The 72,089-nt window shown below is 37.5% G+C and overlaps 4 protein-coding genes and 1 non-coding gene across 5 annotated transcripts; 2 read left to right on the forward strand and 3 right to left on the reverse strand.

Annotated features, from left to right (window-relative positions):
- The first annotated feature begins 13,230 nt into the window (after positions 1-13,230).
- LOC141616084 (small nucleolar RNA R71) lies at positions 13,231-13,337 on the forward strand. Its single transcript, XR_012530459.1, has one exon. It is a non-coding gene; the product is annotated as a small nucleolar RNA R71 (small nucleolar RNA).
- Positions 13,338-16,527: 3,190 nt separating this feature from the next.
- Positions 16,528-16,976, forward strand: LOC141614970 (enolase-like). The gene is made up of 2 exons (XM_074433608.1): positions 16,528-16,624; positions 16,722-16,976. Exons 1-2 carry the CDS (start codon positions 16,559-16,561, stop codon positions 16,926-16,928), a joined length of 273 nt encoding a protein of 90 aa, XP_074289709.1. The 5' UTR covers positions 16,528-16,558; the 3' UTR covers positions 16,929-16,976.
- A 4,997-nt stretch (positions 16,977-21,973) lies between these two features.
- LOC141613640 (uncharacterized) lies at positions 21,974-22,783 on the reverse strand. Its single transcript, XM_074432383.1, has 2 exons — positions 22,583-22,783; positions 21,974-22,519 (listed from the first exon to the last, which is right to left on the reverse strand). The coding sequence occupies exons 1-2, from the start codon at positions 22,781-22,783 to the stop codon at positions 21,974-21,976; spliced, it is 747 nt and encodes a 248-aa protein (XP_074288484.1).
- Positions 22,784-23,117: 334 nt separating this feature from the next.
- On the reverse strand, positions 23,118-25,627 carry LOC141613642 (uncharacterized). Its single transcript, XM_074432385.1, has 5 exons — positions 25,006-25,627; positions 24,781-24,918; positions 24,398-24,683; positions 23,466-24,064; positions 23,118-23,329 (listed from the first exon to the last, which is right to left on the reverse strand). Exons 1-5 carry the CDS (start codon positions 25,625-25,627, stop codon positions 23,118-23,120), a joined length of 1,857 nt encoding a protein of 618 aa, XP_074288486.1.
- Positions 25,628-33,098: 7,471 nt separating this feature from the next.
- LOC141613643 (uncharacterized) lies at positions 33,099-36,331 on the reverse strand. The gene is made up of 10 exons (XM_074432386.1): positions 36,167-36,331; positions 35,815-36,081; positions 35,647-35,699; positions 35,421-35,551; positions 35,243-35,327; positions 34,305-34,422; positions 34,026-34,201; positions 33,870-33,951; positions 33,568-33,750; positions 33,099-33,281 (listed from the first exon to the last, which is right to left on the reverse strand). Exons 1-10 carry the CDS (start codon positions 36,329-36,331, stop codon positions 33,099-33,101), a joined length of 1,443 nt encoding a protein of 480 aa, XP_074288487.1.
- Between the last annotated feature and the right edge of the window lie 35,758 nt (positions 36,332-72,089).

The following is a 72,089-nucleotide window of genomic DNA, read 5'->3' on the forward strand; positions in this document are numbered from 1 at the left end:
GATAAGGGCATCATCCTTTAGGTGTGACCTTAAGGGATCAACTGACCACCACCATCCCACGACAGTAACGTCAAACTCTAGCAAGTCAATCGTTACCGATTAATGTTGATCAGTTGACTATATAAATGAGTCATCCCTTACGTATTCTTATTATGAGATTTAATTATGATATTAAATCATGTGATCGCACTATTGTTGAGGACACATTTTCCAACAGTTCAACCATATCTGGTACCATCTGTGGACCTAAAACCACTGCTTCACCGCTATCATCCCATCAAATCGGACTCCTGCATCTCCTCCTATACAAAGCCTCAAACGGAGCCATCCCAATACAAGTATGGTAGCTGTTGTTGTAAGAAAACTCTATCAGATCCAACTTATCTTCCCAGCTACCACGAAACTCCATCACACAAGCCCTCAACATGTCTTCCAAGGATTTGATTGTTCTCTCTATCTGTCCATCTGTTGCAAGATGAAATGCAGTACTTATCTTCAAGATAGTCCCCATCAATTCTTGCAACTTTTGCCAAATCGGAGAAATGAACCTCGCATCTCGATCTGACACAATGTCCTTTGGTACTCCATGTAACCACACTGCATTCTTCCTGTAGCTATTTGCCAACTGTGCCTTACTCCACGTATCTTTCATTGGAATAGAATGAGCTGACTTGGTCAAACGATCAACGATCACCCATATCATGTTATTACCTTGTTGGCTCCTCGGTAAACCCACGATGAAATCCATGAAGATAGATTCCCATTTCCACTCAGGTACCTAAAGAGACTGAATCTTACCTTGTAGTGTTCTATGTTCCCCATTGACTCTCTCGCAAGTCAAGCATCTAGCCACAAACTCAGCTATCTCCCTCATCATCCCATGCCACCAAAACGTGTTCTTAAGATCTCTATAAAGCTTGACTCCACCTGGATGTACTGAATACGGTGCACAATGCACTGTGTCATGATTATCTTTTTCAACTACTCATCCTTAGGTACACACCATATCCCATCAAAGCAAAAACTCCCCTCAGAATGAATAGAGAATCGAGACACTGTCCCTTTCTCTACTCCAAATCTCCACTCCTGAATCACGGAATCAAAAGCCTGATTCCTGTGAATATCATCATAAAGATCCGGCTGAACTGTCAAATCACCTCTAGTTAGCATCCCCTTTATGGATCACATGTATCCCCATCTTGATCACTTCATCTTTTAGCCTCATTAGTGACATAGTTGTGCATAGAGAATGCACACTCTTACTGCTCAATGCATCGACCACCACATTACCCTTCCCTTCATGGTATATGATATCCATGCCATAGTCTCCTATGAGCTCCATCCACCTTCTCTGTCTCATGTTCAACTCCTTTTGAGTAAAGATATAAGTTAGACTCTTGTGATAAGAAAACACCTTAAAAGTAGCCTCATATAGATAGTGTCTCCAAATCGTGAGAGCAAACACAACTACACCCAACTCTAGATCATGCGTCGGTTAGTTCTCCTCATAAGATTTCAATTGCCTAGAAGCATAGGCAATGACCTTCCCGTTCTGCATCAACACACAACCCAACCCGTTTTTCGAAGAATCTGTATACACCTCGAAGTTCTCACTCCCTTCAGGTAAAGCTAAGACTCGAGCTGTGATCGAACGCTCCTTTAATGTTTGGAACGCCGTCTCACAACTTTCTTCTAAATTAAACTTGTTCTCTTTCCTCATCAACGCTTTCATAGGCCTGGCAATCTTGGAAAAGTCTTTCACTAACTGTCGTTAGTACCCTGCCAAACCCAGGAAACTACAGATATCGGCCACATTCTTTGGTGCCTCCAAGTTAGACACCGTCTCAATCTGGCAAGGATCCACAACTGCACCATTCGTAGAGATCACATGGCCTAGAGAAGCCACTTTCTTTAACCAGAACTCACACTTAGACAACTTAGCATACAATTAGTTATCACGTAGAGTTTGCAACATCACTCGTAAATGCTCCATATGCTCCTCGTTAGTCTTGGAATAGACTAAGATGTCATCTATAAACATCACCACAAAACCCGGTTCATTAGATCTATATACACTGCTGGCGCATTAGTCAACCCGAACGGCATCACCACATAGTCATAGTGACCATACCTCGATCGAAAAGTTGTCTTTACTATGTTTTCATCCCAAATCCTCACCTAATGGTACCCCGGCCTTAGATAATTCTTTGAAAAGAAACCAACTCCACTCAACCGGTAAAAAAGATCATCTATCCTTGGCAAAGGATAGCTGTTCTTCATTGTGACATGGTTCAGCTCCCTGTAGTCTACACATAACCTCAAGCTCCCATCTCTCTTCTTCAAAAACAAAAATAGTGCACCCCAAGGCGATACACATGGTCTAATGTACCCCTTGTCCACCAAATCATTCAACTGTTTCTTTAGCTCCGTTAATTCCTTAGGACCCATACGGTATAAGGCCTTAGAGATCGGTCCCACCCCTGGTTTCAACTCCACATTGAAATCTCTCTCTCTCTCTCTCTCTCTCTCTCTCTCTCTCTCTCTCTCTCTCTCTCTCTCTCTCTCTCTCTCTTCAGTGGTAAACCTGGTATCTCCTCTGGAAAAATATCTGGAAACTCCCCCACCACTGGTATCTCATCTATTGTAGGCTCTACCACGCGAGTATCCTTCACATGACATAGGATCAAATGACTCCCCTTCCTCACGTAAGACTTTAATGTCTGCGCTGCAATCACTTTGACTTTAGGTTTGATCACAAACCCACGATAAGACACACTAGCCACCTTAGGACGTCTCAAAGAAACATTCTTTTAGTGACAGTCAATTCTAGCCTTATACTTACCCAACCAGTCCATCCCGAGTATCATCTCAAAACCATCCATAGGAAACTCCAACAAGTCAACTGGGAGATCAACTTGCCCAATAACCATGGCCCTTTATCCATCTCCTTGAACTGTACTGGCAGATGTTGAAGGCTTGGCAGCTTATCCCTGATTGTTGTGAGCGACCGGTCTTTGATAAGAATTACCTCCATTGTGGTTGAACCCACCGTTGTTGTTACTCTACCCTCCTTGCAGTTCAATGACCCAACTGGTCAGTTGCTAGCATAGCTCTGCGTCGGTCCCTGTGAAAAGCTACCCTATGATGGTCTCTGAAAAACTCTCGCTACTGCACTAGTACACTCATGCCTCTTGTGACCCATACCGCCACAGTTGAAACATGTCATACCCCAGCTGCTGCTACTACCACGACCACGCCCATATGAAAAACCTCCACTAAAACCCGACCCATAAGAATAGGCACTTTCCTGATTGTTGTTGTTACCTCTCTTGTAACTAGATTGTACACCGCCGTCACTCTCAGCCTTTCTCTTCTCAACGCCCCTCTCTTTGTTTTCCTTGGCCATCTCGACCAACCTCTCAGCTCGTCCAACCCTCTCATAAGCCTCTTTCACATCGATAAGAGTCTCCACTGATAGCTTCTCCATAATCTGATAAGTCAACCCCTGATGTGACTCTTAATTGCGCACATTCAGTCCCCTAATTGAGCCTATTTTGCATACTAATATAGCATTCCATAGCCATTTTATCCGTCAAATGCTTTCTATTTTGCTTTCCTAGTGCATTTCGTATGTTTTGTAAGAAGGAAGTCAATTAGGCGGAAATTCCCGTCTCCCGTGCATATTTGGAAGCTTATTGATGATAATGGGTGAACTAGTGTGAAAGAGGAGGCAAGAACAAAGACCGACAACATAAGAATAAGGAGCATGCAAAAGGAAGAAAAGCAAGGGCCATTCTGAGGAACAATCCGAGCGTCCCGAGCAGACGACGCTCGTCTCCCCCTCTCTTGATCCGAGCGTCCCAAGCAAGAGACGCTCGTTGCCTCACCTCATAATCCTAGCGTCTCCCTCCTTGGTCCGAGCGGATAGTGACTCTAGCGCGATATGCTCATCTCCTTGAAAGACTTGCATTTCTCCACTTTAGAACTTAGCATTGTTATTTACTAATTTATCCTTACTTAACCTAGTAATGCACTACTATATATACTCCATTTGTAATAATCAAAGAACTAAGTTTCCTTAGATTAGATAAAATCCTTCCTTAGATTAGATTAAGATTTCATTAGGAGTAGATTAGAATAGATTACTCTTTAATCTTTCCACAAATCACACAGTAATCTTTCCTTAATTATTGTTCAAGTTTATTATTGGGTAATTCAAGTTTATTATTGGGTAATTGAAGATTATTGGGTTATTATTGGAGAATTGACAACTCTTCATCAATCAATCAAGTTCTCTTCTTTTATTCTTTGCTTTATTATTTGGATCATTCTTAAGTTGGTACAATTCCTTTACTCTTTACTCTTTATTGTTTATTTCCACATTCTCTTATCATGTTTATACTTGTTGTAATGATTGACACCATTGATGACATGTTTTCCATGATAATGAGTTAGTAGTTCTTTAGCTAGGGTTATTGGAAAATTAGGGGAAACCAACATGGGGAATGATTCATGCTTAATCTAATATGTTTTCATAATAAATTTGCTTGCTTGTTGTGATTTAAACTTATGCACATGTTATGTTTAATGAAATTCTAAGCCTATGAATCCTTGCATTTCTTACCCATCACTTATCTTTTCAATGAGACTTGTAAGACATAAACCAACTCGAGTCTCATTAGACCATATAATCGATTCGGCTCCGGGACCCAAACCTTCTTAGGGATTTTAAGATATACACTAACTTGATCCCATCACAACAATAAGTGCTTGCTTATAATTGAGAACATGTTTGTATGATTTACTCCCATGAATCCCCTTTGAACCCATGATATCCTAGCACTCTTAGTCATTTGTTTACATCTTCATTTTGTCTTATTGCTTGTTTTTACTTTATTGCTTGCATTAGTTTAGACTCACCAACTATAAACCCAAATCAATTGTGACACTAGCATAAATTTAGATAGATAGACTTTGAACCTAAAGCACGCCGTCCCATAGATGGACCTCGACTTAACCACTAACTAGTTGTTTGATGAGAATATAAATGTGTTTGATTGGGAGACCCAACGACAATCTCACCCCATCAACCCCTTCTCAAAACAAAGTGCTAAATGGCCTTTTCATGAACTTATGGTAGTATTCATTCACCATCATATCACCGGTCATCTTGAAGGAATCAAGCTCATCACGGAGTTTGCTGCGAAGATGCTCCAGAATGAACTTCATCCTCATAGGCCTCGTGAACTCAAACCACAGGATTACAGTCTTACCCTGCCTCCTATAGATGTCTAAAGCACTTTCCTTGACCTTGTCCCACCATTCCCCAGCTGAATCTCTGAGGTAGAACCCAGCTTGTTCCATCTTAAACTCGTATGGACAGTGTACCACTCCCAAGATGTTCTCCATCTCCCGGTGCTAGTTGTGAAGCAAAATCAACGCACCCGTACCCACATAGGTAGTGAGCACTACTACAAAAACAATAATAAGTAACACATAATAGAGAACGGTTAAGTTGAATAACTGTTCTCTAGCAGTAAGGAGAACGGTTTTATGAGGTAAGCGTTATGTAAAAAAAGAATAGAGAACGCTACCTATATTCACAGTTATCTGAACTTATCATTAAAATATTAAAATAATAAAGTTAAAAAAAGAAAAAGTAAAACCCAGTAATTTTGTGTCCCCAACCGCCCTTTTAACCCAGTATAAGTTAACACAAAGCAAAATATTAAACCTAAGTCGTAAACTTCATTTTTTTCCACTGAACAATCTTCCTATCCTTACTCTCATCTCTGATCTCCCACAAACCGATCTGCCATTCATTAAGAATAGCCACCGCCAACTGCCTAACTAACGTCGTCGGCCGCATGCCCCACATCACCACCTTCGACATTCTTATCAGGTTCGAAATTTATTCTAGGGTTTGCACACCTTACTCGAAAATTATTAGATTTATTATGTTCGGATTCGAATTGCGATTATAAATCGAAAAACTTACATGTTTCTTTGAAAATTTCAGGTTGGTTTCCTATTTGAGGTTTTACTTCAATAAACCCTAGAAATTTTGGGATTTTACAATGAACAAAGAACGTCGATGAAAATGGATTGAATGGGGGATTTTCTTGTTGTTTCGCACCTCTTGCATCCATTCTACTGGTATTTCATTTACTCTTTTGAGTATTCCGTATATATGATGAACATTATTGTTTTTATTTTTTATTTTTTTTGTAATTTTGAGTATTCTTCTGATTGGATAGTATACCCATAAGATGTGTCTCATTTGATTTTATTAGATATTACCTCAATATGACTGTAATGGTTTATTCTTCGATCCTCTATATACGTTTTCTAATGCCTTTTGCTTTCCTCCTGAATGTGTGACTTTCTATAATTTCAAAGAATCAAAGATGTTAACTCAAGATTATATAATCTGCTATGCGCGGCTGTGTTGTGACCAAAATGGATTGAACTGAGGTGTTTTTCTTGTTTCACATCTCTTGTATTCAATATAATCGTATTCCATTTACTCTTCTCAGTACTCCGTATATATGATGCAATTATTGGGCTTTAGGAAACAAGAATCAGCGATTGGTTAAGGAAGCTTAGTGCTGATGGCAAATATGGACAAGGTAGGCTATTTTGTATGATATCATTAGTTAATGTTGCTTTGTTGTATTACTCTTGTTCGAAATATGTCAACTTTTTTTTTGATTTTGTTGTACTGTTGTCGATTGCTTTTAACATGTTGAGATGTAAACCCGTAATAAGTATGTTGTGACTGTTGCATTCTGTGACAGGGTTGCCCAAGCGCTATATCTCCAACTATAATCTGATCTATGCTTTAGTCGTGTGAGTAACCTAGTTAGTAAATTATATATGGTGTGTGTAGTGTTTGTTGAAAATCAAATGCTTGGTTAAAATTATGATTTGGAACTCTAGGGGCTAATGGAGGTTGGTCTCAATACTATCTGTTGGTAACATTATTGTAACACAAAGGACTTAATTACCATGGGCGCATAAACTCGAGTAGCTTATTGCTTATTAGTGAGGCTGTTTTATGTAGTTTAATTTATGTTTTATTGTTGAGCATAGAACTAGACTTGGTCTATTAGTAGATTAGTACCTGATACCCGTCGTTGTGAGTACCAAAAATAAATTTATAATTCCTATTAAAACTAACCTAGGCTAGTGGTAACAGGGTCGAACCACAAGGAGGCGAATGTAATCAATAGTTGTCTAATTCAGTCTAAGGTAACGAATGTGGGGGTTGATTTGATTCGATCTATAGCTAAGGCAGTAAAAGACAATAAACTAAATGAACGGAATAAACAGATAATAAAAGAGGGTGCAAGGATGATCGGTTCACTATAGTTCCGGCGGCAGCAAACTAAGTCGGTCTAAATCTAACACATGAGGCGGGAAAACAAGAGGTCCTCTCGGTCCACTCTCAACAGATAGCATCTTTCGATCTTGCTATAAGTCCCTAATATCACTAATACTGACTCTCGTCCTGAAAAGTGACTAACAACCTAAACTTTACCTATCTTTCGATCTCAGCATAGTTTAGTCATTTTAATTGGTGGTCAATCAACTGTCCCTATCTCTCGATCTAATGGGTCAGTCACATCCTAAACATTCAACTAGTCGTGTGCACTCGATTCGTCGAATAAAGAATTAAAACAATTAAAACGAAGGTAAAACCTTACGTGGCCAGTCGATCGACCATCTATGGCAGTCGATCGACTGACACGCGATTTCAGTCCAAATTAATTCTACTCCGCCTACACTATAATTCCCCTACATCCTAGCACGAATAATTTAGCTACTCATACTAAGAATGATAACAACAATAAGATTGATGAAATAAACAGAAGAATTCATGATTAAAGCAACGGAACAAAAGGCTAGCATAAAACGATAATTATGGTTTTGGGAACTAACTAACAATTCTATATCTATGAATGCAAATAAAGTAATAAACTGGAATAAGAAGAATACCAAAATCGCAGAAGAATTGTAACGGAATGATTGAAAGCAAGAACGAAAATCCAATGCGAAATAATATCCCGAACCCTAATTATTTGATAAACTAAAACTGAATGTAAAACTTAGATAAAAGCTAGATCCCCAAAAACTGGATGTTCTAGGTTACGTTATATAGAAAATATGCGTAACACTTATTATCAAAACCTAAACACAATGGGCTTGCTTTTCCTCGATCTTTTAATTCTCGTCTGAAGTAGCGGCTTGGTCGATCGACTGAGGTGACCGGTCGATCGACTGAGCTGCAGTATACAGTAGCTTCTGGAACCCGTGGGTTGGTCGATCGACTAAGGGGGCCAATCGATCGACTGCTTTAGCTGGTACTTGACTTCTATAGTCTCGTAGATTTGTCTTTTGGGCCTTGAAATGCGCACCAAGCTCGTTCCTTAAGTGAATACTTCACGTCAAATGCAATGCAGGATACTCGGGGACGGATCTAGCTCAATTTCCGTTGAATTCTTCACATTTCTGCAATAATGTACAAAAACACGAAAGTAGACGGAAATAGGGGAAATGGTAGCTTAAACTACACAAATGAGCTCTGAAATGCGTGTAAAATGAGGTATAAAACATCATATAAATGACACGCATCAAACTTCCCCAAACCAAACCCTTGCTTGTCCCCAAGCAAGAACTAGACTCGATCTAATGACCTAATGGAATGAGTTCAATCTCAGAGCGAATTGCCACATGTAAAGCCTAAACCTTTTTAATGCAATAACTAACAATCAATTAGTAATGCGAATCATGCAACCGAGTTATGAAGTCGTTAAAAACCGCTGAACCGTCAACTATAGAGACTTATCAAATTGGACTCTCATGGGTCGCTCATATCACACATAAGCACAGGTGAATATATAAGAGGATTGAAATAATTCATTTTGTAAAGACTCTCACCTAACTACGACCTATAAGAACATGCCTGCAATATAATATGAAAGAAATCTCTATGACCGTACATATGCATTCCAACCAACAAAAGACCATGACACACGCCGAGGTATATATGGATATGTGAGGTATGGGTAAGAAGAGGCAAAACATTTATGGAAAAGTGGAGGTACAGGTGATCAAGCTAGTACCAAAACGGAACCATATGATAACATCCTTCTTCTTGCTCAAAATTCAATCGAAACGGTGCTATAGCAAGCACAAAACTCACAAACTCCAGGATAACAATAATCAACCAACTCCCCATAAGATACTAATGCAACATGGGAGCAAAAATCGCCATAAGATAAGGATTTTGAATTTATCCGAATTGATTTCTCTTCGGAACCCAGTCGATCGACCAGAAATGGCAGTCGATCGACTGCTTTGAACAGTACATAAATCTTTTTCCTTTTTCTTTCGAATCATTTTTTCTCTTTTTTTTTCTTTTCTTTCTTTCCTTCTTTCAATTTCCCAACATCATCTCAAAATGAGCATAACTACCAAAAACGAAGTAACAATCCCAGAACATAAACTACTAGCTTGACAAGGGCAGGCTAAATGTAGGATGTAGTAAACGGGACAAAAAGGCTATTTTTGGCAGTGTGGGGCTAATGGGTAAAACAATTAAAGGGAAACCTCTACCACATGTGTCAACAAACCACAAACCGAATGCATACAGGTATTAAGCAGATTAAGTTCATATTTATGCATATTTATGTAACATGTCTTATAAGGAGTACTACTCTCAATCCTAGATAAACTGGTCATAGATGTCACCAGTTATAGGCTCTAATAACTCAGAATATGATGTAGCTTGCCAAAATTCTAAGTCAAGTCTCAAGTCCAGCAAAAAATTAACGAAAACTCGTAGACTATGCATATACGATTCTACTAATAACATGTCAATTAGCAAGGCCTAGGCATATACAAGTGCAAATGCAATGTCATCATTGAAATACTACCGTTCCGACTCGACCTATATGCTAAAATAAACGTGCAAATTTTTTTTGAAATTTTCTGAAATTTTTTCAATTTTTTTGGAATTTTGTATATATAAGAGAAATGAAATAAACAATGCAAACTGAAATGTAAACGTGAATGCAAGCAAATGATATGCGACGCAAAACCCTTCCCCAAACCAAATCACACAATGTCCCCATTGTGCAAAATCATGTAATGAAATAAAAGGAAAACGGGAACTTGCGAGAAAATAAAGAAGTATGACATGAAGTAAAACTCGGGAACTCACAAGACTTTAAGCGCAGCAAAAGGAAACCTCCCCAAACCAGTGTGAGCTAGGAGGTTTCAGTAGCTAGCAGTGCTACCAATAAGTACCTGAAGGACAAACAAAACCACGCATAAAATCGAGAAGACAATTTTGAAGCGGTATTATGTGCACAATTGAGAAAATAGAAGAAATAGATAATATGACGGAAGATAAAGTGGAGTAGAAAACTCCCTCAATTCCTCAAATAGACCAAACACAGCAGGGGAGAGGTCGTGAACAAGTACAACAGTGCAGGGCGGTCAATCGACAACATCACTCAGTCGATCGACCAAGGTAAAAGGAACAGTAGCTCTTGGAAACTGCAGACCAGTCGATCGACTACACAGACCAGTCGATCGACTGGGAATACTGCTGTAACTTCTGATTTCTTCGTATTTGCTCAATTACTTGAGCTAATGAGGTTCAAAAACTTGCAAGTGCACAATAATACGCGCCCAAAAATTGCGCAAAACCCAAACCAAAGTCTAAAGTACTTAAAAATCCTAAGCAACAAAAATAAATGCGAAGTCTCGCGCACACAAAAGCAATAAAAAGAGTTTAAAAAGCAATAAAATGTTTGTAAGGCATGTGATCAACTAATAGTTGATCAAGAACGGCCTGATATAGCCCACTTTGGTCGGCACGGCTACATGAGGTAGCCTCAACGGTGCTCATCTTATCAGCTGCACCTTTCTTAGCTTCCGCGTCCGTAGGACTCAACGGGTCAATAGCTTCCATGTCTCCCCAGTCAATGATCTCCTCGAACTCGTCAGAACCCAAATCGGACTCTCTCACTTTGACCGGCTCGTCATCAACTTCCTCATCAGTGCCATAGATAAGGCAACCAAGACCGCCTCGTGAAATGATTGGCTCCTTCACAGCTGGAGCAACCCGCGGCTCTTCCTTCCCCAAACCAGCTCCTGCAATGTCTAAAACAACAGAATCTTCCTCCTTCTTGCTCCCAGTCTGGGGCGGAGGTGTTATAACAGGAATAGGAATAGAGACAGGCATATCAGGAAGCACAAAGTACGATTTCTTTTCAGAAACCGTATTACAGGTGACAGGCCACATGGGGTCTTTCTTCCTAGCTGTCTGGGCGAAGACAATAGAATGCTTCCCCACTTTGAAGGTCAGGGTCCCAGAACCAACATCAATGACTGCACCAGCAATGTATAGAAATGGCCTACCTAGAATGATAGGTATGTGGGCATCTTCACGCATATTTAGGACTACAAAGTCTACAGGAAAGAAAAACTTCCCTATTTGCACAAGGATGTCTTCTAGGACTCCTAAAGGCTGGACCGCAGATCGGTCAGCCATCTGAACGGTCATGTCGGTCACTGCAAACTTATTCAATTTTAACTTTCTAGCTAGACTCAAGGGCATGACGCTAATACTAGCTCATAGGTCACATAATGCCTTCTCAATTGAGAAGGTACCTATATTACAAGGAACGGAAAAGCTACCCGGGTCCTCTAGCTTGTGGGGTGCAGTGTGAGTTAGATAAGAACTTGACTCTTTAGTGAGTGCGACAGTATGCACTGTTTCAAGTGACCTCTTTTTAGACAGTAATTGATTCTTGAACTTCATGTAAGCGGGCACTTGATTCACTAATTCAAGGAAAGGTACTTGTACGTTAAGACTACGAACAACATTTTCAAATTTATTGAAAGATACTTGTTCCTTTGTCGGTACTAGTCTCTCTGGATAAGGGGCTGTAAGAAGTAACTTAGCCCTCTCCTCTAAGTCTCGCATGCCGGCATCCGTGGACTTAGGCTAGAAGTCCACTACATTCTCCTTATTGAAGCTTGACCCCTCTTCAGACCGTCTCAAATATGAACCATTGATCGATATTGGGTCGTACTTCGGAATCGGGACGGACCCATCAGCACTCGGGTCTTGCCCCAATACTTTCGGAGTTGTCGTACCCCGAAATAAGTGATCCCTCAAGTTGTCGGGCATTGGAGGACGAAAAGGCTCAATATCAGCAGCGGCCTCAGTCGATCGACCATCTTGCTCAGTCGATCTTGCTCAGTCGATCGACTGAGGCCTACAGTTCCAGAAGCTCCTGTAACCCGCACTTCAGTCGATCGACCGGGTATATCAGTCGATCGACTGATATACCTGGTAGACGCCTTTTTCTTGGTATTGTTCGTTACAGCTTTCTTTTGACTTGGTTCCGCCTCATTATTTTCAGCAGCGTCCTCGACCATAGCAGGCCCCTCCAGGGTGGACCCACTCCTCAAAGTAATGGCATTTAGGGTTTCTTTCTGGTCAGTTTGCGTCGGTAAGTGTCCCGGAGCTCGAGTCGTACTCTTGCTAGCCAACTGAGCGATTTGGCTCTCTTGCAGTTTCATCCCGGCCTCTCTAGCTTGGTACTCCTTTTGCAACATATTCTTCAATTCAGCAAACTCAGAATTTTGAGATTGTTGTTGCTGCAGCACATAGGGAGGTTTTTGAAACTGTTGTTGCTTATGAGGGGGCACATAAGTTTGCTGCTGCTGCTACTGTGGAGGTTGAGTCGGATTCAAGACATTCTGGCTACTCCACCTCAAGTTTGGGTGGACATTCGGCTCATAGTACGTGTTTGTCTGCCTGTAATGTTGAAAGGCAGCACAAGACTCAAAGGGACTAGGGCAGTTTTCTGAAACATGTCCCTCAGCTCCACACCTTCTGCAGACGAAAGGACCGTCTGACACAGCATTCACTTGTTAAATACCTTCTTTTGAAGCTCCTCCCAGTTCATACTTGTCAAATCTCGCAGTGAGAGCTTCTAGTGCGGCTACAGAAGAAGATTCAGCAGCTCTCCTCTGATTGCCTCTCGAATTCCCATATTCAGCTTTATGGGTGGCTAAGTCATCAATGATCTTTCACCCCTTAGTCTCTCCCATATTCTCAGCAAATCGGCCATTGGGCAAAGACATCCAAAATAGCCTTCGATCGTCATACTGACCCGTTATAGGCGATTGCAAAGACTCCATTTTTCGAACCCATGGTGCGGAATAGTTCGCACCAACTTCTTGAAACGGACCCATGCTTCATGAAAATTCTCATCCGGCCCTTGTTTAAAGCTCGTGATCTGAGCTCTAATGGCATTAGTCTTCGAGGCTGAGAAGTACTTTTTGTAGAATGCCAAGGTCAAAGAATTCCAATCGGTGATCCCATGAGCAGCTCGATCCAGATCTCTGTACCACTCCCTTGCAGCATCACGGAGTGAGAATGTAAACATAGTCTCTTTTATCTGGTCCCGGGTCACACCGGTCGGCGGGGGTATAGAGCAGCAATAATCGATAAATATCTCCATATGCTTGGCTGCATCTTCATTTGCAGCACCCCCGAACTGGTTTCTCTCAACCAAGTTGATGTAGGAAGGCTTTGGTTCGAATTTCCTATCAGCTCCAGGTAATTCGAACCCCTTGTAATGATTTTCAGCTGTCGGCTCAGAATGACTTGCTATAGTTGCTTCTTCAGCCATGACTGGAATTTCCGGAGATGTGACTGTCTCGGCTGAAGAGGTAGAAGCAGGAGATGTAGGTGGGTCTTCTTCGAACAGAGCGTTCTCGTAGTAACTTGACAGAGTACTCAGCTCTTCCTCTGTGGGTAATACCTTTGATGATCGTCTCAACTCACGCAAGGATTTCTCAATCTCAGGATTGAACGGTACTAGTTCACCACCCTGTGACCTGCGCATAAGAAGAAACTACAAAAAGAATATAAGAAAAGTTTAAGGAACGGATGTCCCTTAAACTAAGAAAGACTAAATAAAAACAACTAAAAATTATAACAATTGCCTGTCCGGCAACGGCGCCAAAATTTGATACCCGTCGTTGTGAGTACCAAAAATAAATTTATAATTACTATTAAAACTAACCTAGGCTAGTGGTAACAGGGTCGAACCACAAGGAGGCGAATGTAATCAATAGTTGTCTAATTAAGTCTAAGGTTGATTTAATTCGATCTATAGCTAAGGCAGTAAAAGACAATAAACTAAATGAACGGAATAAACAGATAATAAAAGAGGGTGCAAGGATGATCGGTTCACTATAGTTCCGGCGGCAGCAAACTAAGTGGGTCTAAATCTAACACATGGGGCGGGAAAACAAGAGGTCCTCTCGATCCACTCTCAAAAGATAGCATCTTTCGATCTCGCTATAAGTCCCTAATATCACTAATACTGACTCTCGTCCTGAAAAGTGACTAACAACCTAAACTTTACCTATCTTTCGATCTCAGCATAGTTTAGTCATTTTAATTGGTGGTCAATCAACTGTCCCTATCTCTCGATCTAATGGGTCAGTCACATCCTAAACATTCAACTAGTCGTGTGCACTCGATTCGTCGAATAAAGAATTAAAACAATTAAAACGGAGGTAAAACCTCACGTGGCCAGTCGATCGACCATCTATGGCAGTCGATCGACTGACACGCGATTTCAGTCCAAATTAATTCTACACCGCCTACACTATAATTCCCCTACATCCTAGCCCGAATAATTTAGCTACTCATACTAAGAATGATAACAACAATAAGATTGATGAAATAAACAGAAGAATTCATGATTAAAGCAACGGAACAAAAGGCTAGCATAAAACGATAATTATGGTATTGGGAACTAACTAACAATTCTATATCTATGAATGCAAATAAAGTAATAAACTGGAATAAGAAGAATACCAAAATCGCAGAAGAATTGTAACGGAATGATTGAAAGCAAGAACGAAAATCCAATGCGAAATAATATCCCGAACCCTAATTACTTGATAAACTAAAACTGAATGTAAAACTTAGATAAAAGTTAGATCCCCAAAAACTGGATGTTCTAGGTTACGTTATATAGAAAATATGCGTAACACTTATTATCAAAACCTAAACACAATGGGCCTGCTTTTCCTCGATCTTTTAATTCTCGTCTGAAGTAGCGACTTGGTCGATCGACTGAGGTGACCGGTCGATCGACTGAGGTGCAGTATACAGTAGCTTCTGGAACCCGTGGGTTGGTCGATCGACTAAGGGGGCCAGTCGATTGACTGCTTTAGCTGGTACTTGACTTATATAGTCTCGTGGATTTGTCTTTTGGGCCTTGAAATGCGCACCAAGCTCGTTCCTTAAGTGAATACTTCACGTCAAATGCAATGCAGGATACTCGGGGACGGATCTAGCTCAATTTCCGTTGAATTCTTCACATTTCTGCAATAATGTACAAAAACACGAAAGTAGACGGAAATAGGGGAAATGGTAGCTTAAACTACACAAATGAGCTCTGAAATGCGTGTAAAATGAGGTATAAAACATCATATAAATGACACGCATCAGTACCCATCGTAAAGTAATTTTCACAGTGGGTTATCCTAAAACTACTGGTGCTCTCAGTTTAAGGGTATGGTTTTATACGCCTGGCCCACTTATCGTTGTAATTTAGAGAAGATGTCTTTTAAATCGCTTTTTTTAGTTTGGGGATGGGCTGAATTCGCCCATTCTAGGCTCTATTGGGTTTGCCATAAGTAGCAAAACTGCCAAATATTTCAGGACAAGCAATTTACTACTGTTATATTTAATTTCAGCGAGATTATATGCTCTTTTTTGAGATCAACAGATTTAAGTGCTCTCAGTAGATTCCTTCTTTCTTTTGTGATTAGTTTGTAATTTATGTGTACTGTCTTGCATACTTTGTTAATCACTTAATCCTAATGTCGGTATTTTGTAATTGATTATATATCCCTTTTGTTACTTTCTGTAGGATCCAGCTCAGCAAACAGAAATTGACAGCTTCATGGTTCAACAACTCGATGGAACTGTGAATGAGTGAGGTTGGTGTAAGCAGAAGGTGAGTTATGGGCTCACAGACATTGTTTTTCAGTGTATTGATGCCTAATGTATGTGTTTTGATCAACCAGTATTGATTGCGCATGAACTTCATTTGACTACTATATTTGTCTTTGCTCGGTGTACTTATGGGTTCTTTGAATTGTAGTGCGAATTGCACAGTGTGATCAAGATGAAGTATGGCCAAGATGCAACCAATGTTGGTGATGAGGGTGGCTTTACTCCTAATATCCAGGTTTTGCCACTACAACTAGCTGCTTGTTCATTAATGTCTTTATTTGTGATCTGAGTTTTGAACACTGTATTCATATTCTGCTTTCGACCCATCGGGAGAACAAGGAAGGTCTTGAGTTGCTCAAGACAGCTATTGAGAAGGCTGGTAACATCGGCAAGGTAAATAACATCGTCAGTGGTAGTCTGTCAAATCTGATCATAGAAAATTTATTCACTGAGCTTATTTTTACATGTTCTCTATCGCAGGTGGTTATTGGGATGTATGTTGCTGCATCTGAGTTCTACAAGCAGGACAAGTCATATGACTTAAACTTCAAGGAAGAGGTATGCTTCAGTTGCCTTTCAACTTGGTTAAGATCGATTTTGTTTGATCGCGACAGAATGTTTACTGATTGGACTTCACCGATTGTGATGTTTGCAGAATAACGATGGGTCACAATGGATTTCTGGTGAGCCCCTCAAGGATCACTACAAGTCATTTGTGGCTGAGTACCCCATTGTGTCAATTGAAGATCCTTTTGACCAAGATGACTGGGAGCACTATGCGAAGATGACCGCAGAAATCGGAGACAAAGTACAAATTGTTGGAGATGATCTCTTGATGACGGTAGAAATCGGACTTAGTTAGTTTGCTCGTTATTTTGGCTCTGGTTGTGAAACAAGTGTATTGGTATTGGTATTTGATTTTAATGAGAATAAATCTATTAATTTTATCCAAATATCATCAATAATTTTTTTTAAAAAAAAGCCAAGAGGGATAAAGAACCGTTAGCTTACCCAACCGTTCTCTTTTACTAGGAAAAGAGAACGCTTATCAGGTGTTCTCTAAAGCTCATTTCAGCCGTTCTCTGTGATTATGAATACAAAACGCCTCTTCTAACAGTTCTATAAGCTTTAGAGAACACTGAGTTGGAGAACGCCTCTAAAGAGTTCTCTAATGTTAATTTCAACAGTTCTCTAAGCCTATTTCTGTAGTAGTGGAGGTTGAAGCGAGATATCGTAATGCTCATTTTGGCAAAGTTTAGCCCGACCACCTTAGCTTTCCCCATATTCTTTAGGGTTGCGGTAAGCGCATCCTGATGCTCAAGCATCTTGGCGATCTCCTCAACACTCATCTCCTGCGCCATAACGTACAAGGCTTATGTCTTTGGCGGCATATCTTTGAGCTATAAAAGGGAGACAAACGTAAGCACATAGCCTACGGCTCAAAGCTAATATGACCCGCACGAAACTTACTAGATCGAGTTACCACACGTACTCGATCGAGTAGGGGTCAATTGGTCGAGTAAGCCACCAACTCGATCGAGTAACCCAACTCCAAAACCTGCCCAGATCTGTCATAAAATGTACTCGATCGAGTCACATATGTACTGCTTATCGTATACATAAACCCGCTCGATCGAGTTTCCCTCCCACTCGATCGAGTCATGCTGACGTGACTACACTACCCGCATGTCTTTAACTTTATAACTTATCGTAAAACAAAAGCATACTTATACATTACAACTCCTATCCACATGTTACTAATATCACAACATTATAAATCTACTTTCGTCATATAGACATGCTTAAACCACAAATCATATCATTCATCTTTTCCACCACAACATCCATCTTACACTTCAACCAACATATGAATATGAACAATAGTAAACAATTAGCGATCCCATGACACCCCATAGTGAGCGGTTCAAAGTTCTAGGGCGAGTTTGTGACTTTAGTACGTCTTCCAAGTCTTTGCATTAACTCCTAACAACTCCTACCCGGGTTCATTTTAGTTTGACTCTCTAAGTTCATTAGGTTCATTAGTTACAGGTTCCAAAATCGTCGCTCTGATACCACATTGTAATACCCCCATACACCGAGGTGACTTTCCAAGACCACCTAGTGCATGTGACTACTACCATCTCGGTTACCCGACGCATACTAATCAAAAGTGACCATCAAGAAACGTACATTAAATAAATAATTTAAAGTGTTTACATCAAAACCAAACTGCAAAGTAGGATAAAACTATTCCAAATCAAAATCCAACTAAGTAAATAAAATGTCAAGACACAACAGCGAAAGACAACTATCAGACTTGTGGTGACTCCATCCCCAGCTAATCCCGCGCATATCCAATAGACACTTGCTAAACAACTGTTCACCATTCCCGAATGGATCACCACAGTTTTCACAACATTTAAACGGGGTCAGTTACTGCATAAAGAATACAAGATAAAATAACAGACAGTTACACAAACACAATCCTCCAACACCGTCACATCACCAATCATCTGACTACACACTAAAGTGTGTAGCCCTGCCAGAATATCCATCGTAACAGATATTCCATACCGCCAGTGTGGGACTGCAGCCGTTCCCATCTAAGCCCCGCTAATCTCCATCGAGCGAATAACCCATGTTTCTTAATGTGCACATCCCTCTTGTGACCTGAACCACAAGGGGCGAATCAAGGGCGTGAAGCCACTCCCGCAACGGACTCTACTCAGCCGAGGGCACACCTCGTGAACCACAGACAATCAACAACAACCAATTACAACATCAACATAAAATAATGCCAATACCAATTACGATATAGTCACATGCAAATTAAGCAACATCTATCAGATAATAATTTACACAATAAATGAGTAGGGAAACCCTATCTGGAATGAAATCACCAATCAACAAATTATAAGTAGCGGATCAAAAGCGTTGACCTCCAATAATCACATAATCATACAATTACAATATAGCATCAACAATACTCCCAATAATCCCCAATTCACCCAATTAGGGTTTAAACAAAAATGATGGATTGACATAAAAACGGTACAAGGACCTTACCGGCAATACGATGATCTCAACGATATAAAGAACTCCGAAATTCGATGACTCTAGCCCTTGTATTTATTAGAAATGCGATAATAGAATAGACGTTGTTAGGTTTCTTTCTAAAAAAGGATTAGGATTTAGGTAAAAAGTAGAAAAAAGTGGCAGAAATATTTTATATAACCTTTTCACGCGTTGCTATCAAACCCGGCCAAAACACGTATAACCCAACATACTCGATCGAGTAACTGTGGTACTTGATCGAGTATCCATCAGGCAGAACACGCTCCAAAACGCCAATCTAACTTACTCAACAGGGTAATCCCTACTCCATAGAGTACCCAACAGCTCATAAATCTGAGGTATTACAGGTTGTTGCTTATACTTCGCGACAATTGAGAGTTCATGAGGTTAACTACCCCACTAATGATCTTGAGATAGCCTCCATTGTTCATGCCTTAATGACGTGGAGACATTACCTCATTGGAGTTCGTTGCCGTATCTACACCGATCATAAGAGTTTGAGGTATATTTTCACCCAAAATGAGTTGAATATGAGGGAACGATGATGGTTGGCGTTGGTGAATGACTATGATGTTGAACTGTTATATTATGAAGGGAAGACAAATGTAGTTGCTGATGCCCTTAATAGAAAGTCAATTGATTCCTTGAGTTCTATCCGTGTGCTTCCCGATGACATTTTTACCGAGTTTCGTAAGTTAAGTTTGCAACTTGTGGATAGTGGTTTTGATTACCTCGGTGATATGGTTGCCGAACACGTTCTTCTTCGTGAGATTCATGATAACTCAGTGGATAATGTTACTTTCAAAAGATTTTAAGCCAAGCTTCTTTAAAGGAAAGCTAAAGATTATGGTATTGATGCCAGTGGATATCTTCGTTACCAAAGCCGCATTTATGTCCCCGATGCCATTGATTTGAAAAAGAGAGTTCTTGATGAAACTCATTTATCCCCTTATTCAATTCATCCCGGAGGAGACAAGATGTATAATGATTTGAAGCTTTAATTTTGGTGGCCTAACATGAAGAATGACATTGTGACTTATGTTGGAAAATGCCTCACTTGTCAACAAGTGAAGATTGAGCACAAGAAACCCGAAGGTTTTCTTTAACCGTTGGATGTGCCTTTATGGAAATGGAAATCCATCTCCATGGATTGTGTTATGGCTTTGCCTAAGACCGTTGGTGAAAAGGATGCCTTTTAGGTGATTGTGGATAGGTTGACCAAGTGTGCTAGGTTCATTCCTATCAAGGAGACTTGGACTTTAGATCGACTTGTTAGTGCCTATGTTGAGGAGATCGATCGTTACCATGATGTTCTTAAGGAGATCGTGTCGGATCGTGACCCAAGGTTTTGTTTGAGATTTTGGAAGGCCTTACAAGATGCTATGGGTAGTAAGTTGTTGATGAGAACCGCTTTTCATGCTGCTACCGATGGACAAACCGAAAGGACGATTGATGGAGCGGGTCGTTGTCCGCCATCAAACACATTTATACCCAACTACTAGTGTAGCAAGCAAGTCGGGGTCGATCCACGGGATGGGGGTATTCAAATTGTTCAATCTAATCATAGTTGTGCTAAGGGAGTGAGGAAATTGTTCAATCAACAACTAATCCTAGTTAAGTAACTAAATATTAGATCAATCCCCATGTTTGTTTCCCCTAATTCCCCACTAATCCTAGTTAAGTAACTACTCACTCATTATCATGGGAGACATGTTATCAATGGTGTCAATCAGCACAACAAGTATAAACATGATAAGAGAGTGAGGAAATAAACAATAAAGAGTAAAGAGTAAAGAGATTATACCAAACTTAAGATGAACAATTGAAAAGGAAAGAATAATAGAAGAAAACTTCATTGATTGATGACGAGTTGTCAATTCTCCAATAATAACCCAATAATCTTCAATTACCCAATAATAATAAAGCTTGAACAATAATTAAAGAAAGATTAATGTGGAATGTGTTGGAGTATGTGTCCTCGACAATAATGCGATCACATGTTTAAATCTCATATTAAGAATACATGAGGGAAAGTAATATTTTATTGTCAACTGATCCACATTAATCGGTAATGATTGGCTGACTAGAGTTTGACATTACTGTCATATGACGGTGGTGATCAGTTGATCCCTTAAGGTCATACCTCTAGGGTAACACTCTTAATTGATTAATTAATTAATTGTATGTTGATACAATTTAATTAATTCCTCAAATTGAACGGATGATTTTGTGAGTGAAAATACGTATCTTATTGTAATTCGATTAAATAAGATTCGTATTAAGTAATTAAATTGTTTTATTACTTAGATTTTATTATTGTTTATGAAACAATTAAAATATGAATGAATGTTTTATTATAAATACAAGTAGTTGTATTTTATAATTCCATGACCCATTTTAAGTACTTGTAATTGTGAATTACTAGTTAATTTTTGTATGTGATTTATTTTATTTATATAATGATTTTTAATAACTTAAAAATTAATTATTAAGTAACATGTCCAATATGTCACACTACACAAATTGACAATTGACAAAGTTAAAATGGAGGTCACCTATTATGAGGTAAAACCGAAATATAGGGTGTGAAGTGGGTGTTGATTTATCAATTACTAGTTTTATGCCCGTGCAAATTGCACGGGGTTGTCGTTTAGGGTTGAGAAGTAGGTTTGTTAATAGGAGATCCTCTTTCAAGGTAGTATTAATTTTGGAATTCTAGAATTACAGAAAAAAAAAATCTCAAAATTATAAGAGTTAACAAAAGTAGACAAATTGCAAAAAAATAACTACAACAAAAAACTGCTACGGGGGTACAATCAAAAGTTAATTGAACTATAGCTTCTCAAAAACTTCTTTATACACTACGTTGTTTGGTCTATTGGACACGCGTTTATCATTATCGCAAATCAGAACCTTCAATCCCTTTTTGCTTGTCACTCTTGAAATAGTGACATAGAGCTGACCGTGCGTAAACACCGACCTTGGAAGATAAAGCCCAACATGTGCTAGTGACTGTCCTTGGCTCTTATTTATCGTCATTGCAAAACACACCGCAACAGGGAATTGTGTTCTGTCAAACTGTACCGAAAACTTACTGGAATCAGATGGAGTAAGTGTAATACGGGCAATATGAACTTTATCGCCCTTATGACTACCCGATAAAACTGTTGCTCTAATCACACGTGATCCCAAATCTGTCACTATCAGTCGAGTGCCATTGCACAATCCGCGAGATTGGTCAATGTTTCGAAGAAGCATAACTATAGCACCAACCTTTAGCTTTAATTCGTGATTTGGAAGCCTCGAGCACTTAATAGAGTTAAGAAATTCTGTGGTGTACAAATCACGGAACCCAATATTACTCTCATCTTTACTAACCTAAATGCGAGTGAAGTAAATTTTCTCTGTTGCATCTATTCGAGATAATACGTAGTCATTAACCAAATCAACGATCTCATGTGTAGGTGCAAGGATGGCCCTCTCCTGAAGATACTCGGGATTCGATAGTTGATTCTCGAGGGATGGGTAAATGGCATCTACAATCGAAGCGATAGGATCTCCAGTGTTCTGAATCAAAATGTCATTCGGTAACTCTAATTCAACTTCCCCATCATTCAGATCTCCAGCATATCTGTGCGTCATTGGTGCTTCGTCCCCATATAATAAGCTTTGTCCTAATTAAGAGTTCTGCTAAATCACTTCCTGGTTTAATCCTTGAACACGTAGAATTTTCAACTACATTGAGTGGGATACTAACTCTCGAATGAGCAATTATTCCACCGGGAAGTAAGGTAGCTGCAATGCCGCTGGATGCTACGGGAAGCACAATTTGTCCTCTACTTCTCAATGCCGCACATAAGGTTCGCCAAATAAAAGTTTTACCCGTCCCTCCATATCCATATACAAAAAAAAACACCTCCGCGATTATTACGGACTGCGTCCATTATCTCATTGTAGACAGTCATTTGCTCGTTAGTCATGGAAATAAAAGGTGCACATGTTCTTCCCCTAAATAAACTCTGTCATAAGATAGCTCGTCGGATACTAACGTGTTCACGGGATGAGGTGTGGATGATTCGGGAAAAGGCATGTCTTCAAACCTACGTAAGCTACTGCCGTTGCGTTGAAGACATGCTTCAATATCTAGCAATGCATAATTCTTAAGTTCATCCTCCGTTAATCGCAACGCTGTGAATTTAATAGGCGCACACCATTTTAAAAGTATATTAAGCAATTATTACACGATAGTGCTTAAATAAAAGGGGAGTTAGTATAATATTATATGAATTTACAGTAATCACAAAATGCTCATTTAACAACTAACCTTGGTTTTGAAGCGCATTACGTTGTTTATATAGGATGTCATCTAAAAGATGCTTCCAAGTTTTCTCCCACACTTTACTTGGCATCGCTATAGTAGCAGACAACAATAAAGTGACAAAGAGGTTTCTTAAATAAGACCCGGAACCCCAACGGCTTGTTTCCTCTATAGCGTCAATGTACTCCTTATCATCTCCAAGCAGCCCACGCGCATAACATGCACCTCTGAATGTAGGATGCAAAACATCATCAAACCACCTTAAATCCTCATAAGATTTAGGACCCTTGACGAAATTTAATAGAGTTCTCATATAATATAGTTCACCACAATTAGGGGAAACATTATTCATTCTTCCAAGAGCAAAACCACTTTTTCTAGGATGCCAAGCACGTTCTTCTTGTTTCCACACGAATTTCGTCGGGAACTGGCTATATAATAGTTGTTGTGCCTCCTCGCTAGATTTATTACAATCCATCCAAGCCAAGAACTTTGTCATACCGATTGTGGGATTATCGATGACTGAATCAATAGGGTCTTCGTCATTAAAAACAACGCTTTGCTCATCAGGAAGGTGAAAGCGCAATCTTTCAACATGAGGAGTCCTATAATGGATTTCAAAGCCAAAGATTCTCCACACAGCTTCGCATGCTGAGATATAACGACAATCATGGAACCTCTGTATCTCATCTATGTGGTCGGGATTCTCCTCGTTTTGACGACGATAAGAAGATTACATTGTGGCTCGATTAGGTCCCTTATTTATGTACTTGAACAAATACTTGATTGATCGAGCTTGATTACACCATTCGACGTTTATGTGGGCACGATAATTTTACAATAATTGCGCATTTTATGGAACTACCCACTCATTGCCGAGTTTTCGTCCACTCTTCACCACGGTAAATCCCTTCTCCCTCCTCTTATATACAAGATACCCGTCGTCGTCAACCATTGTGCTTTCGATGCACCTCTTCGGAAAGTTTCTGGAGCACTTAGATGCAATCATACACGGGCAAGTAGGGAAGTCTTTGCCACATGGACCGTGTATCATATTCTCCTTCACAAGAGCATATAACAAAGGGTTTTCATCAGGATCGGGTATCTCGGCACTAATAATTTTATCTACATTTGCGGCCTCCAGGAATTTGTCATCACGTAGAAGAAATATTAGAATATGAGCATGTGGCAATCCACGTTTTTGAAATTCAATAGTGTACGTGCCTGAAATATTAGCCAAAACCATTTTATGTTTTTTATTCATACGACATTAGGAAGAAACATGAATGGTAGTGCTCGAAAGATTTATGTGTAACCTCACCTCCAATGACACGTCCGAATATGTGACAGTCTTTCAAGTCTTTCATTAATTCCGCCAGTTTCATCTTGAAAACACGACTAAGAATATCAGGTCGATCCTCCGGCCTCAAACCTCTTTTAGAGACAAATCTCATTATTTCTGGCCATTTTGGATTACATGTAAATGTAATGAACAAATCTGGATACCCATACCACTTGCAAGTGGTCATAGTATCTTGGAAATTACCTATAGTGTACCCATCTGATTGAAAAACCGATGAAGACATGAAAATACGGCTCCCGGCAGAGGATGGTTCGGTTTCTCCACGGTTGACCGCATTCGCAAGATTTTTATACGTTTCCACACGAAGCAACCCCTGATTATGACGAAGAAATGACAACCTCTGCGACTCAACCATCATATAACCATCGACAATAAATTGTTGAAGTAATTTAGAAGCTAACAAAAGAATAGGAGATTGAAGGAACGAAGATCTATCCTGGAGATGAAATGCAAGCCACTCTCTCATTGTTACTTTATTTCGTGGTTTTTTTTTCTTACTATTGTTGAGAGAAGCTTCGCTATGTAGGATGCCCGGCCTCCAACCGTCTTCGCCATGCGGAAAAAACATAGGATATTGGAGTGCTAAATATAAAGGGTGCAACTCGGATATACGCTGAAGTTCACCACTTTCCTTCTCAATAATAATATCCCTCTTTTCCACGGCGTTTCCAATGTCTCCTTCAATAAGAACGGCAACCTCAGAAGCTGTAGGACGGTTATATGTTCTACCATCATTTTCTCGTCTTGAAATAAGCCGAATAGAGACATCTCTTTCTATATCATCTGATAATCTATCTCTCGCCATTCTGAATCGCATAGCTAATATATTTTCCTCATCGATCATTCTTTGCAACAAACAAATTAGGTCATCATTAAACCGTTCCAGATTATTCGGGCTGCAAAATATAAAAGAATAATTACCCCGCAGGAAGGTTATCATGAGGTGCAGTCTATATTGTATGAAATTCGCAATAACATATAATTTGCAGTTATACCTATGAGCATTCTTACGGTTTTGATTCGGCGGTAACAAACTCCCGATGCGGTGAACGTTTTGGCCACCCATCCTATAAGTATATGGTCCTCAATCTTGATTTACAGAATTATCAATCTTTCCTCCCATTGACGTGAACGAAAACATTATATTGTTAGCCCGAATATTATCAATAAAGTTTTTGCTTAGAGTATGTCGCTGACTTAAAAGTTCCAACAACAATTTAGGTGGTTGTTTCAGAAGTGGAAGTGTAATTCTGCCATCAGAACAACACAATGAGAATGTAGGATGTAATGTATTCCTATCCTTACGTACTCATTCTAAGTACCACATCATTGCACCTCATTTGTTACATGAAACATCGGGGTCTCCAATATCCTTCAAGATCTACATCTAAAAATTAAATAATTAAAGAATTTTGAAAAAAAAGGGACGATATTTAAGATTTATAAACAATTAGCGTAACAGTAATAATAAAGAATATGTAATTTTAAAAATTTAAACCTTCTTCGTTAGCTCCCCTACTTGATGGATCGTCATATTCTTCGCTTAAATTTCTAACCAAATCACTGACCAATCTAGCCACAGGGTCGAGAGCGTGTTGAACTGAAGAGCTTGGTCGGGAACTAGTGCCTAAAAAATCAACTTAAACATTGACAAACACTTTGGCAACACCACATACCTATTGAAGAACTACAACATCCCTTCAATTAGATAACATAACATAAAATACGAAGTTAAACCTTCTTGTGAAAAAACACAACTCGATGAACCTCCATTGGTTGGACTTAAGTCGCTGATCAATTCATTGACTAATCTTGTTACGGGATCAGGTTCTTTTTGACTCGGACAACTTGGTCGAGAACTACTGGTACCTAAGAAAAATAACATCAACATTACTTTAATATAGACGTACAAAATACTTGAAGAACACCAGAAATCGTTAAAAATAACGTAACTAACCCGGGGTTGTACAACTTAACGGTGTAATCGAACTACCAGATGAACCATTCCTACTCTTCTTATTGACATGTAATTCTTTTCTATTAACTCTTGCCATCTTTGAAAGTAATGACGAAGGTAAGTTGTAATCATTTTCCGTAGATGGTGTTGGAGTTATAACTGGCCGAGTAGTCAGTGTAGTTCGATATGTCCTTTTGTTACCATGGTTTGAGTTGCTAGCTTCTCCTGTCACCCGGGTGGCTTAAAAGAAAACACATTATAGAATATGTGAATAAATGTAAATCCCATTAGGAATTAAAGACAGTTTTGACATTGTCAATGTTTGTACAATAATATTATCATATTAGTAAATAAAATCAAATTATCTCATATTGGCCGTGCAATTATACAAATATACACATGTAAATAAAATCATATTATCTCATATCGTGCCAGTAAATAAAAAAAGTAATATACGATTAAGGTAAATAAGAAAATTGTCATTGCTAATATCAGACAATGGAACACGATTACTGATGCGTGCCTTAAATATGATGTTTTACACCTTATTTTACACGCATTTCAGAGCTCAAATATGTAGTTTATGCTACTATTATCCCTATTTCCGTCTACTTTCGTGTTTTTGTATAAATTGCAGAAATGTGAAGAATCCAGCGGAAATTGAGCCGAATCCGTCCCTAAGTACTTAGCATTGCATTGAACATGGAGTGGATACTCGAGAGATAAACTTGGTGCGCATTTCAAGGCCTGAAAGATGTATTTGCGAGAGTTTTAAAAGCGGATTACCAGCTACATGGTTTATAGACTGTCAGAATGCTTCTCGACATTGCAGCCTTATTCAGATGGCTATATCTTGAGTTCTAAAACGGATAATCAAGTGATTCCAATTGAAGGTGAAAGCTTATCCTCTTAGCTTTCCAACGCCGTATAGAACGCCTGATTTGACCAAGTGATGAAGAAATGGCGGCTGTTTTAAGATCGGTGCGCGCTGCAAGAATTGTCAGAATGCATTACTGTACAGCGCCTGTGGTCGATCGACTAGTCCAAGTGGTCGATCGACCACCCCACGAGCTGATGCGCAAATTAAAAGACGAGGAAGCCCATTGTAATTAGGTTTAGGAATAAGGGTTTTACGTGACATTCCTATATAACGTAACCCTTTCCTATTCATTAAGGGGGATTCAGTAGCTTAGTTTAATTCAGTTCCCATCATACAATCGAGTATTCATTAGTTTAGATTAATTTTCCGTCAATAAAGTTTTCTTTTGCATTAGGGTTTGATCATTTCGCTGCAATTCCTCTTTACGGTATTCTTTGTTCTTCCGTTCAATTTCGTTGCTTTTATTTTTCCATAGTTACAATTGCTAGTTAGATCTCCCAAAGCCAATTTATCGTTTCATATTAGTTAATTATTTAGTTAATTCAATTATGAATTCGTTTGCTTTAGTTGTCAATTTTACTGTTATTATTATCGCTAATATGTCTAACTAAACACCCCTTGCTAAGATGTAGGGGATCTATGGCGTAGATGGCATTAGAATAGGTCACCGCATTAGGGCTTGGTCGGTCGACTGGCTTAACTAGTCGGTCGACTGAGCCGGTTAGTCGATCGACTGGGGTAGCTGGTCGATCGACTGACTTCGTGTCTGATTAGCACCGTATAATTCGTTAAGTGCAATATCTAACAATGAGACCGAGAGGAGACTTGTTAGATGCTTAGTTTTGACCAACCCGTAGACCGAGAGATAGGGAAGGGCAATAATTAACGAAGTAAGACGACTAAATTGCTGAGATCGAGAGATAATGTAATTTAGGCTTTAGGAATCACTAATCGGGGCGAGAGCTAGCATTAGTGAGACTTAGGGAATGGTAGCATAGGCCGAAAGGAGCTACTAGTTAACTTGGACCGAGAGGACTTGTTTTACCCTTCCTACACGACCGTATTTCGGACTTACCTAGGATTATGTGTCATCGCAGCTATAGTGAACCGACCATCTTAGCATTTGTTTTATCATTGTCTGCATCCTTTATTACTTTTATCTGCTTATTTAGTTTATGTCTGTAGACTTAGTTATAATTCATATCAAAACCCCCCTCACTGTTACAGTTAGACTAAAATAAGAAGCAACTATTATCTCCCTACCTCCCTGCGGATCGACCCTGTTACCACTAGCTTCTGTTAGTTTTAATAGGTTTTATAAATATTATTTTTGGTGCACACAACGACAGGCATCAATTACTATATCTCGAATCTTGCGTTGTTGAATTAGATACAGATTCGGACTGATTGTTATTAGCTACATGTTTGGACACAAATGAATTAGAAACACAACAGACCGAAATAAAAGACTTAATAAGAAGATAAGATGCGACCCAAACTAAAAGCAAACGGGTTAATCGATTACTAAAGTAATCGTGCACTTAGACGGCCCAAATGGATAATCCATTAAGTAATACATGACCATAAATAACCGTACGCTAAGACGGCCCAAATCAACTAAAATGACAAAATTTAAATGGCAAATGAAAGTCTGATATAGACCTAACATAACTGTCCACTAAGACGGCCCAACATTTAAATCAAGTAAAATAGCAAAATTTAAATGGCCCAAATCAACTACAATGACAAATGACAGTCCAATTAAACGGCCAAAAAACCCTAACTAAACCAAGGATATATATAGACCTTATCCTAAACCCTAATTGTATTACAACTCTTACCCACTCATCGCTCTCACTCTAGCACTCATCCACACCGCCGCTCTCCCAACTCTCTACCATCATACTCACCAATCTCCCTCACCCTCAACACTTCCGATCACCATTTTCATTCACTTAGTAGTTGTTCATCATCAAAGTTTTCATATTTTCGATCATAATCTGCGATTTTATCACTTTCTGGCCATCCTATAAATACACTAAGAAAGCCAAACCCTAAAATTATTACATACATCTCAGTCACTCACTCTCTCACTATAAGCCGTCACCTCCTCTCTCACTATAATCCTCTCAACTCTGTCCGTCCTCCTACACTCCTCTCTTATAAACAACTCTGTCTGTCCTCCTCTAACATTCCGATCATCATTTCCGTCGCCGGATCATTGTTATCACTCTCGCCGGATCATTTTTTACAGTTCTTATTATAACAATGTTTAATATAACAATCGCCGGATCTAAGGCGATATTTTTCAATTTTTACGTTTTTGGAGAAATACATATGTATTAATCTCTAAAAATGTGAGTTTCATTAAATTGTTCGGTATTTAATAAATTATCTAATATTTTTTTTAGATAGTAAATTTTTTATAGATTGTTCTTTTGGTTTTCATGTTCATTTGATCTTAAACCAATAGATCTAGTGAATATGAAATCGGAGGCGATTTTTTTCAATGTTGCGTTTTTAAGTGCTCCTTTTTTCTGATTTGTCAATAAGGCTGATAATCCATATTATTACATTGAGAAATTACTTCTTTTTGGAATATTGCATGTGTATTTCGCTCTAAACAAATAGGTTTCCTATTTTTTCCGGAATTTATTCAAGTGTATCCTTACTTTTTTGGGAAACAAATATTTTTATACATTGTCCGTTTGGTTTTTATTTTAATTTGATCATAACCTATTAGATCTAGTGAGTATTAAATCATAGGCTTCTTTTTTTTAAAAAAAATTTTTTGGGTTTATTAAGTTCCCAAATTTCCCGATTTGTTAATATGGGTGTTAATCCATTTGATTACATAGTAAAAGTACTCCTTTTTTTTGGAGGATTACATATGTATTCATCTATAGACAAATGGGTTTTCCTTATTTTTTCAGTGTGTATTCAATTCAATTGTTTCATTTTTTTTTGAGAAAGTAAAACATTTCTAGATTGATACTTGGGTGTTCATTTTCGTTTGATCTTATACTCCAAGATCTACTGAATATAAGGTGAATATACTATTAAGTTTTCTGATTAATTGTTTTACATTTTTCGTGTTTTATTTTTATGTTCATTTATTCAAGTACAAATGATAAATGATGAATTATATTTTGAACATGCAGAGCCGAATCCAAGTTATGGCCGTATGAGCCATGTCCGACGCTAACTTTGTCAGAATAGTTGAAACTGAAGTATTAAGTTACACAAAGATCTGCGATTTGCATGGAAGTAACACATGAATCCTAGGCAATTTTTTCAATATTTCGTTTTTAATTACTCAAATTTTCTGATTTGTCATAAGGGTGTCAATCCATTTGATTACATATAAAAGGTACTCCTTTTTTGGGGTTTTGCATGTGAATTCATTTATAAAGAAATGGGTTTCCCTAATTTATCGGAACTTATTCGAGTGTCATTTTTTTAGATTGTTACTTCGGTGTTAATTTTATTTGATCTAAACTCTTAGATCTAGTGAATATAAGGTAAATATATGATTAATTTTCCTAATTAATTGTTTTACATTTTTGGTTTATTTATTCGAGTATAAATGATAAATAATAATTTCAATAGGCAAAGACGAATGTATGTTATGGCCGACTTAGAACAACACGACAATGCAACAAATGATTAATAGATTGTTGTAAACAAAAAATGGTTGAAAATGTAGGTGAACAATTATCAGATGGGATCATATAATTGTATTTCGTTCTAAAATTGTACAAATTTTAAATTGTTTGTAAATTGCATAAAAATTTTAAATCGTTTGCAAATATTAAATGGTCATACAAACTTGTCGAAATCGTTTGGAAATTTAACGGGTAAATTTCCGTATTATTAACGATTTAAATCGTTTGCAAATATTAAATCGTTTTTTTAACATGGAGATTGTCGATATTAATAAATTGATTTATTTGTATAATACAAATCGTTTTTCCTTGTAAATAAATACTCTTCACTATAAATTGATCTCAATCGTTTTCAATTAATAAACCATTAATATTAAAATAGTTTGCATCTTTGTTTTCCTTAATTTATATGGACATTGTCGATGTTAGTACTAAACAATTTACATTTTGTATACTTTTTGCAGATTAATTTGTTTTCCTGAGGAATTGAAGGATTTTGTTTATATAATTCATGGTGAGCTGATCGATTATTCCCATCTCAATACAACCAATTACAGATAAGTACCGAAGTTACCTATACTTCTTCTCCTGTTTTTCCTTGTTTCTTTGTTTTCCATGATCTTCAACGTTATATTTTCTTCAATTTAGGATCATTCTAAATTCGGAAGCCAAAAGAAATTGGATTGAAATTTTTTAGGGGTTTATGTTTTCGTTTTATAATATCTGATATTTCTATTATGTTGTGCTGCATCTTTTTATATTATTGTTCTTAACTGCTGTCAGTTTTGGTAGTAGTGGTAGTAGTTGTCAGTTTTAATTGTATAAATCTAGTTTTGGTAGTACTGGTTGTAGTTGTCAGTTGTAATCGTATAAATCCTGGTAACTGCAATATTTTATTTATCAATGGAATTAGTAACTAAAATTGACGACTGGTAGCTTAGGACTCGTGGAAAGATATAAACTGCTTGTAATTCCGTTTTCTGTGCCATATGTGAACTGGTTTTTAAAGCTGGTGTTAACACCGTGCAACTCGTGCTAACCCAATTCATAAATCGATCCGTGATACTCATTGTTGTATGAATAACAACATATTTGTTTGAAATTTTGGGGAAAATTATAGGTGAATGGTGATATATTTTCGTAACATCTCAATATGATTAGTATTATTTTAGTAGTTGTCGGTTTTCATTTTAAAAATTTTGTTGGAACAGTTGCAGAAATACTTACTGCTATTAGTAGGTATAATTTGAAGTTATTTTTCGTGGTATTTTTGTTGGAACCGTGCAACTCGTCTAAACCAATTCATAAATCGACTGTCTGTGATATTTTTTGCTCATTTATGTCAGTTTTCCGTAGTAGGTATAATTTGAAGTTATTTTTCGTGGTATAATTTGATGGTTCTTATATTTATTTTGCAATTTTTTTTGTCATGTTTTCCTTCTTTAGCTTTTAATATTGTCTTATTTTAAAGCTAACAGTCCTTTGTTTTTATATTGTAGATTAATCGTAATTGTTAAATGACAGCAAGTGGAAATCTTTGGTTGAAGATTGTTAAGATAAGTTCCCTTCTTTATATTTTGTGAATTAACTGTTTAACAAACAATGTTCAACTAAAATACGAAAGCACCACTGTACTTATAAAAACAAACAAACTTCAAACGTCATACAAATTGTTCAAAACGTAAACAAATACGAAAAGTACTACAAAGTCTTCAAGCGTAAACTGAAAAGCATAATTCAAGATAAGGCTCTCGTAACAAAACAAAGAGCAAGACTACTTCTCGATTTTGATATTCTTGATTGGAATAGTTGCTTTGCTTGATGACCCTTGATCCGCTGACAATTCTCCTACTTCAGTTATTTCGAAGCCGTCATCTTCCAAGCATGCTCGCTTTTGAGGCAATTTGCTAATTGGTGTGTTTTCTATCTCCTCCTCGTCATAGGTCTTCACGTTTTCCTGGTAGTACAATAATAGTAACATCATTAAAATTGGTCTTTAAAATGGTCTAAGCATATATGTGTAATCCATATATGTGTTATCCAAAATATCAATGAATGAATTTACTTACTAATAGCATGAGTTATGTGTTGCTGATCTCACTTCCAGAGATTGTTATTGCTAAATTTTTTCCGCTGCTTTCCGTTGCCTTTATTTTCAGAATAGTAGGTGTTCGTCATAGTTGTTAGTCTTATGAATTGAATTTTGGAATAATTTTTCGTGTTGTAAGTGATAATAAAAGTACCTTTCCGCATTCTTCTAGTTCTTTCCATTTGGCTATCACATCCTTGTCGCCACACAATTGGGTTGTTTTGTAGCAAATTGATTTTTGACGTATATTGTACTCTTGGTCGACCATGATTTTGGCGATGAACTCACGATCCATAATCTCACGAAATTCAAGGGGCACCGCCTCTTTGTCTCCTTCCTGTTTTTTTGACATGAGTTAGTCAAGTTCCACATGCAATAAAAATGAAGACATATTTTAAATCAATGATATTGTACCCTTTCTTGTGCCTCTAGTATTGTTGATGCTTGTTTGCCTACAATTTTAGAGATTGGAGAGTCCCACAACATAAGTTGCGCCCTAACCTGATCCCCATCACTTGCCTCTACTTTTAGCTGGAACCTGTTTTTTAAATCGTTTAAAAATATTAGTAGTTGTTAGTTGTAGCTACATTTTCGTTTTAGATTTTAAATTACCTTGGGTATGCCTTGGGAACCCCAATATTTTCTACTTTACAACCGGGTTTTTTGCAATACCATAGTTGATCAGCTTCTTGAGTAACCTTTCCTAGGCATTTGCCGCATGAGTTAAAATACCAATGAACAGATAAGTTCATTTCTTCAATGTAGACTAATGTCACATAATATCCGGCCTATAATTAAAAAAGAAATTTGATTCATTTAAGTGTTATTAAATAAAAACATCGACTTATGAGTTTGTTTAAAAGTTCAGAATGTTGAGTAGCAAATCTTTACCTTATTTGTCCCTTTGATTGATGCTAATGATTTTATTTTTGAACCTGCGAGGATGTTACTTTCCTTGGATGCTTCCCCAATTGGACCAGAAATAGCATCATTTGATATGGCCTTGATCCTTCAAAGTCGCATTATAATGAAGTTGTCATCAAATTATAAAAGGTATGTTATTGATTTATGCTACTTAGAATATTATAATAATCTATTTGGTTAAATATCGAGTAAAACATACACCAACGACCGAGTTTCACAGATTTTTATAATCATAATATAAACGGCACTCTCCGGCCAGTCACCAGTGAAAGGGCTGTGTGATTTGTATTCGAGTTTGGGTCGTTTTGGAAGGTGCGAAAAAGGGTGTTCTTGTTGTAGTTGTAAATATAGTAGGGTTATTTTTATTGCATGTAACGAAGAAGAGTGTTTATCTGTTATAAAAAGGGAAAATATTGCAGGCAAGACAGTGCTTCTATAACACACAACGGAAAATTTCCTTCCTAGTGTAACAATAGTCTTAAATATAAACCATTCATTGGCTGTTTTTTGGTAGATTCAGATAAGTAGATAATCTAAACATGAAGTTCAGTGTTTTACTTTTATTATCATCATCAAACTATACACATTATATGTCATAAAAAAACAACGGATAATTTCCTTCCTAGTGTAACAATAGTTTTAAATATAAACCATTCATTGGCTTTTTTTGGCGGATTCAGATATTTAGATAATCTAAACATGAAGTTCAGTGTTTTATTTTGTTATCATCATCAAACTATACATATATTATGTCATAGTTATGTCAAAATGTGTAAGTTAAAAATTGTAGGGATTTAACATTGCATGGACATAACCGTTTTAAAGGTTTTGTAACGACTAACTATTATACACTAGGATAGAAGTGAAATTTAAAAGTAAAGCTTTTTGTAAACAGAATATGAAACCTGTTTTTGAACTCCTCTACTTGTGGAATATTTGGATTGAGTTCAAATTTTGTCGCCCCTCTTGTTGTTGAAAGCGACACGTTACCTGTTGTAAAAACAAAATTTATAAGGCGTAAGGAAATAAATTTAAATGTAAATATATTCTGATTGTTTGGAAATTGGGTGAATTGATACTTACCAAACCATTCTTTCCTTTGGACACATTTGAGGACCAAAATTGGTTTCTCATCCATGTACTTGCATTGGTCTTGTAGCTTCGCTATCTCGAGAAAGTAGCGTTCCCAAACCGTTAGCTTTATTCTCCTTTTCCTGTAAATGTTTGTAATTTAAATTTAAATAATGAGAAATGATTACATGATTAAGATTATAAGATTAAAAAAGGGATCTATGTTATTAAAGCTCACTGTTCGTCCATTAGGTCAATGCACAATTTCTTGTATCCCTTGATTTCTTCATACTCATGAAATTGAGTTAAAACACCGATAACATCTTGACATGAAAATAAACATTTGTTATTCTTGTTAGATTATTTTTTTGATTGCATAAATAAAAAAAGTAGTGAGTTTGTTCACCTTGTAGTATTCATTTTTGACATTCCCATGAATAATATCTTCGATGCTTACGAATGTGAAGGCTTGAGATGGTATTTCGTGCCCATCAACTTCTTTCACTCTTGTTGTAAATTGCATCACAATCCTACATTTGTGAAAAGTTGCTCTGTCCTTTCCAATATTTTTTTCCGTCAGAAACTTCGAAATAGTGTAAATTTTTCCTTCGTGCATCATTGGTTTGAAAATCCGCACAAGTGTGTTTGCTACAGTAACTTGAATAACCTCACCCTAAACGATATTAAATTTGTTAACTTTAAAGACGTAGTCATTATTTAGTGGAAACGAAAATATTGAAATCGTAAAAGAAATTTACCTCACTGTCGATACAAATGAACTCCATTCCGTACACTATTCTTTTCGTAACATCTTGTTCATCCGAATCCCGAATCCATTTTCCAAGAACCCGAATCTTGACTTCATATGTCTTTTTGTATGCTTCCATCGCTTTCACTCTCGTTGGTACCATAATTGTTGCCATAGTATTTTCCCTTTTTTTTTTTGACAAATTTCACGTTTTTGTTTTTTTGACAAATAACGTTTTTGTCTTTTTAGCAGATGAAATGAAGAAAGATATAATATCTATAATATATAAAATAATATGTGAAAGTTGGTTGAAAAGAAAGTGGTGAAGGGTTATGGAGGCAGTTTTAGGAGTTGTGGAATCATGTGTTCAACTACCTAAAAAACATGAGGGTTTATTAGGGTTCATTAATGGATCACTGATATTTTATGGGGATGGATCTGTTAGTCTGTTATCCATAGTGATTTGGGTCCATTGTGATTCTACATTGGACTTAAACAAATTTGCATATTCGGATTTGGGTTTAATTTTTTATATGATGATATTGGGCATTAAAGTTTTACTTGTAGTAGTAGAGAATACCGGGTAGCCTGTTATTGCTACAATTCGAAAGCGGGTTGTTGCTTGATAGCAGTTGCCGTATTTTTTGCTCCAAGTATTACCCCGATGATGATTGGCTCTCTATCCAGATCTGAGGGGCCCTTTATTTTATTATTATATTATATATATATATTATGTAATATTATATTATTATTAATAGTTATATTATATTGAATTGGAAATTAATGTAATATTATTTAGACTTATATTATATTGCTGCTGTAATTTATATTATGCTGCTCTAATTTTATATTATTTAAATTGAATACTGAAAATTTCTAAAAAAAAGTGATGTAATTTGTATTATAGAGTTTGTATTTGTATTTTTGTATTTAATAGAACATTGTACTTTAAAAAAAAGGTGATGTAATTTGTATTGTACGTTATGTTAATAAAAGCAAGGCTGTGTAATTAATTCAGAAATACTTAGTGGTTCCTGAAAATAAGGGTTTACATATTTGCATTGAAAAGTCAAAGGAACAACCACGTGCTGACAACTCAGCACTGTGGTTGTTCTTTTAATGAATAGGATTTTATTAGCATGCTTAAGGACATAATGATGTGTCTTTTGCATATAACAAGAACAACACCCTACCCTATATTTAGATAAGAGAAAAAGGGTGTCTTAAAAAGAGGGTGTGCTCCCCATACACCCTATGAAACCGTGACCCCCTTCCCCTCTCATGATATTGTGAATTGTTCTCTACAATTCATTTATTCTTACAACATAATTATTTTGATAATTTCTCTACATTCTCTCTAGATCTTGTGAAGAGCTAATATGAAAGAATAACTCACATATCTCTAATATTATTCCCATTACTAGTAGTAGTATACAATAATATTAGTTGTTAATTTTAGGGTACTTCTACTAATTTCTAGTAACAAATTAGTAAAAGTATTAAGAGGGATTACCTTGGTACAAATCCTTGAGGAGTAGATCCTACCATTGCATCTAAGGGTTTTCTTGGAGCATTTGGTTTTTCTTAAAGAAGACTAATTTGGAAGGAGTTCAAATTAGTATAATCCATTCGGCCTTCATTGTAAGTATATCGGTTTTCTTCTTACTTTGCATTATAATGTTATGCATGCATAAGATCTAATTAGTGTTATGACGAAACTAAAATATAGAGTTATTAGAAATGTCTAATAAGAGATATACGAATCCTACAATTGGTATCAGAGCAAGAGTTGTTGCATGCATAATCGGTTTTGTTTTTCCGAGTTAATATGTTAACATATAAAACTAAAAATTTGTGATTTATGAAGATAAATGTCAAGAAAATTTTGCATGTTTAACATTCTGGTCCTAAATTGATTGGAGGTCATTTTGATGATTTATGGTATTTTTATTGCTCTTTAATATGATTACTAGTATTTTATTACATTTTATTGAGTAAAATGACAATTAAAATGCTAAAAATAGTGAGACTATGATTCTGATCTTGATATTTTTACACGATTTCACATGCATATTTTACAAGTTGTATGTAAAATTTCATATAAATTGGTTTTATATAGCATGATTTATGATTTTTACATGTTAAAAGTCGATAGAGGTATTTATGTTAAAAATGGTTAGACTTTGTTCCTGCCCATGAAAATTTAGTATGTTGTCACATGCAATATTTAAACACCGTATGTAAATTTTTAGATCAAATGATTTAATTTTGCATGATTTATGATTTTTAGATGTAAAAATCGAATAAATAGTGACTATTTTGGCAAAAATAGCTAATATAAATTTTATGGCATAAACATTTCTCCCAATGTTTTATATATGATATGAACTTAAGATATAAAGTTTCATGTTAATTTTCGTATGATTTTAATGGTTATTAATTTTTATGGGATATAAACTGATAAATAACAACTTTAATAGTCATTAAAATAAAAATTCGACTTTTGGACTTAAAATTTGTCATTTCCAGGTTCTAGAAACTTGTTAAAAATATTCAAAATTTTAATTTTGATTTATTGCATAATTTTATGTTTAATTTGGAATTAAAGGGTTAAAATTATGTTTTGTACGATTTATTTGTGAAATAAATTAAAATAAATTAAAGGGCAAATTTTATTAAAATTTTGGGATGTTGGGAATTTTCTAGAATATAAAAAATTATGATTTTGAATTTTTCGAATTGTTATGACTTTTTGGTAATTATTTCCTTATTATTATGAATAATAGTGATTAAAGAGCAATTATATAAATATCAAGTTGAATTATTGTCAAATGTTTAGTGAAGACTAAATTTTGAGTCCTAAGAGGGTTAGGATAATTAACTTGGACATAGATTTGATTTATGTAATATTGTGTGATTTTAATAAGTTAATAGTCACAATAATCCATGAAACCGGACTATATATACGATATTAGCTTAAATAGGGTGATTTGGCACATAACATGGCATGTTTCATACATATATTAATGCTGCATTTTTAGTATGATTTTCATATTTTATTTTATATAATTTTAAATTATGTAATTTGTACTTAGTATGGCCTTAGATTTAATTGGTATTTCCCGAAATGAATGGGGATATCGATTCGGTTGTAATTAATGTGATCTCGTATCACTTTTATTTTACTTTATTTTAGTTTTTCTTTTTATAATGTATAAAGTAGAAAAGCTTTGTAATTTATGTATAACGTATATAGCAGACTGGATAAGGTGTTTATCAATGATGAGTGGACTGATACTTTTCCTGACATTTATGTCCATTTCCTCTCTGAAGGCACGTTTGATCATTGTCCTTGTCTGGTTAACTTTGAAGTGGAGAATTAGAGGACAAGGGTCACTTTCAAATATTTTAACATGTGGTCTATGGCTCATGGGTATTCAAACATTGTGAAGACTGGATGGCAAAAGGACTGTCAGGGGACCCCTATGTATAGGGTGATCACTAAACTGAAAGGACTGAAGTATGAATTAATGAAATTAAATAAGGAGCAGTTTGACAACATAGAAAATCTCACTCATGTTGCTGAGCTCTCTTTGCAGAATTTCCAGGAGATGTTAATGCTGGATCTTTTAAATGAGCAATTATGTAAAAATGAAAAGGATTGTGCTAAGGAGGTGGTTAAACTGAGAAAGGCAAGACATCAGTTTCTCAGTCAGAAAGCCAAATGTGAATGGATGAAATTTGGGGATAAGAATACTTCATTCTTTTATGAAAATATACGAAGAAGGAGGTCCAGAAATAGAGTGTTTCAGATTAAAGACATGAATAACAATTTGTCTACTACAACTGATAGTATCCAAGATGCTTTTGAAAACAATTATAAGATGTTGTTGGGTACTTCAAATGTTGTGACACCCCTTAACAAGAAAGTGGTGGAGAAGGGTCCCTGTCTTTCTGAGGAGCATTGTGATATTCTGACTGCTAATGTGATTACAAAGGAAGTAAAAAAAAGCTATGTTTGATATTCCTGGGACCAAAGCTCCTTGTCTAGATGGATACAGTAGCCAATTCTTTAAGGATAATTGGGATATTGTGGGACATGATGTGATAGCTGCACTTAGAGGAGCATTCCATTCTGGCAAACTTTTGAAATAAAGTAATAACACAATTATTACCCTAATCCCAAAACTTGAGATGTTGGAGTAGTGTCCTCTCAATAGTGCGTCTACATAATAAATCTCGTAAAAGGAATATCGGGGAAATAATATTTTATTTCTCAACTGATTAACGTAACTCGGTAACACTCGGCGTACTAGAGTTTGACGTTACTGTCGTATGACGGCGGTGATCAGTTGATCCCTCGAGGTCACACCTATAGGATGTAGCCCAAATGGAAATCTAATTATTTGGATAATTAGTTCCTTGAAATATATATATTGACTTATCTTTAGTCAAGTGAGTTTTAAAATATATTTATTATCATATTATGTGATAATTGAGTAATAAATATTATAACTTATTAATGAGATTAAATGAGATAAAAATTTAGTACTTAATAATTAATTGACTAAATTAGTATTATTTACTGATAAAGTATTAGTTTTAATACGATGAGTTTATTAAGTTTAAGGCGGAGGTAATTAGCTAATTAAATTTACAAGAGATTGTAAAATTAGCTAATAGAGTTTTATGGGACACATTTTATATTGATAAAAAGGTCTAATAATACTTCAAAGATGGGTGTACATTATTTGTTAATTTATATTACTTAAGTGTTAAATAATTAAATTAATATTTAGTTATATGAGATAATTAAATATACGGCTTATAAGCATTTGTGGGACAAATATCGGAAGTCAAAATAGACCCGATAATTACACTTGTGCCGCCACTTTTGATGATGATAGTCATCACATGTGGTTTGGCAAGTCCCACTAACAAATGTCTCTCATTTGTTTACATTTGACGACTATATATAACCCCTAACTAGATAATTTTTTTATGGTTAGAAAAATAAGAAGAAAATTTTGCTCTTTCTCCTCATTTGGGCTGGTTTTGGTCTTCTAAGAACAAGGAGTTGTTCTTCATTTTATCTTCTTATTTTTACACATATTAATCATCCAACACTCACATAAATAATAAAACATCAATTATTATTATAGTAATAATAATTGTAATATTATTTCAAGGTAATTTTCTACATAATAACTAGTTAATATTAGTAGAATTTTGGGTGATATCTTGGGTGTAACCAAGAGGAGATTTACTATTATGGAAATTTGAAGATGGGGGATCATCCATGATGTTTTATGCTCAAGAACAATACAAGGAAGGAGTCCTTGTGTTGTGCCCAAATTTTTCCTTAAGCATTGTAAGGAATACTTTTCTTATATCATTTTAGTCATCTTATAAGGTTGCATGTAACTAGATCATTAAGACTAAATTAACAAGTAATTTTGTAAATAATTAGAAGTGTCTAATTAGGGGTCTAGTACCTTCAAGTGGTATCAGAGCTCAGTCATTGCATGCATGTCGATTTTCGACCATGTTATCGAGTTATAAGATGACTTAATAAAATCGTAATTTTTGTGTAAAAAATTATTTGGCACGAAAATTTTGTTGCATGTATACTGACCTAAAAATGAATTTGGTCAAATTTTGTTAATTATGGAATTTTATTTCTAATTAATAGATTTTTCCGTCCTAAGACCGTCTTAATATGCATAAAATTGGTTAATAGTTAACTAAAAACATTTGCATGTTATTTCTGGCCATGATATTTAAATATATTATCACATGCATGGATTACTTAGAGTAAGTAAAAATTGGAAACTTAATTTGATTAAGTTTGCATGATTATTGATTTTTAATAGTTAAATATCAATAGAATGTGATTATATTGGTTAAAAATTATTAAAATATAATTTTTGGCATGAAAAACTTATCTAAGGTTACTTGCATATAGTATACATTGGATTTAAACTTAGAAAATAATTTGATTAATTCTTGCATGTTTATTGGTTTTTATGCGATAAAATCGATAATATGTAACCATAATTTTCTCAAATTTTAATCGAACATTTTTGGTAAATTTTTTTACATTTTCAGGTTCGGGAAAATATTCCAGAATATTAAAAATTTTCATTTGATGATGTTTTCGATTTTTATGTTTAATTTATAATTATATCGTAAAAGTTGCGAAAACCGTGTTTAATTTATAATTATATCGGACATAGGCCACCTGCGATGCCCAGCCGATCTGTGGGCATGTCAGCAGTCTGAAAGCCACGCTCGGTAGCATAAAAATGCTACGACCGGATCGTTTTAGATCGGTCGGTTTCGTCTCAGCAAGGGTCTCGAAACGATGCAAGAGATGTTCGGAGTCGCCACCAAGCATTTGTGGGATGCTTGGAACCCGTTCGAATCCACTTTATACCTAGGTCAATCAAGGCAAAAAGCGGTGTTTGACATAGGTACTAAAGATAAGGATTCGTCCCTCTTTAGCATCATATCTCTAGAATGACTCTTGTACGCCCTGGATAAGGTCGTCCACTATCCAAAGTTTCTGAGTAAGAGGTGAAGGTACGTATTGGGAAGCCCTTTAATCGGACAACCAATCCCGCCCGCGATAACGGCCTCTACTGATTGATCTTGATTGGTTAAATGCAAAAGTTGATAAAACGGGTAAATGCATGAATGCGCATCCACAAGTTTGAACCTAACATGTGAGCTTTCTATGTCGGTTGTTTAATCCAAGTAACAAGTATTTGATGTCATGTTGGATTTAATGTTGATTTGCATGCAAGACGGAAATTAAACATCCATTTACCGAGTTAGGTTTATGGTGCATAACGTGATCCATTGGTGTTAGTAAGGCGTTTTGCAAATAAAATGTAATAGAGCAGATTTCTCATCTGATCCGTCCTGTATTCGGGTTGTCTAAAGTCGGGATCATCCTAGACGAGTGCAGGAAGGAAACATGGTCTGCATCAGGCAGCCTATATAGGCGCGAGCGATCCGGCGATGCAAACAGGCTTGTCCTGGTTTGAAAATTGGAAAATGATCAGCATGTTTAGGCGCGGGTCAACAAACGGTTGAAGGGACGTCTCTGACCATTAAAAGGTTTCTAAAATGGTTTGAAAAGAGGGTGTTTGAACCAGTCTTGGTTTAAAAAGGTCGCTTAGACAGCTTTTGTGTTGATATCAAGAACGAGACTTGAATAATCATCATTGTTTTGACAATATTCGATGTCGGTTTCGGTCTTGCAAGCTTGACATGAATAGTTTTGAAAATGACTATGAACTTATTGTTTTAAGTTCATTTGTTTGTGATTAGTCTATGTTCATCATCGTACTCGAGTTAAAATCCGACATGGTATATGGAACCAAGGATGACTTTGTATTTATGACTAATACATTTGTTTTGAAAATGTAAATAAATGGTTTTAAAATACCTTTTAAAATGTAAATAACCAAATATTATCACCGAAACACGGATTAAACCGTCATGGTATTTGGAACCAAGGGTGAAAAATAATTTATGGTTTGCAATGATTTGAAATATTTGAAATGGTAAAAAAAAAACAGATTTGCAAATAAGAAATGAAAAAAAAAGCGGAAGATGAGACCAAACACGGCTGGATTAAGGCCTGAGAGGGGGTTTAGGCGCGAGCCTTCCTACTATACAAGCATCCCCTGTCTCCGGCCAAAATCCGGTTTTGGCTCATCTAACATATATTTGAATCATGTTATGCATGTTTTAGCATGTTATAGTCATAAAATAGATGAAAAACATGATAGAAGAGGATTTTTACACCCTCATACTTGCATGCTAGGTTTGGGACAAGAAATCGACGAAAGTGTATCAACTTGTTTGGTCGGAAAACTCGGTTTGAAAACCGTTTTAGCAATGTAAAAGAGTGTTTTAAGTTTAGTGATGGTGTAGTTGGTCGAGATGGTCGGTCAAGTGATTTAATGCACGATGACGGTACCAAACAATGTGTAAGGCTTGTGTTTTCGATCGGTAATCGAAAACACGTGTCGGTTTGTGAATTGAGAAGTCGAGTCTAGAATTTTAAGGGAGAAATAAGGGGGCGGACACTCGCGTACCTTCAAATGGTGGTATTTGAGGCGTATTTATAGAAAAATGGGTGGTTGTGTTCGTTTTGAGCGATGTGTCCGCATGGGCTGCTCGAAGAGGCGCAAGCCAATTTGTGGGTCTTCGAGGTGTCTTGTCACTATCACGCAATTGTAATCATGATTTGTTCTATCCTATGTTTTGGATGACATGATTTGTACTTGACCATGAAGTATTCCGGGAATACTTAACATGGAAGTCTTGAAAAGTTTTGTTTTTTTATGTTTGACTCGTTGTTGGAGTCCGGATTTGAATTTTAAGCCGGTTTTTTTTGGTCCGGTGTCGATTTTGACTCTAGTTAGTGTCATTGTGACCCCGCTGTTATGTATTAAGCACTCGATGTAATTTTGAATTGTTTTGTTTTCGAAATAGTTTTAAGTTTTCCGACGTATAGTTGTACAAAAACTGTCGATTAAACGCTACGATTCCTAAGCATGTTGTAGTCCGATGTCAATGTATAGTCCCCAGGTCAACGAAGATTACAACCTGGAGACCGAAGCGACGTCGAGACGGCTCGAAAGAGTTCGGGCCAAGGACCTGCCGTCGGGAAGGGCGACGCCAAGGTGACTGGGGGATACACGTCAAGGACCTATCGTCGGGAACAGTTTAGTGTATGTCGACTGTCCGTGCGGGTCGTTTAAAGTCCGTTACACTAAGTACAAAGGCTCGCCAACCATAAGAATGAGTCATACCCGAGGCATCTTCGGGATATGCCCTTGAGTTGCTTCGTCTCTGCGGGTAAAGGCTTTCCAGCTGTGTTGCGAATATGATGAGGCTCGCCAGCCGCGTTGCGGATATGATGGGGCTCGCCAGCCGCATTGCGGATATGATGGGGCTCGCCAACCGCGTCCAGGTTACGTTGTGAGGCTCGCCAGACATGTCGAATGTGCGTTGTGAGGCTCACCAGCCATATCGAATATACGTTATGAGGCTCGCCAGCCATATTGAATGTGATGCGTTTTGAGGCTCGCCAGCCATGTTGAATGTGCGTTCTGAGGCTCGCCAGCCATGTTTAATGTGCTTGACTGTGGGAGATAGCCGTGTTGGACGGGCTTACTTTGAGAGGTTGTTTGAGTTTAGCGGGCTCCGTGGGGAAGCCTCTGATATCCTATTTGAGGAATCTCGGTGTTTAAATTGGATGTTTGTGGTACCGGAAAGGGATAGGCTTGTGAGCCTGGCTCCCGTGGTTTGCGATGTTTTTGAATCTCGAATGGAGGTAACGGTTTTTATTGCCGTTTGTTGGAAATTTGTAGAAAAAGGGCAGATGTGTATTCTGCCATTTGATGCGTGTTTAGGGATAACGGTTTTGACTTCGTCTTCCCGTAATTTGAGATTTGTGATGGGTAGTGAATTTCACTATCCTGCTTGAAGATTTGACTGTTTTCAATGCTGTTTGCTTGAGGTTTGGACATGTCATTGAAACTTTTGTGAGAATAGCGACTTTGAACTTCACTATTTTATTTTTGTAACTGAAAAATGACGGTTTTTAATGCCGTCGTTGAAATTTTGTGAAAAATAGCGAATTTTGAATTTCGCTATTTATTTTTGTTCGAGAAATGACGGTTTTTAATTCCGTCATCGAAGTTTTTGTGAAAACAGCGAATTTGAATTTCACTATTTATTTTTGTATTTGAAAAATGACGGTTTTTAATGTCGTTGAAGAAATTTTGTGAAAAATAGCGCATTTTAAATTTCGCTATTTATTTTTGTATTTGAAAAATGACGGTTTTTAATGTCTTCGTTGAAATTTTGTGAAAAATAGCGATTTTGAATTTCGCTATTAATTTTGTATTTGAAAAATGACGGTTTTTAATGCCGTCGCTAGAATTTTGTGAAAAATAGCGAATTTGAAATTCACTATTTTGTGTTTATGTTTGAAAAATGACGGTTTTTAATGTCGTCATTAAAATTTGAAACTTGTGGAAATAGCGAATTTTGAATTTCACCATTTTGTTTTTTTTTCGAGAAACGATGGTTTTTAATTCTGTCATCGAAGTTTTTGTGAAAATAGCGAATTTGAATTTCACTATTTATTTTTGTATTTGAAAAATGACGGTTTTTAATGCCGTCATTGAAATTTTGTGAAAATAGCGAGTTTGAATTTCATTGTTTTGTTTTTTTTTCTTTTGGAAAATGACGGTTTTTAATGCCGTCGTTGAAATTTTGTGAAAATAGCGAGTTTGAATTTCACTCCTTTGTTTCTGCATTTGAGAAATGACGGTTTTTAATGACGTCGTTGAAATTTGGAAGTTTTGTGTGGGAATTGGGCCAAAGCCCAAAATTTCGCTGAATAAAGTAGGGAACGCCTGATTGAGGCGCGAGCAGTTGTGCGAGGGAAGGGAGCTTCCCTATTTTTTTTGTAAAAAGACGCGAGAACACAACGTTTCTCATTTCGATCGTCTTCCTCAACAAAACATCACAAAAACCCGATAAAATCGCCATTTTCGATCTTATTCCTTGCTTGCTTTCGTGCCATTGTCATCATGTCATCTCAAGGTATAAATCCTCTTGAATCAATTTGAATTTGTTTGTTTTTTTGTTAATTGAATTAGGGCGAAACCCTAACCTTTCGAAAATTGATTTGGGCATTTTTGTTTAGCCCATTTTCGAGTGAATTGATGATTGCATTAGGTTAGAAACCTGTTTAGGAGTATAGGGGTGCTTTTAGGTTGCATTTTGGTCCCCGTTCTCGCTCCCTAGGCTTGAAAAACGTGAATGAGACGAAAAAACCGTCTTATTTCACAATGCCAAGTTTGTTTGCTTGAGTTTTGTGCCCCGCTAGGTTGCATTGTAGTCGGGGAAGACTGCCTTTGCCATATTGAACCTTCGTTTGGTGTTGTGGGCAAAATTTGAGTTTTTGCCTTTTGTGCCGGTCTTATGTCTGATGAAATAAGCGTCTGCTTGAGCTCAAATTGAGCCAGTTTGTCTTAAAATGGGCCTTAACGGTAGTTTAGGTCACTTTGAGACGTGATTAAATCTCGTTGTTTTGTTGTGATCGTATTTTGGATTTTTGACCCCTGTGTCCCTGAATTGGCGTAAAACTGCCTTTTTGAGCTGTAAAAAATACCCTGTTGTGTCTCCGGATTTTTTTTGTTTAATTGCGGGCCTTGTTTAGGCCTTGAGGTGTTGGTTTTTTTTTGAAATTTTTGTTGTTGTTTTGACTCGTCTTTTGCTTGAAAAAAAGGGCGAGTTGGTTTTTTGTGCGATTTTTGTGAAGTTTTTGTTGGTTGGGTTTGGGTGGGTTTGCCCTTGTTTTGTTTTGCATTTGCAGCTGATTTGTTTTTTTTTTTGGATTTGTCCATTTTGTGCCGTCGTAATGCCGAAATTTCGGCTGACGTTTTTGTCTTTTGTCCTGATTGCAGGGTAGTGTTCTGGGCCTACTGGGTCTATTGCCGAGACTTTTGAGGAGGAGGATGATCCTGGAGGGGGAGAGACAGTTGTTGCCTTGTCCTTGTCGAATTGTGTTTCTCCCTGGCGGCCTTTGTCCAGCCTTTGATCAAGTGTGGATCATTGCTTGTTGTCTGCAGAGATTCGGATGTTTGATGATTGGGGGTCAAGCCGGGTGCATCGTTCTATGTTACCGTCTTCAATCGCCGTTGAATGCTGATGATTGGGGTTCAACATCGGGGTAATGCACTGAGTCACAATTCCTGATTGTCATGTCATCCGAAATCTGCCAGGCATTGTTTCCCTTTTTGTCATGGGGTAGGAATAAGGTGTTATCGTTATGGTAACCACCTCTGCTTCCGCGGTAACTCCTTTCTTTTCCATGTTGCTCCTTTTCTTTTTCGATTAGACGGATAGGGAGTGCTTAGTTCGGTAGGTGGCGGATAGCCCCCAGTTCGGTGTTTTAGGCCAGTGTCTGTATGATAAATACTTGCACCAGATCCTGTTTGTATGGTCAGTCGTTTGTACCAAACATGTTTTGATGCATTTTGCGTGAGTCGGTTTGTATATATGTGTTTTTGGATTGTAGTTTATTTTGTTTTGACTTTTTTTGTGTTGTGTTTCGGAGAAGCACGGTCAGCGGATGATTCCCCTTTGCTTTAGCATTTGTTCCTGCATTGTTAGTGTAGAAAACAGGCAACGTGTAGCACGTACGCATAAATGTGAACACGTAAAAGCATTTGACAAAAAATAACCATGATGACTCGAAGTTAAAATCGAAATTTGAAAAGAAATTTTCAAAGTTCCGCCACGGGTCGTCACGTTTGGATTTTTCAAATGAAATTAATTTGAGAAATTAATTCGTGTTTGAATTAAATTGCATCAAATTTTGCTGAAAATCGATTTGTAACTCGAAAAACTAAAACTCAAACCGTAAAGGATGAATTTCAAAAGAGATTTTGCGAGTGTATTTGATTTTATTTTTGTGAGATCAAGACTCGGATTTGCAAGAGCTTGAATTTTGAGGAAAATTGACGTCTTGTTATAAATTTCTGATTTTGTGAGAAAATGCGATACAAAAAAATTTCGGAATTTTCGACTGACATGGAAACGATCCGGCGCAGATCGGGGCGACTAGCCCTTCCTCCCTAAAAAAAGAAGAGAAAAACCCGTATGTTTAAAAGTGCGTCGTGGAAACCATGCCGGATTTCGTGAAACGCGAAAACTATTAAATGTGTGTGAGAAAACACAAAAATTCCTGGATAGGCCAGAAGAGGCGCGAGTCCTGCGGCGGGAGGATTTAGGTGTCAGGAAGAAACACAACTTGATAGGGATAAATCGAGGTGTGGATCCTGAGGACCAGCCCAAAGAGGCGCGAGGCCATAGGCGATGGAAAAGAGCTTCCCCGTTTTTCGGAGAAAAGCGCTGATTGTTTTGTATAAATAGGGACGTTTGTGCTTCATTGTTTCATCATCCGAAACACAAAAACATCTCCATAAAAACCTTTCTTCTTCTTCCACAAAATAATTCATAGATGCTTTTAAAAATAGGTTGCGACATAGGTGTCGGGATTTATTGTCTCCCGAGAAGTATCAACTTGTTGTAACGGGAGTTGGTCAATTGTTGGCGCTTCGCCAAGTCAAGGTGCAATCCTCGTTCCTTGCAGCATGCTCTCAGTTTTGGGATTCGAAACATCATGTTTTCGTTTTTCCGAAAGTTGAAATTTGCCCTCTTGCCGAAGAAGTCGGCCCCATAGGTGGATGCCGGGTTGTATTCCGGTGGTTCCCCCGATTCGGTTGTGTTACAAAGAGAAGTTTCGTTCAATGTTGGGCTTGTCAACGAGCCAAGTGAACTCTCTCCTTGCACCTCATGGTGTGGACATGTTGGCTCTTATCAACATTTTCTCAAACCGGTTGGATGTACATGTCTTGGAGGTGGCTAGGAGAAGGGCTCTTGCCTTTTGCCTAGTTCATGCGTACCTCCTTGTCGATGCTTTGAAGAAGGAGCGGTCAAAATGTTATGGTAGTATGACCTTTGTGCATGTAGTTGAGAAAATGGAGCACGGTTGGGATCCATCATGGTTGGTGCTTGGCGAGATAATCAAACCTTTGGACAAGAAGGTCTCTTGCACTACAAAGAAAAGCTCCTTCGTTCGGATCTCCAAGAATCCTCCAAGTGTGGCTATTGGAGAGGCTAAGGTATGTAGAGCCTCCGACCGATTCTTCTTCTTACTCCTTCCGTCACCTTACTATGAGGAAGAAGTTGTACTCGTATAGTTTTGCATCCAGCGAGGCCTATTGGACCTCGAGATTGGTGGAGGAGGGTGGTCCTCATATCCGTTGGGTGGTGCCATGGTGGCACTTGAGGTCCTTCACTGGGTTGCCCGCTTCGACCGCTTGTCCTTGTTCTGTGATGGTGGAGGGCTTGAAGGTTGCTTCCTTCATTTATCCCGAAAGGCTTATGAGGCAAATGGGGCGTCAACAAAAGGTGCCCGCTCAAGATACTCTCGTATAAGAGAGTGTTTTTCGGAACTCCGAGCTTGTGGAGATCTTCGAAAGGTGGTGGGCCGCTCGGCCGATTTGGGAGGTTCCATTTCCCGTTGCCACGACAAGGGTGATTCCTTCTTATGTCAAGTGGTCAAGAGCTTAAACCTTGGAAGAAAGGTCCAAGTCTCGTAAGGATGAGGTTGTCGATTTGAAGTTTCGAGAGGTGGACAAGGCCGACCGTGCTTTCTTTGACGACTTTGCCGATGATGCTAACCCGGATGTAATGACGCCACTAAAGAGGAGAAGTTCGGGTCCCAAAGAGGTAATGGGCCGTGTATGGGCTCGGCTTGGGTCGAGTATAGGGTCATGCAAGAGACCAGCACCGTCGCCGTTGTAGATCCGTTGAGGATCCGTTCCGAAGAGGAAATCCATGCTAGGCGGGCCAACAAGAAGAACAAGGGGAAGATGTACCCCCGAGGGAAAAGGCAAGGGTATAATGGAAGAATGAAGACCTCCATTACCCGTTTTACTATTATGTTATAATAGTGTTGTGAGTTTTTATTATGTTGTTCTAGCTATGTATTGTGTAATTTGTGCTAGTTTTACTATGTGAGATGTCTTAGTCGACATTCTAGTTTTGACAAGTTGTAGACTTGCTTAGCTTTATCTGTTGTCAAATTCGTAATCCTTCTCATTATTAATTAAATAAGAGGATTGTTTGTGTCAAAAGAAATTGTGAACGCTTGTTTCTTCCATCCATTTTGTAAAGGCAATTCGGTTTGAATTATCCTAAACATTGCGCTTGGGAAATGGGATTTTTGCGGGAAGGGAGAAAGGCTTCTTTTTTGTATTTTTGTGGAAAAGGGAATGTTTTTCCTTTTTTTTTGAAGTTGATATGGGTGATGCTTTTTTTTATGTGGGGATGGTTGTATCCTTCTTGTGTAAGAGAGGAGTGCCTACGTATCCACCTGAAAAAGGGGAAATCAAACCATGCTCGTAGTTCAAAATTTGGTTCAATCATGGATTAGGCACACCAAGTAAATGTCAAGTCTAAGTCAAGAAGTCATTTGAGTCGAGTCATAGCCCTTGTTAGGTCTAGACCTCTCTCCCATGTGACCCCTTACAAGTGAGCCACCTAACTCATTTCCTGGGTCTATTTTTGTCTTTGAGTCAAGTTTGAGTCAAAGGTCAAGTCTATGAGTTGAGTCCTTGTTTGTGCATGGGATTTTAATTCGATTATTGATTTGGTTTAGAGTTTTTCTTGTAGAAAGGCCGCCTCAAACCCGAAAAAATCAATGGAAGCCGCCATCACTAAGCTGAGTCAGACTTTGGACTTGGTGATGATTCGTTTGGGAGCCATTGAGGCTAAGATCAATAGGGAAAACATTGCGACTACCCCACCGGAAACGACGGAAGTAAAAAAACGGTTCAAACTTATTGAAGATCAACTGAAACTCTCTCAGGGGGGAGCATCCGTTGTGAGAACTCTAGGACCTATGCTCCAGTCCAAGATGAACTACCTAAGAACTTCTTGCTCACTCATCCCAAATTTTAAAGGAACGGAGGACCCTCTCCAACACATTCGGCCCTACAATAAATACCTTCCCCTGAAAGGTGTCCCTGCCAATATGCTGTTAGCTATCTTTGCCTAATCTTTATAGGAGCATCCCAAGGCATGGTTCTACAATCTAGAACTAAGGAACTACCCCAAATTCAAAGATATCACTACAGAATTCTGCACTATGCCGAAAATGCCGAGATTTAAACCAACATGAGAACGTTGGAAGTTATGACCCAGAAAGAGAATGAGGGATTCACTGAATTCCTCGCCACATGGCACACTGAAAGTGTAAAGTTCGCTAAGAAACCTGAAGAAGCTTAAATGGTTCACATGTTTGTGAAGAACCTCCAGCCTGTTTACCGAGATGTATTGAAATACCTGAACTTCAAAATATTCAAAGAACTGGTGCGAAGTGGAACGAAAATTGAAGAGGATGTCAGAATGACAAAAACTGAGAAACCTAAGAACTACTAAGGCCCCTCCTCCAAAATAAGAACTCCTGCGGCAGCCCCTTCTGTCGAAGTAATTAATATCCTAGATACCCCTTCAAATGGGCTTGGCCATCCTCCTAGGGTGTTTACCGACATAGGTACTACCTACGAGAAGGCACTCCAAAGGCTGATAGCCCAAGGTAAGCTCCAACCAATAGGCCCAATCTCTGATCCGGCTCCTGAAAACCGTAACAAATATTGGGATGCTAACACCTATTGCCAGTACCATCATGGCAAAGGACATGACATAGAAACCTGCTTTAAGCTAAAGCAAGAAATACATGATATGATTGAATATAGGAGGCTCCAACTTCCAGTATTATGTGGCATGTTTGAAAACCAGGTAAATGGGATTTTTTCTTGCAACGACTTGGATGACAGTTCACACCTGATTAACTTCAACATTGATGAAATCAATGGTGTTTGGGCCGTGGATGAAGCAGATGTCTACATCACTTAGCAAATTACTCTAATTACCGACGTACCTACCCTTGACAAAGTCAACAACATGATATTACAACTTCAAGATGCATTCCAAATCTTGAGCATTCGGGTCCAAAAATTGGAAAAAGAATTCGTTGGAAAAGATAATTCACTACTTTCTTCCAGTAAGGATGAAGTAAAAACTCATCAAAAGTCTATCTTTACCAACCCTTGTCTTCTGCAGAATGTTAAAGCTCATGTAAGTGTACCACACCCAGGGTACCCAGGCATCCAGGTCGGCCAAAATAGTTCGATGGTACAAAAGACACCGGTACGTAGTACTCTGAGGTCATTTGTGAAGCTATGCCTCACTTATGCCACAACCTTTGAGATATTAACCATCCACGGGAGGCTTCAGTCAATCGGACCGACTCCCGAACCTTCTGCCAATCAACGAAGTAAATGGTTTAAGACAGATCCTTATTGTACTTTTCATCAGGTTAAAGAGCATGATACCGAAGAATGTTTCCGATTGAAGCACGAGATTCGAGACATGATTGATGTAGGCACTTTGCCTCTTTCGTTCCTAGCACAACCAAGCAACGAGGATACCCTTCCTAGGGGTCCTACTGCACAAAACCAGGAAACCTTGTTGGAGACTTACCCACCATCTATCCCAGATAACGATGATGAAATCCTTATAAGTCGTAATCTACTTTCTAGTTTTAGTTGAGTCGAGTCCAGGATTTTCCTTTCATAAAGTTGAGTCTTTTGTCCCACGATAACCTAGGGCGAGTCCTAGGAATCGCTTCCCTTTCGAGTCTGTTGAACCTTCATCATTTCAATCAATTCTCTTGAGTTTTGATTTCAAAATCTATTTCTTCCATCAGTCAATCAATGAAAATGAACAACGCACTCGAAGGGTGCCCCTGGGATAGAAATATATATTCCATTGTAAATGGTAGGGTACTTTAAGATCCCGTGTCTGTTTCCTTTACCTATTCCATGTCTGGCAGTAGAAAACCTCAGTCAAAGCCCGTTCCCTAAGAAAAGCTTTTAGATGATTCCATGACGAACCTAGACTAGCTTTTTGTTCCTGTGTCAATGACGGAAGGCAAGCCCATTCCCCACAAAAACATCCCTCTCAAAGAGAGAAGAGATCGACCAGTTCTAATAAATAATGTTAGTACTAAACCAAATCGATTGGCGAAGCCCAAATGTTTCAAGGAGAATTAAAGTTCAACCGGAACCGTTGTTCCGAAAGAAAAAGAGAGAAAAAGAAAACGCAAAAAAAAAAGTGAAGAAGAGGAAAAGAAAAAAAAAACGAAAAACAAAGACTGATGGAAAAGGAAAGAAAGACGAAAAAAAAAAGAGAAAAGTTGATGACATCGCAGAACACCTGTGGTTATCGAAGTTGCAGAAGCCATAAAGTTAAACCAAGTACCCACAGTTGAAGTTCAGTGGGGGAAGCCCAAAACCGTAAGTAGCAACCTCTACACCCGTTAAGTCCATCTTAAAACAATTGTGGGAAATATCGGTATACTTCCCCTTAAATTATAAGGATTATAACGAAATTATTATTATGAATACGAGTCAGAAAAGAAATTACATAAACAAAATAGAAGAGGATTAATAATCAACCTTTGGTCCTTGCAAATTCGGCCTAAAAACAATATCAAAGTTGATATTCACCTAATCGTTGCACCCAAGATGATATGAGAAATGCCCTTTTGTTCTTGCTAGAATCGATCCCCAAATTCACTTATTAATTTAGGGTTTTTGTGTGATTTTTGATGAGAGAATATTAGGTTAAGAATTAGGTCTAGAAAAATGATCTCCTACTCTTATTATAACCGAAATAAGAGTGAATAAGGGGAAGATATTTTTTCTCCTTTTTCATCAAACCCAACCGAAATAATAAGAAGATTTTTCTTATTATTTTCGGTTTTTCACCTACCAGAATAATGAGATTAAATCTTCTTATTTTGGTAGTTTACAAAATGTATATAAAGTGTATCATTTTTAAATTGTCATTTAATTTATTCCGTATTAATGTCTACAGCAAATAGCTTGCAGTCGATTTATTAATGCCGGTCTGTAATAATTTATTATGACAATATCGTATAATATATACTTTAACTATAAATATCGCATATTTATAATTAGCTAATTAAATATAACTAGTTACACTTAATCACGAATTAACATCTTAATTCGTTTAAGCTAACATTATATACATTTATTAAATATAACATATAATATTCAATTTACGAATTGACAGTTATTTCGTCTCAGCTAATATTATTTAATTAGATAAAATAATCGTTTCATCATCACATTGACTAACTGTTTAGTCAAATACTTGGACTAACCTTTTAGTCAGGCATCAATGTGATTATATTTTCATACAATCACATCTCTCAAACACATCCTTTAGGTGTGACTTTTAGGGACCAGTTGATCACCCCCATCAGTATGATAATAACGTCAAACTTTCTAGCAAGCCAACCGTTATTAAGTAATCCTTAATCAACTGATAAAATACGAAGTAAACCCTTGTGAACCTATAGGAGATTTATAAATGTTATCACACTAATTTGTGGAGAACACAAGCTCCAACAAACTCCCACTTGTCCTCACAAGTGTATGTACGATAACCGATTCTCATATCCTAAAATTTCTCCCACTCAATGTAAAACAATTTGCAAAATCCGTATTCACAAAGGTCGTATTTTGCAAGTGATCAATATCAAGAGTGGATTCCCCGACTAGAGAGTAACTTAACTGATAAACGAATCATCATTCGAGCATGGCCATGCATTTCAGTTACAACTCCTCGAGTGGCCCTGAGAAATAACTAAACCTGATAAACGTTGGATATTTTCTTCAACTCGAATCCTGCAGATATAAGCACAGTATGAAATGACCCAGAAAAAATCTACTTAGTCTCCTGTTACGGCAGACCATGAGAAAGGAACCAAAGTCACCCAAAAACTGCCTTAATCTCAAGAGACAGTCGATAGTTAAAAGAATCGACTCTAGGAACAAAATGGACGTCCAATCCACGACCTGGCACCGAATGTTTTTAAACATTTAGGACTCCGTTACGTTGTCACAAATTTTGTGCTACGAGATATCGTTATAACTCGTATCTGTGATCGATCAGCCAACTGTTTGACTTATGGCTCGTTGAACCCACCATCAATTGACTGCATAATATAATAGCCAGAGTTATCAGCTCATATGGGCGATTACGGACCAAAACAAATATAATGTAATTCAGTTCACTTTGTGGCGTTCAATGTTGTCAGTACAATCCACATGAGAAACAAAATATTATATTAAAACGATGAAGTTATAAATAGTATATGAAAAAGATAATGTATCGAATCCATAATCAACTACTACAACTTAGGACCACGTTTAATTCCCATGGAAATAACGTGCCCTTCATGCTTATCATAATTCAACGGTTTAGTGAGAGGGTCCGCGATGTTATCATCCGAAGCTATCTTGTCAATCACTATCTCCTCTTGCTCCACGTAATCACAGATCAGGTGAGCTTTCTGATGTACATGTCAAGACTTGTTGCTAGACTTAGTCTCCTTAGCCTGGAAGATGGCACCTCTATTGTCACAATACATGGTGATCGGGTCATTCGAACTAGGAACTATCGTAAGTACTTGTAAGAATTGACGCATCCATATGGCTTCCTTGCTGCTTCCGAAGCGGCATAGTACTCGGATCAGTAGTAGAATCTGCTACAACACTCTGTTTGGAACTCTTCCAGCTGACCGCAACACCATTAAGAGTAAAGACGAACCCGGACTGAGATTTTGAATCATCTCGATCCGTTTGGAAGCTAGGATCTGCGTAACCGATTGCGCATAGCTTAGTATCTCCTCCATAAGTCAATACCCTATCCTTAGTCCTCCATAGGTACTTAAGGATGTTTTTAACAGCTATCCAGTGTGTTTCACCTGGATTCTTTTGGTACCGACTCGTCATACTCAATGCATATGCCACGTCTGGACGTGTGCATATCATGGCATACATGATTGATCCTATAGCTGATGCATAAGGAACACCACTCATGTGCTTAATCCCTTCAGGCGTCGTGGGTGATTGAGACTTGCTCAACTGCATCCCATACGTCATTGGAAGGTTCCCCTTCTTGGAGTTGGTCATGCTGAACCTTTCAAAAATCTTATCCAAATAAGACTCCTGACTTAGTGATAACGTCCGTCGTGATCTATCTCGATAGATACGGATTCCCAATATGCGTTGTGCCTCACCCAGATCTTTCATCTGAAAATGGTTCTTCAACCATCCTTTAACCGAAGATAAGAGAGGAATGTCATTCCCAATCAAGAGTATGTCATCGACATACAATATGAAGAAAACAATCTTGCTCCCACTCGACTTGATATATAAGCATGGTTCCTCGGCCGATCGAGTGAAACCATACTCTTTTATCACCTGGTCGAAACGATGATTCCAACTCCGAGAAGCTTGCTTAAGTCCATAAATGGAACGCTTAAGCTTGCACACTTTCTTAGGATTTTAAGGATCTATGAAACCTTCGGGTTGCACCATGTATAACTCTTCCTCCAAATAACCGTTTAAGAAGGCGTTTTTCACATCCATTAGTCATGAAAAGCGGCAATCTCTAAGATAATCCGAATGGAACGCAGCATAACTACGGGTGCAAAAATTTCATCATAATGCAATCCGTGCACTTGAGTGAAACCTCTTGCCACTAGTCGTGTCTTATAGGTATCTGGTTGCCCGTCTACAGAACGCTTTATTTTGTAAAGCCATTTGCACTGTAGAGATTTTACCTTATTAGGTAAATCAACAAGGTCCCATACGTTATTCTCATACATGGAGTCCATCTCGGATTGCATGGCTTCAAGCCATAGCTTTGAGTCGGAACAGGTCATGGCACCTTTGTAGGTGGCGGGTTCATTACTCTCTAGGAGCAAAACGTCATTCTTCTCGACCATACCAATGTATCTGTCCGGAGGATAAAAGACTCTACCCGACCTCCAAGGTTCCTGAGGAATATTAACCGTATCATCAGTTGGAGGAACAGCTTCCTCCATCTGTTCCTCGGTTGTTGGTTCTAGAATCTCCGACAGCTCGAAGGTTCTATTACTTGTCTTGTTCTCGAGAAATTCTTTCTCTAAGAACGTCGCACTAGCCGCAACAAAAACTCGATGTTCGGTAGGCGAATAGAAGTAATGACCAAACATTCCTTTTGGATAACCAATAAAGTATGTCTTGAGAGATCGCGGGCCGAGCTTATCCTCGTGTCTCCACTTGACATAAGCCTCGCAGCCCCAAACCCGAATAAAGGATAAGTTGGGGACCGTTCCCCTCCACATTTCATATGGAGTCTTGTCGACAGCTTTAGTCGGACTTCGGTTAAGTATAAGAGCAGCTGACAAAAGAGCAAAGCCCCATAATGAATCAGGTACTACCGTGTGACTCATCATGGATCGAACCATATCAAGTAGTATTCGATTTCTCCGTTCGGACACACCATTTAATTGAGGTGTTCCAGGTGGAGTTAACTATAAAACGATTCCACAGTCTTTAAGGTGTTGATCAAACTCATTTGAAAGATATTCGCCACCCCGATCTGAACGGAGTGCTTTAACCTTTCTACCCAGTTGGTTCTCAACCTTGTTCTGGTATTCCTTGAATTTCTCAAATGAATCACTTTTATGCTTCATTAAGTAGACATATCCGTATCTACTCAAATCGTCCGTGAAAGTGATAAAATATCTATAGCCATCTCTAGCGGTAATTGACATAGGTCCACATACGTCAGTATGTATGAGTCCTAATAGGTCACTAGCGTGCATTCCAACATCTTTGAAGGAAATTCGAGTCATTTTGCTAATGAGACATGATTCACACGTGCCATATGTAGAAAAATCGAATGCGGGAATAGTCCCATTCTCGACGAGTTTCTTTACACGTTTTTCATTTATGTGTCCCATTCGACAATGCCATAGATAGGTTTGATCTTTGTCACCAACCTTTAATTTCTTATTATTCACGTGTAATATATCTGTGATTTGATCTAAGATGTAAATTCCATTCATGGAAACTGATTTGCCATAAATCATTTCATTGAAAGAAAATATACAGCTATTATCCTTTATTGAAAATGCAAATCCGTCTTTATCCAGTACGGAAACAGAAATAATGTTCTTAGATAAACTAGATACATAGTAACAGTTATATAAATATAACTCAAACCCACTAGGGAGCTGGATTACGTATGTTCCTTTTGACACTGCAGCAACTCGTGCTCCATTCCTGACTCGCAGGTCCACATCACCCTTTGCGAGAGGTGTGATGTTCTTTAGGCGCTGCAAATGATTACACAGATGACAACCACAACCAGTATCAAGTACCCAAGTTCCAAAACTTGCATGGTTAATCTCAATCATATGAATATAAGATGACATACCAACATGAGTGACGCGGCCTGCTTTTATGTCCTCAAACCTGGACAGTTCCTCCTTCAATGTCCAGACTTGTGACAATGGTGGCATTCAACGTTACTGTTCTTGCTCTTTGCCTTGCCTAGTGAGCCACTAGTCTCACCAGGCCCACTCTTACCGTTTCCTGACTTTTTAAACTTAGGCTTTCCTACAGTTAGGTCGCCGTGAGCCTTGCCCTTACCTTTATTCTTGTTGGAAATCATGAGAACATCTTGCTTCATGCTCCCACTCAATTTCATATCCTTCTCGGTCTGTACGAGAAGTGAGTGTAGCTCATGAGGACTTTTCTTCATGTCATTCATATAGTAATTTGCCCTAAAGAGGGCAAAGCCATCATGAAGTGAATAAAGCATACGGTCAATAACTATGCTCTCACTGATTTTGCAATCAAGTGCCTCCAGCTTCTCGACATTCTCAATCATGTGAAGAATGTGTGGGCTAACCGGTTGGCCCTTCTGGAGTTTCGCATCAAAGAAGCGACAAGTATGCTTATAAGTAACGATTCTCGGTGCTTTTGAGAACTCGTTAGTGAGTGTGGTGAAAATCTTGTTTGCACCTTGGGCAATGAAGCGTCTCTGCAAATTGGTTTCCTTTGCAAAGATGAGTACGTTCTTTATCGCACCAGCTTCCATAATGAAGTCATTATAAGCAAGTGACTCATTGACTCCTACATTGGGGCCTGGGTTTGGCGGTATTGGCTCAGTTAAGTACTTGAGCTAACCGTCAGCAATGGCAGCATTCCGCAATGATGCCTCCCAATCCGCAAAGTTGGACCCGTCATTTTTCAGACGTTTGAACTGATTCATGTGGTCCATGAAAGCTTTCAGCCAGGACTCGCGTCCAAGTGTGGCACTTGGCATTGGGATTTCGTTATTTCCAGCCATTTGTTGTAACAGTATTATCAAAATAAAACGTATTCTACACTGCGAAAAGAAGAATGAAATATAATAAGCATACTCATCGTTATGATTTAAGTCTAATGCAATACTGTTATAACGCGAAGACTTAAGCATTTATACAATTGACCTCCCTCAAGAATTATATAAATGATTCCAAGACTCAATTATCTGTAAATTGATAAGCCAACCTCTTGGCTAATTCTACTGTTAGAATTCTTGGTCGATAAATTTCTGTAAATTCTATCTTTAGTCCATCATAATCATGAGAAACTCTTCGGTTTATAATGTTGAGGTAAACTATGTCAACACAAACTACTTACCCAACGTAAAAGGGGTCATATGGAGAGTAAGGTACTATATGCCTACCGACGAAGAAGGAATTCATAGTTGTTTGCCCTTATAAAGACTAGTCTCAATTTCAGTTATAGAGGAAGATCCCATCAACTTAATTTTAATTCATTTTAAGTGAACTAATATCTAGCATACGAGAATGAATAAACTAAGGTGATGGCTTAATAAATATGTGACATCTGTATGTCCATGAAAACTAACATACAATCTATATGAGTCAATTTCCATGCATTTTAATAGTAGAAGGTGGTTTGGTTTAGGCGGAATATGATGCATAAACTATCATGTGAATGAAAAGCAATAGGAATGAAAACATAAAAACAATAATAAAGTCCTAGTGTGGCCTATCTACCAAAATGAACATTAAATACAATTTTGGAATCCATCCTTGGACCCGAGAAGCTTGTCTTGATGTTCCATCTTGGTCCATGTAGCGGGAGTGAGCAATGCAATCTCCATCTTTAGTCTTCTTTAAAATTACAATTAAAAATTACATAATAAACCTATTTACATTCTAATTTCAAAACCATAATACTTAAAGAAAATAAAAGGAGATTCGAGATCTCAAAATTACATTAAAATTATGTTTCCTTCATTACGAAAACATAATTAACTAAGGCCACACTAGGTATCACAAATTACAACCGATTGCAAAAATACGTAAATAAAACCATTCAACGATTCATTCAACTAAAATAAAAATGCATCAACTATAAAATTAAACATTCAAGACATAATTCCTTAATTATGTAGATTAATTTATCCAAACCACCTATTTAAATGATCAAATTATGTGACAATTCCTCAATTACTCACATTAATTTCAATCTTAATTCATATTGACCTATAATATGAATTATTCACCAATATTTTAAACCTCTTTAAAATAATATGGGTATCTTAAATTTGTGAACCTTTTCACAATAATTATTATTCATTATAGATAATAATAATGATTGGCCAAAATAATCAAAAAAAATTTTATTAAAAATTGCCCACGGCATCTAGCAAAGACAAAAAAAATGTTCCTTTTTTTCTTGTGCTCTCGGCTAATTGCAAAAAAAAAAACAAAAACAATCCTTATTTTTTTTTATTTCGGCAATTCAGCAAAAAAAAAAACAGAAATTTTTTTCTCTCGGCATTTCAGCAAAAAAAAAAAAAAAAAACAGAAACTTTTTTTTCTTTTGCTCACGGCTTTTTGCCAAAAACACAAAAACAAACTCTTTTTTTTTTATTTTTTTTATTTCGGTATTTTGCCCTTATCAAAAAAAAATTAGATGAACAAATTCATTTATAGTTGCTATTAGAACAAGATTGGCATTATCATGAACATATAAATTAATGAAACATGATTCTAAACAACGATTTAAAACCATTTATGCCAAAAACTATATAGCAAAAACAAATTTAATATCATCAAACAAGATGATTTCCATTTCCATTTTAATTTAATGCTTATTAAATCAAAACATCTACAAAATTATTATATTATCATCTTAACCTATTAAAACAATAATATGAATAAATCAAAATGGAACAAATCATCAAAAAAACAAAAACCAATCGGCAAAAAATTAAAAACCCTACGGCACAAAAAAATTTAACAGCCGAATGGTTTTTTTTTCTTTTCTCGAAATTCTTTTGTTTAAAACATCTATGAAAATCATATAAAAATAATTTCGTGGCCCTTGCTCTGATACCACTTGTGAGAAATATCGCTATACTTCCCTTTAAATTATAAGGATTATAACGAAATTATTATTATGAATATGAGTCATAAAAGAAATTACATAAAAAAAATAGAAGAGGATTAATAATCAACCTTTGGTCCTTGCTAATTCGGCCTAAGAACAATATCAAAGTTGATATTCACCTAATCGTTGCACCCAAGATGATATAAGAAATGACCTTTTGTTCTTGCTATAATCGATCCCCAAATTCACTTATTAATTTAGGGTTTTTGTGTAATTTTTTATGAGAGAATATTAGGTTAAGAATTAGGTTTAGAAAAATGATCTCCTACTCTTATTATAACCGAAATAAGAGTGAATAAAGGGGAGATATTTTCTCTCCTTTTTTGTCCAACCCAACCGAAATAATAAGAGGATTTTTCTTCTTATTTTCGGTTTTACCTACCAGAATAATGAGATTAAATCTTCTTATTTTGGTAGTTTACAAAATATATATAAAGTGTATCATTTTTAAATTGTCATTTAATTTATTCCCTACTAATAAGTCTACACACAACAACTTGCAGTCGATTTATTAATGCCGGTCTGTAATAATTTATTATGACAATATCGTATAATATATACTTTAACTATAAATATCGCATATTTATAATTAGCTAATTAAATATAACTGGTTACACTTAATCACGAATTAACATCTTAATTCGTTTAAGCTAACATTATATACATTTATTAAATATAACATATTATATTCAATTTACGAATTGACAGTTAATTCGTCTCTGCTAATATTATTTAATTAGATTAAATAATCTTCTCATCATCACATTGAATAACAGTTTAGTCAAATACTTGGACTAACCTTTTAGTCAGGCATCAATGTGATTATATTTTCATACAATCACATCTCTCAAACACATCCTTTAGGTGTGACTTTTAGGGAACAGTTGATCACCGCCATCAGTATGATAATAACGTCAAACTTTCTAGCAAGCCAACCGTTATTAATAATCGTTAATCAAATGATAAAATACGAAGTATACCCTTGTGAACCTATAAGAGATTTATAAATGTTATCACACTAATTTGTGGAGGACACAAGCTCCAACAACAGTTACAGGGAATAATCGGGAATTTTGAGAATCATCCAGCTTGTGTTGTTACACCCAGCCTTTAGGGTCCAGTCATGGAGATTTGAGCCCACGTTATTTTTCCTACCCATTTGCCCTCGGGTTCCATCAAACCCGAGACACCATTTCCAACCACATCAGCAGCCATAATCCACCGGCCTAAGCATCGCAAAACGAACCTTTAGAATGAAGATCCATTATTTAGACCTTTTATTATCAAGCTCCACGTCCCAAAAGATCCAAGCCTTTTACACCTAACCCTAGACACGGGATACGACATGATATCTTAGGTGAAACCTTCGAATGTGTACACACAAACAAGTTGCCAAGATTATGCCCCATAGATCGAACTACGTCGGATTTGATTTCGCCCCACGCGATTTCATTGGCAGTCCTTCAGAGTAAAGGATTTAATCCTCCCAACATCCACCATGCATCTTGTCAATTTCTTACGGGTCTTAGCCAAGTCCAAATGAAGCCACCTTTGTTACGCCAGTCTTAGTACTCGATTTAGACTAGGATAAGAATCTAGATTCAAGGGTGTAGTTGTCAAGTCTGGCATTAGGCTATATCTAACGGTGTTGGCAAAATATTCGGTGTTCCGGGTCGACGATCCCTTATGTTTCAGATGTTTAAGTTCTGTATGGGCCCGGTAGCGCGTACCTTCTAGCCCGCCTCAATTTTGAATGTCTTGTGGTTTATGTTGTCATTCTTCGTGCCGAAGTGGCCCATCTACGTTTCTACCCCAACAAGTCGATGTTTGGAATAAAACCCCTACACACTTGCGGATTTTGTCAAAGATAGCAGCCATGCCCGACCCAGATTTGTTTACTGGGCAGAATGTCCGAGTTAGAAACTCGAGTTGTGTCAACACATCATAAGAAAAACTCCCCATTGGTGAAGTTTCGAAAATCCAAATTTTCTTGAAAATGTTCCGCTTCGGAGAAGCTCAGTTTCGGACATCGTAATTTGCAGGCCAATGGCTTGTTTCAAACTTTTTGATGGTTAAGTAACTTATTTCAAATGATATTCAAAGAATCGGGTCAATGGCCCACTATCCATTCAAATGTTTATGATCCGGGTCGAGCACCAATCTATGCTTTCAAAAATTCAAATTGATTGCTATGTGAATTGCCATGATATGTGTTCAAAGTACAACAAGTATGCTTAGACTAAGGGCTCTAAAGTATTCCACTTTAGACCCAATGCAAACTGGGGGCTCTAAAGCCATTAGCTTCAGAGGTAATTATCAAGATGAAACAAATGAAAATCATCACATGAATTATTCAATTCCAGACAGAAATTTCGAAAGCAAATGACGAATTTCGGGCCAAGCGCCAACAGATATTGAATTTCGGGCCAAGCGCCAATAGATATTAAAATTGGGCCAAGCGCCAACATATGATAAATTTCGGGTCAAGCGCCAACGATGATGAATATCAGGCCAAGCGCCAATGGATGCTGAATATTGGGCCAAGCGCCAACAGATGTTGAACGTTAGGCCAAGCGCCACCGAACGACAATTTTTGGGTCAAGCGCCACCGAACGACAAATTTTGGGCCAAGCGCTAATTAATGATGTTCCTGTCTCCACAAGCTGGGGGCTTTCTTCGCAAGCCGAAGATTGAGTTGTTTATTTCCTCACAAGCTGGGGGCTTTCTTAGCAAGTCGAAGAATGAGTTGTTCATTTCCTCAAAAGCAAGTGCGTTTCTTCGCAAGCCGAAGATTGATTTGTTTATTTCCTCACAAGTTAGGGGCTTTCTTCGCAAGCCGAAGATTAAGTTGTTCATTTCCTGAAAAGTTAGGGGCCCATTGAAATCATTTCCGCAAGCCGGGAAAAACTATTCATCCCCGCGGGCCGGAGGGATGTTTTTGGTTACTTCTCTGCAGGCCGGAGGATCATTTTGTCTACTTCTCCGCAGGCCGGAGGATCATTTGGGTTAATAATCCGCAAGCCGGAAATTTAGTTTGTCACTTCTCGAAAGCCGTGGGTGTATTCCGGCCGAAAATGTAATTTGGTTCGTTATTTTCTCGCAAGCCAAAGAACGGTATATTGGTTCATTCTGCTACTCCTTTGCAAGCCAAGGGTGTACTTTTTTTGTGACTCTTTCGCGGGCCATTTTTCTTCTGGGTGGTTCGTTTGCTCCTTCGCAAGCCGAGGGTATTTATGGTTCTTACATCGCATCTTCGCAAGCCGAAAGTTCAAAAAAAAAAAATATTTGCCGAACAACGATGCAAATTTGATTACGTCACAACGAATACGTAGGCGCCTATGGATAAGGCTCAATCCACCATATATGTAAGTTTATGGGTCGACGACCAATGATGATGATTCAATGCAACAGAAGCAAGAAGGAATCTTCATGCAAAGTTTTAGGTATGATCTCTTCTTATGGCTGTCGAGCTTAAATACGCAAGTCTAATGGACTCTAAATGACCCGCAGAATCCTCAGGTCGAAAGGGAGTTGGGGTATACTTGGACTTTCGCCTTGTCCAAGCCTCAGTCAAAATGGGGGCTCTGTAGATACCCGTATCCGTCGATATTGGAAATTGCAGAAATCCCGACAAAACACTCGGTGATGATAGGACACATGTTTACTTACATCGCTCGATAGTAGATTTCATTTAGTGATGCGGGACAAGCGTTATTTGACGATTTTATAATTTAAAAGAAATTTAAATTATTTTGAAATAAATGATATTTATTTCATCGGTTTTCATAATTTCAAGTTTATTTTAAATTTAAGCTTTTATAATTTATTTGAAAAATAGATTATTGTTCAATGTTTTTACAAAGTTTTTATTTAAATTTATTTGAAATGAGATTGTGACGGTTTTTGGTGTTTCTATCGCTTAATTTAATTTGAAAAATTAGATTTTTCAAGCGGTTTTTAACTCGATTTTTAAGACAGTTTTAACTCGTTTTTTGAACAGAATTTTGTTGGAGTTTCTAGGTATGCTTTGACCAGTCCCATCCCCCCCCCCCCCCCACATGTCCTGGGTTCGAACCCCACCAACACCCTCTTCCCATCCCCTGTTTTCGAGCCCAACACCAACATCCAACACTACCCCAAACATCAACCCAACCAAACCAACACCTCACCAACACCTGACCCATTAACCCAACCCTCAACCTAGCCCATATCCACGTCCAAACCCGTACCAAAACCCACCCAAATGACCCAAACCCATGCCCTGTTTTGCCGCACAAAATAGGGACTCTTCCGTCTCTTTTTCGAGCTAAACCCAAACCCTACTCCTTCCCTATCTTTCCCTAATTTTTCACCAAGCCATGGAAGATATTTACCTCCCATAAATAGCTCCCACAATCTTCCACAAAACCGAAATAATCTCCCAAATCTCTATCCTTTCCATAATCCCTTTATCACCTTCCATACTCCATATCTCAACCAAATTCTAGAATCCATCCATATACCAACTCCTTAACAGATAAGAAACAGAACCCTAGCACTCATTCCCCTACATACATAAGAAAAATCTCAAAAACACAAAAAGAGGACGAAAATAGAGAGAGAACAACGCCCGGTTTTGAGAGCTTGAAACCCTAAGCATATCACCATCAAACCTCACGTAAAAAGCTGCCTCAAACTCCTCTCATACTCAGAAACAAAGCATAAGGTTCATACAATGGATTAGACGAACATTGGAGCATCGATTTGCTCTCTTGTTCGTGTCTTCCCGCCTTTTGGACAGCTACTGTTCTCATCCATTTTTCTTTGTCTTTAAACCATCTTCGCTCTTGTTTCTTGCTAAAGATTGAATATTTGTCCTTCAAGGATTGTAGAACATCTTTCGCATTTAGATTTGAGCAAGAAACGAAGCCACAATCCTCGTTTGAAAATCGTTGTACGATGTACAACATAAATTGTGTTTTTTAAACTCGTGTGGACAGAACCTGTTTTCGTTCATTTTTAATCATTTCAAAGTGCTTTTTAATTCTGGTTTTTTCTGAATTTTGAAGCTTTGGAGTCTAAAGATCCCAGAACATCTTTCGGATTCAGATTTGAGTTAGAAACGAAGTCACAATCTTCGTTTGAAAATCGTTGCACGAAGTGCCTTTTTACGCGAGAAAGTTAGTTTATTTTTCAAAATTGTTTTCGTTAAATTGTTTCGATTTTTTATTACGATCGTCGAAGACGCGTCTTTTAAGCAAAGCTTGCATACGGGATTCCGAGTAGTGTCCAAGTCTACATGTAAGTTGAGGGTGCACAAAATTCCGTCTCTTTCCCTTCCTTTTGCTTGTGTGGTACACGGCCTAAGGGCCTTTTATCGCTTTTATTTCGTCCTTTAATTATCGTCTCATTTTTGTTAATATATTACATAATTATGATGTTACTGTTGGATTAATTGCTATTTAGAATAGATAATATATTAATCACCTGCTTGTTTTTCAATTTACGACGATAACATGTTTAGTTAGAATAATTAACGTGTTTAATGAGTTGTTTGTTGATTGTATGACGATAACATGTTTAAATCAACTAAAATGAAATTTTAATTAGTTTCATTCGTTTTTACATGTTTAATGATTTAATTACGAAGTAATTAGTTTAAATCACATGTTTTATGTTTGTTTAATTTTAATTATAAAATAATTAGATTAAATCGCATGTTTAATTGGTTAATGATGCTTGTATGTTTATTTGTATCGTTATCAATTGTTAAATTTCAACTTGGCCAAATTAGTATGTATAAATCATGTTAATTGAATTAGACATTCATAGGTCATACAAAACCCGGCGTAGAATTTTAAATGAACTTATTTAAAGAATTAAATGAATTCATGTTTTCTTATGACGATTTCTCGCTAGTTGAATTGTGCATGCTTAGCATCCAATTCATTGCACTCGATGACTAGAATAGTCAACGTTGACCAACCCCCTAGGCCGTGTCCTTGGTCATAAATGCCTCGGCCTTCGTGCCATCTTCGGTTCGATTTGTTTCGTTTCATTTAATTATTGCGGTTTTATTTTAATTGTTATTGTTATTTAATCGTTGTAATTATTGTAACTATTTCAAAGCAATGAAATTTGTACTTTAAAATATGGGTCTAGTTAGTACTTTATTTTGAGTCAAAATGATTTACAAAACCGTTGTTTTAATTGGTTAAGTTGAAGTATTTAATCAACTAAATCGAAGTGAGTGCAATAAATAGTGATAAGGTTAAGGACGAAGTCCTATGTGAGTCATGGTCTCATCATTGGCACGTTTTTTGAAGCCCAAGTAGGCTAGTACGTGTCATATGTCGGGTGTAATGTTTAACAATTGTACTTAGATCGAGTTGTATCTTTAATTCAATTATTTGCGAATCGAGTCAACGAGAATCGTCTGGGTTGTAATAGCTAGTTCCCCAACGGCTCCCCCATTCCCATGTAAGCCATGTTTGTAAATGCTTGTTAGTATAGTTCAAATTAATCTCACATGCTAAATTACTTGGACAAAGTAGATTAGATGCATTAAACGATTAGAAACCAACTCACATGTTAGGATCAGAATGGTGTTTTGAATTCTGTTACAGTAAATCACAGTCTTGTCCAATTAGCCATCATAGTCTTTAGTAGAGGTTGTTATTGCAACGGGCGGGGTGGGTGTTTTATTAACGAACTTCCCATCACGTACTTTCAACAACAAACTTAAATCTCATTTATGGTTCCCAAATTTCCTTAAATTTGGTGGCGACTCCAAACGATTTTCAAACCCGTGGATATACCAATTTCCCACATCCACACCAAGATTTACATTCACTCCCACATGTTTCAAGGGTGCACACTTCCTCTTCATGGATTATAGAAGGAAATTATGGTGGCATGTCTTCCTCATCATCGTCACCATCATAGGTATCCCAAATAAGAGAAGCAAGGCTAGTGGGTGAGCTAGATACATGAGGCAATTTAGACATAGTTGTTATCTCACAATTGACCTCCAACTCATATTCACCATTGCTCTCCTCTCCAACTTCATCATGCTCCAAATCATCATCCACTCTTGGTCCATAATCAATAAACCACTTCCATCCTCAAAAGTTACATCTTCATATTTACATCCATCATGAATGTTTGTAAAGTGAGGTACAAGTTGGAGTATGGGATGTTCAATGCTTATGAATTTAGGAGGTGGTTGGGGATTCACAAGAGTATCTTCATAATGCCATCCAAATTCTTCTTCACCCTGACTATGTTCCCCTTCTTCTTCACTGATCATTTGGGTGACTTCCACTTGGGCAAGTCCTCACCATTGGTAACAATGTTTTTGAGTACAATGTCCCTAACTTGGTTCTCTTCTAACCTTTATGTGAAGAAATCTTGTTGGTCTTTTAGAATTTGGTTCTCTTCTAACCTTTATCCATCTTTTATGTCAAAGTCATGCTCATTTTTTTGTTGTGGGTGGGTGGGAGGGTGGTTATATTGTGGTTGTTGATTGTTGATTGTAGAATGGCATTTGATGAAATTGGTTGTAAAGTGGGTTTTTGGAGGGTGGTTGTTGTGGATATTGGATGTGGGGGCTTTGATATGAAAAGTTGGGGTAGTAGTTAGGACTTTAATTGTATGAGTTGTAAGGTAGGTTTGTTTTGACTTCGTCCTAAAACTCCCTATACCCATGGTAGTCATTCTCAAAAGATCCACCACATACTCCATGTGCCAAGCCTTGGGTCATCATCATAGGTAGGACAAAGATACAACTATAAACAAGGAAACTACAAGAAAATGGTAAAAACAACCTTGTGGAACATGTTCCTCAAGGTTAAGGCACAATTAAAATAGACAAACAAACAAGAACTTAATCACAAAACACCATCTCCGGCAACGACACCATTTGGATGTAAGCAAGTCGTTGTTCACTCAATCAAATACATTTATATTCTCAACAAATAACTAGTAAGTGGTTAAGTCGAGGTCGATCCACCAGACGGTGAGCTTTAGGTTCTTAGCCTATCTATTTCAATTTATGCAAGTCTCACGATTTAGTTTGAGTTGTAAACTACACTACTATAATGGAAATGTATAAAAATGGATAACAAGGCAAGTAAATAGAGATGTAAACAATTGATAAAAAGCACTAGCGTGTCATGAGTTCATAGGGAAATCATGGTAAGATAGAATAAATGACTCATATAGATGTAATCAATTATTATTGTTGGAATCGAGTTAGCGTATATCTTACAATTCCTAGGGAGACTTAGTTCTCGGAGCCGAGTTGGTCACAACTTTACAACACCTACATCGACTTGGTCCTCCCTGTTCAACTATATTCATGGTTTAACAAGCCTTGAGTTAGTTTATGCCTTACAAGTCTTGTTGAAAGGATAAGAGAATCGTGCTTGGTTGTCAATCAAGCATTTCATCAAGCATAACATGTGCATAAGTTGAAAGTACAATAAGCAACCATTCATATGAACTCATTAAGCATAGGTCTACCCCATAATTACTCTCTTAATCCCCCACTAACCTTAGCTAGTGGACTACTCACTACACATCATGATTATTATGCTAGTAATGGTGTCAAACCGCACAACACAAGTGAACATAATGATTAAGCAAGATAATAAGCAAAGGATTAAGATGTAAATAAAGAGAGATTAAGAAGGTTACCAACTTGGAAAGTAAAGATGAACATAAATAAAAGAGAATCGTTGAATAAAAATGTCTTCAAATACGTACTCAAGAGATCCAAGTGTAAATAACTTGAGATGAAGAAAACAAATGGAAGAACAATAGAAGAAACCTTTGATTAATAGCCTAATACAAACCTAAGAATTCTTCAAGTACAAAGCTAGATCTAATTAAGATTGTGTGAGAAATAATTGAGTAAAGATTAAAGTGCAATTTGTGGAATGATTAAAGACTAATTCTATTCACATCTACTCCTTAGAAGACTTAATCTAATCTAAGAGGACTAAATCTCCTCCAAATAAAAGAGGTGTATATATAGTAAGTAAGTTTTAGGGTTAAGTATGGGCTTAAATGAAGGGCTACGCCCACCAAACACGACCAACTCCTTGCAAGTCCCCTGAGCAGATCGTGCATCCTAGAGCTATGAAGAAACAATACTGGAGCTTAGGTCGAGCGTCATGGGGGGAGCACGCACATCCTAAGGGTAGGGACGCACGTCCTGATGGGAGGGATGCCCATCCTCATGCTGGGACGCCCGTCCTGGCGGTGACCTTGTCTATTTAAGCTCGGATTGTAAAACGGGCGTCATTTTCTCATCCGGACTCCGATTTGAGTGATTCAAAAGCCTAGACCACTTGATTTTTTGATGTTGTTTCATCTATAATAGGTTCAGAGCCAAACAAGCAAGTGTTGGCGTGTCTCCAATCAATTTCCTCTTGTAATGGCTCTCCTCTCGTTATCCTTGCCCAACAACTTCTGGGGATAGATTTTTGGGTCGTGGGGATTGTCCTTCATTACCCTAAAACTTGCTTTATTGAGCTACGGCCTTTATCCTTGTTCTCCTCTTCGATACTTGGTAGTTGGATGCAATCAATTTAGCTCTGATTTACTCCGTTTAGGCAAGGTTAGTGCTTCTCTCCTACCAAGGACACCAATTCTCATAGAATATGCATAATAGGAAGCTAAAGACAAGAAACGACCCAAATACACACTAAAAAGCATAGAAAAAGGCCAGTTAGGGTACTAAATATGCGTACGTATGAGTCACATCAACAAGTCAAGGTGCGGGTTTTAAGAAGCAGCTCAAAGAGGCGCGAGGTCCTGGGCGATGGAAGGGACCTCCCCCTTTTTTTCGGAAAAAAGCGCTTATTATTTTGTATTAATAGGGAGCTTTGTACTTCATTGTTCATCATCTGAAACACAAAAAAACATTTCTACGAAAACCTTCTC

This window comes from Silene latifolia, chromosome 11, assembly GCF_048544455.1.
Source record: "Silene latifolia isolate original U9 population chromosome 11, ASM4854445v1, whole genome shotgun sequence".
Taxonomy (NCBI): Eukaryota; Viridiplantae; Streptophyta; class Magnoliopsida; order Caryophyllales; family Caryophyllaceae; genus Silene; species Silene latifolia.

What these genes read in the sequence shown, in the direction of transcription:
- LOC141614970 (XM_074433608.1), top strand. Translation starts at nt 16,559, where the DNA reads ATGTATGTTGCTGCATCTGAGTTCTACAAGCAGGACAAGTCATATGAC. An exon ending in ACTTAAACTTCAAGGAAGAG is followed by an intron (nt 16,625 to 16,721) that starts GTATGCTTCAGT and finishes TGATGTTTGCAG; the next exon opens with AATAACGATGGGTCACAATG.
- LOC141613640 (XM_074432383.1), bottom strand. Translation starts at nt 22,783, where the DNA reads ATGACGCACAGATATGCTGGAGATCTGAATGATGGGGAAGTTGAATTA. An exon ending in CACATGAGATCGTTGATTTG is followed by an intron (nt 22,520 to 22,582) that starts GTTAATGACTAC and finishes ACTCGCATTTAG; the next exon opens with GTTAGTAAAGATGAGAGTAA.
- LOC141613642 (XM_074432385.1), bottom strand. Translation starts at nt 25,627, where the DNA reads ATGGCGAGAGATAGATTATCAGATGATATAGAAAGAGATGTCTCTATT. An exon ending in ATTCGGACGTGTCATTGGAG is followed by an intron (nt 24,684 to 24,780) that starts GTGAGGTTACAC and finishes CTAATATTTCAG; the next exon opens with GCACGTACACTATTGAATTT. An exon ending in ACAATGGTTGACGACGACGG is followed by an intron (nt 24,065 to 24,397) that starts GTATCTTGTATA and finishes AATCCATTATAG; the next exon opens with GACTCCTCATGTTGAAAGAT.
- LOC141613643 (XM_074432386.1), bottom strand. Translation starts at nt 36,331, where the DNA reads ATGGCAACAATTATGGTACCAACGAGAGTGAAAGCGATGGAAGCATAC. An exon ending in GTTCCCAAGGCATACCCAAG is followed by an intron (nt 33,952 to 34,025) that starts GTAATTTAAAAT and finishes TTTAAAAAACAG; the next exon opens with GTTCCAGCTAAAAGTAGAGG. An exon ending in ACTCTCCAATCTCTAAAATT is followed by an intron (nt 33,751 to 33,869) that starts GTAGGCAAACAA and finishes TCAAAAAAACAG; the next exon opens with GAAGGAGACAAAGAGGCGGT.